The sequence below is a fragment of the Micromys minutus genome (assembly GCF_963924665.1).
Source record: "Micromys minutus genome assembly, chromosome: 3".
Classification (NCBI taxonomy): Eukaryota; Metazoa; Chordata; class Mammalia; order Rodentia; family Muridae; genus Micromys; species Micromys minutus.
Window position 1 is genome coordinate 22,466,651 of NC_137972.1, and position 72,089 is coordinate 22,538,739.

Below are 72,089 nucleotides of genomic sequence, written 5' to 3' on the forward strand. Positions count from 1 at the left end.
GTTTTAAGATGTGCTGTCAAGTTGTTAGTGTATGCTCTCCAATTTCTTTTTGGAGTCACTCAGAGCTATGAATTTTCCTTTTAACACTGCTTTCAACAGGTTGAGAAAGAAATTAGAGAATTGACACCCTTCACAATAGTCATAAGGTACATAAAATACCTTGGTGTGACCCTAACCAAGCAAGTTAAGGATCTGTATGACAAGAACTTAAGTCTCTGAAGAAAAATGTTGAAGAAGTCCTCAGAAGGTAGAAAGATCTCCAATGCTCATGGATTGGAAGGATCAACATAGTAAAAATGGCCATTTTGCCTAAAGCAATCTGCAGGTTCAATGCAATCTCCATCAAAATTCTAACTTAATTCTTTATGGAGTTAGAAAGAGCAATTTGCAGGATCATTTGGAATAATAAAAACACAGGATAGCAAAAACTATTCTTAACATCAAAAACCAAGCAAACAACAAACAAACAAACAAAAAAACTACTGGGGGAATCACTGTTGCTGACCTCAAGCTTTATTACAGATCAATAGTGATAAAAACTGCATGGCATTGATTCAGAGACAGGCAGGTAGATCAATGTTATAAAATTGAAGTCCCAGAAATGAACCCACACATCTAGGTTCACTTGATCTTTGACAAAGGAGCTAAAAACATTCAATGGAAAAGGGACAGCCTTTTCAACAAATGGTGTTGGTTCAACTGGCCATGAGCATGCAGAAGAATGCAAATTAATCTTTTCTTATGTCCTTGTACAAAGATCAAGTCCAAGTGGACCAAAGACCTTCACATAAAACAAGGTACACTTAAACTAATAGAATATGGGGAAGAGCTTACAACACATAGGCACAGGGGAAATTTTTCTAAACAGTACACCAATTGCTTATGCTCTAAGATCAAGAATTGACAAACAGGACCTCATGAACTTGCCAAGATTCTGTAAGGCAAAAGACATCAAAAGACAAACCAGCAACCAACAGATTGGGAAAAAATCTTTACCAATTTGACATCTGATAGAGGGTTAGTACCCAATATATATAAAGAACTCAAGAAGTTAGAATCTAGAGAATCAATCCTATTAAAAAATGGGATACAGAGCTAAACAAAAAATTCTCAACTGAGGAATATCAAATGGCTGAGAAGCACCTAAAGAAATGCTTAACAATCCTAGTCAGCAGGGAAATGCAAATCAAAACAACCCTGAGATTCCACCTCACACCAGTCAGATTGGCCAAGATCCAAAACTCAGATGACAACATATGCTGGCAAGGTTGTGGAGAAAGAGGAACACTTCTCCACTGTTGGTGGGGTTGCAAACTAATACAACCACTCTGGAAATCAGTCTGGCGATACCTCAGAAAATTGGACATAGTACTACCTGAAGACCCAGATATTCTACTTCTGGGCATATACCCCAGAGAACTTTAATACACAACAAAGATATATGCACCACAGTGTTCATAGCAGCTCTATTTATAATAGCTAGAAGCTGGAAAGAACCCAGATGTCCTTCAGAAGATGAATGGATACAAAAATTGTGGTACATTTACACAATGGAATACTACTCAGCCACCAGAAACAATGACTTAACCAAATTCTTAAGAAAATGCATGCATCTAGAGAATATCATCCTGAATGAGATAACCCAGTCACAAAAGAACAGACATAATATGCAGTCACTGATTGTGGGATGCTAACCCCAGAGGCTTGCACTGCCCCAGAAACAACTCACAGACTGTATGAAGTCCAAGACAAAAAAGAAAACAAAACAAAACAAAAAAATAGTCATGCTCAATCCTTACCCACCAAGAACACATTGACAAATCCTGGGTTGTACCTTGTATTACATGTACTGTCTGCTCATTGTAAAAAAAATCTTTACACACCAACAAAACTTTGACTATTTCCAGGTTGCATCTTGTTTTACATGTACTTTATGCTTATTGTTACTGGCGGGATCTTTATCACACTATCAAACCTTTAATAAAAAAAGTACTGTCAAAAATGTATTGCATAATTTTATGCAAAAATGCTTAAAATCTGTACATTTATCTTTGTTTTGTAAAATAAAATTGTTAAAGAAAACAACCCTGAGATTCTACCTCACACCTATTAGAATGGATAAAATAAAGAACTCAGGTTACCAGACATGCTGGCAAGGATCTAGAGAAAGAAGACCATTACTCCACTGTTGGTGGGGTTATAAGCTGGTACAACTACTCTGGAAATCAGTCCGGTGTATCTGCAGAAAACTGGACATAGTATTCCTGAGGAACTTGCTATACCACTCCTGAAAATATACCCAAAAGAAGTTCCAACATTGAACAAAAACACATATTACATTCAGTTCATGGCAGCTTTAGTTATAATAGCCAGAATCTTGAAAGAACCCAAATGTCCTTCAACGAGAAATGGATACAGAAATTGTGGTTCATTTACACAATGGAGTACTACTGAGCTATTATTCCTAGGCAAATGGATGGAAGTTGAAACCATTATCCTGGGTGAGGTAACCTATTCACAAAAAAAAAAAAAAAAACCAAAAACCAAAAACAAACAAACAAAAAACCCCTCAAGGTATGTACTCATTGATAAGCAGATTCTAGCCCCAAAACCTTGGAATAACCAAGAATTAATTCACAAAAATTGTGAAGTTAAAAGAGAAGGAAGGTCAGACAGTGGATGCCTCAGTCCTTATTAGAAGGGAGAACCAAACAGTCATGGGAGGAAATAATGGGACAAGTAGAGAAGCTGGGATTGGAGAAAAGATTATCCAAAGATTGTTTCACCTGGGGATCCATCCCATATGCAGCCACTAAACCCATACACTATTGCTGATGCCAAGTAGTGATTACTGGCAGGAACATGATATTGATGCCTCCTCAGAGGCTGTGCTAGAGCCATACTGATACAGGAGAGGATGCTTTCAGCTAACATCAGACTGAGCATCTAGACCCTAATGTAGGAGCTAGGGGAATACTGAAGAAGATGAAAGGGTCTGTAACCCCATGGGAAGAACAAAATTATTAACTAACCAACCCCACCAGAGCTCCCACTGACTAAGACACCACCCAATGAGTTCTTATAATGAGACCCATGGCTACAGGTGCATATGCAGCAGAGGATATCATTCTCTGGCATCAATGAGAGGAGGGGACTTTGATACAGCGAAAACGCATTTTCTCAGTGTAGGGGAATGCCAAGGCACTAAGATGGGAGAGGGAGGTTGGGAGAGGGCAAACCTTCATGGAGGCAATGGGAGAAGGAGTGGGGATGGGATTGGCGAAAAGGGGATAACACCTGAAATGTAAATACAGAGAATATTCATAAAAAAACTGAATGGCATAAATAAGTCTTGTTCTAAAACATAAAACCACTGTGGTCATGTAGCCATTTATGAACATATTTTTGACCATGGCTGCCTCCTTTGGGCAATGACTTCTCCCAATGTTGCAAGTACAACTTGAGTTTGCCCTTGGCATTATCTGGCAATCATGCTTAAAGCAAGTTCTTAGCTAGATACATGTAAATACCTGAAAATCTTTATAGTTTAGGATGTATGTTTCTATGATTCTCCAGGTCCTGTTGAATCCCTAGCTTTATACCTCATCTCTTCACCCACATCTACGTTCAAACACATCCATTCCTTAACAATAGCATCCAAGTGATGTAAATGATATCAGCTTTCACTAGGTGAACCTGTGGAAGACAATGTGAAACTCCCAACTCATTTCCCATGGAGGCTGCTTGCTCTCACTCCTGATATTCTTTAGCCACTGATGTGTTGGATAGTCTCAGGGTGAACTTGTCTGTGTCTCCCGTGGGACTCTGCCTAAGCCCTCATCCATCTTGTTCCACCTGAGCATAGAAAGAGCTCAAAACCTAAAACTTACATCACACAATGTTTTGTTTGTGAGGCTCTTCAAAAGGGAGAATCCAAGTCCATGAGTTTTCTGTAGCAGAACTAATGGTTACTTTAATATTAATTTGTATTGAATGTAAAGAGTCAGTCAGCATGTGACTAACAGAGAGGAAGCACATTTTTAAACATCTGTTACTTTTTGTTTCCACAAAAATTGATTTACTCTCATTCTCACCTTTATTCTTTTCCAGTTACAATATGTTGAAAAATGGGAAAACTGTAATTTAAAGAAATTCACAGAAAGTCACCTCTAGTTGGCAACTATCTAACCTATGGTGACTGTGTTACTGGGAATGGTTGTCTCCAATGATAGGAGGAACTCCTGATTACATAGTGCTCACTGTGAATGGTTATCTCCAGTGATGGGAGGAACTCCTGATTACATAGCAGTTGCCATTGTTTACTGAAATGCATTGACTTCACACTACTCTTGAATCTTTATTTCTCCATGTTTAATTTCATGAAAACCACAAAATTTTCCTTTGCCTTAAGAACGAAGTCATATAGAGAACTCCTTTCTTGAAAGGCCACCTGACTTCCGCAGGATCACATAGCATTTGGGAAGAAATATACAGCCCAGTAAGCCAGCACTGGAGGCCAGAATGGAAAGAATTTCCACAGCCACCATGGTTTTGCCTTTGGAGCTCAGATAAGTGGGTATAAAAGAAATCCACACACTGCAGAAAACCAGCATGCTGAACGTGATTGTTTTTGCCTCATTGAAGCTGTCAGGTAGCCTTCTTGCCAGAAAGGCAATAAGCAAGCTCAGACTGGCCAGAAAGCCCAAGTATCCCAGAACACAATAGAAGGCAAGGGTGGAGCCCTCGTTACACAAGAGGATGATTTGCCCAAACTCTGACTGCATGTCGACATCCGGGAAAGGGGGATAGGTTCCCAGCCAGACTGCGCAGATGAACACTTGAATGATGGAACCACAGAAGACTATAGCATTTGAGAGTCGTGTCACCATCCACATTTTTAAGGTGCTTCCTGGTTTAGCAGTTCTGAAGGCCACAACCACAATGAACGTCTTTGCCAAGATAGCAGAAACAGCCACAGAAAATACAACCCCAAAAATCATTTGTCTCAAGACACAAGTGACTGTCCCAGGTTGGCCAATGAATAGTAATGAGCAAAAGAAACAGAGCATTAGAGAAACCAGGAGGAGATAACTGAGATTTCTGTTATTTGCTCTGACAATGGGTGTGTCCCGATAACGGATAAATAATCCTAAAATCATGGCTGAAAAGGCAGATAAACTAATGGACATTGAGACCAAAACAGCTCCCAGAATATCTTCATGGGCCAAAAATGTCATGATTTTAGGGAGACACTGATCCCTCTGCTTATTTGGATATTGATCTTCAGGACACTTGGTGCATTGATCCATATCTGAAAAGGAGGCAGATGATTTATTGCATTTTACTGGTTACTCTGCAGATGTATGTATGGGACATATATTTTCAGCACAACCAGTGTTGAATTCTGAAGGAACTGACCCTGATTACATTCACTGAACCAGACACAGATTGAAGAACAATAGAAAATTAGTAATTTGTTTCATGAGAGAAAAATACATGTACAGTGGGATCCACAAAACATTCAGAAAGTGTGTTGACTTGGTCAATATGAGAGTATCAACAGTCTAGAAATGCTGTTGAGATGAAATCAGACAACATGAAACATATATTGGATTATATATGAAAGGAAGAGAAAATGCACCTGCAAGCTTTGGAGATTTTTTTTTTTGTTGTTGTTCATTATCTTTATTAAAATATTTTTATTACTTGAGAATTTCATATATGTGAATCACGTGTTTTGATTACATCCACCACTAATTTTCCCCCTGCAATTTTTTCTCTCTCCCTCTCAATTCTTTTTTTTTCTGTACTTTTCTTTCTAATTTTTTTAACCTACTGTAGCCAATAGCTCTTTGCTAGGACTGGGTTATTATGAGCTCATCCTCCACTCATCTTTAGAGTTTTGTCCGGCTTGATCTGGTACATGCCTCTGTGAGTTTAAGTTCTGAAAGACCCTGTCATGTCTCAACTCCTGTTTCACTACAGATGTCCCTTTTCTGGCTCTTACAACCTTTCAATCCAGTAGTTTACTCTGATTCCTGGGGCTCTTGGTTGTTATTGTGGGTGGCCTAGAAAGTAAAACTTCTAGAATTTAATGACATCTATGTTTAGAAACTGTCATTTTCTTTTGTTTCTTTCATTTTGTTTTCACAGTGCATCATTGTTTCAGAAGTAATGTGGAAGTCAATACATTTTAGAGGGGAGTAGAATTTTCCTATGATAAGAAATGCTTGATTTTCTGAATCTCTTAAAATCCTTAATTGTATTCTGATTAGAAGTTTATTAAAGGAAAAATAATTTTGCACTATATTTTCAATGTATGTTTATTACATGTACTTATGTTATTTGAGTTTTCTGTAATTTTTTCAGAAAAATTCAGTAAATTTCTTTCCATCGTATCTTTTTAAAAGAAAATAAAGGTAGATGTTAAGTCTTTAAATCATTAAGAAAAATGCAGTGGAATGGGATGTTTTATTTACTGAGCTTAGACTTCCTTCACTCTGAAGAACACTTACATGGGACCCATCTTTAATTAGGAAAGTAATTACAGAAAGGCACAATACTGCATACTTGTAATTCTGGTACTCAGGAGACAAAAACAAGAGGATTATCATCAGCCTGGTCTACATATCACATTCCACCCCAGACAGAATTTCAAAAGGAGGTCTTGTCTTAAAAGAAAAGATAGGGAGAGAAAGAAAGGAGGGAATGAACAAATAAATGACAACAATTACATAATTAACTGTGAGTAAATCTCAGACAAATTTTCTAAAAATACCACTAAAGTATTGATCATTCTGTACGATCAATTTCTCTTCCTAAGAGCAGCTCAAGCCAGCTCTTTAAAGTGGTATATAAATGTTGTTTTAAAGGGTAGTGGTTAGTTCATGGTCATTAACCAAAGGCGGTGTACTGGCTACCAGTCCTGCTCATTGTCCCTTTTGATTCTGAAAAATATATTCTTAGACATAAGCAGCTAGATACTAATGGTTTGAAAAAAAAGGTACACAGGAAATCAAACTGGTTGAACTAGTACCATAAGGGTCCATAATTTGTGAAGATTGGTACCCAGAGTATGCAACAGCAAAGAGAAAGTACAGGTAGGGGTCTACCATGCTTCAGGATGGAAGACAGACATGTGGACTCTGTTGGGTCAATTTAAAACCTGTTAGGGTAGAGGTTGGTGATTTTCACTTTCCTTTTTTGTCAATAATACTGTTATATTTATTATTTTCATATGATAAAAGATAATATGACTTTATTGGAGGCAGTTCTGTTTCTCATCTTTTCAAAATATTTTATTGGATATTTTTAAGTTTACATTTCAAATGTTATTCCTTTTCCTGGTTTCCATTCTAGAATCTCCCTATTCCATGTCCTATACTCCTGCTTATATGAAGGTGCTCCCCAACCCATCTTCCAACCCCTTCTTGTCTCTGTGCTTTGACATTCCCCTACACTGAGGCTAGGAGCCTTGACAGGACCAAGGGCTTCTCCTCCCACTGATGCCCAACAAGGCCATTCTCTGCTACATATGCATGTGGGGCCATGGATCCATTCATGTGTACTCTTTGGATGGTGGTTTAGTCTCTCAGTGTTCTTGGGGGGGGGTCTGGTTGATTGATATTGTTATTTTTATGGGGTTTTAAACACCTTCAGCTTCTTCAGTCCTTTCTCTGACTCTTTCATTGTGGACCTCATTCTCAGTTCAATGGTTGGCTAGGGGCATTTGCCTCTGGATATTAGCTCAAAAGCTCATATTATCCAAGATACAATTCACAGACTATATGAAGCTCAAGAAGAAGACCAAAGTATGAAATCTTCAATCCTTAGAAGGAACAAAATACTCATGGGAGGAAATATGGAGACAATGTGTAGAACAGAGATGGAAGGAAAGGCCATCTAGAGACTTCCCCAACTGGGAATTCAACCCATATATAGCCACCAACCCAGACAATATTGAGGATGCCAAGAAGTGCTTGCTGACAGGAGCCTGACTTACCTTTTATTCCCCTTAATTAGTTGGCTCCATCTGCAAAGGTATGGATGTCTTTGTGATTGGTTAAGGCTCTATGGGGATTTGGGGGGCTTTTGGTGATTATATTTGGGTCATGATAGGTGGTAGGGTATTTTTTACAGCTCCTGATTGGCTGACTGTGAGGTCTGGTTTTACCTTGAATTGAAGGACATTTCCATTTCTGGGTACAGGAACTTGGACCTAGTCTCCCAAAGTGACAGGCTGTCATAGATTCAGCCTGGCTCTGGCTAACTCTGTCTTCTCATTCCCTGTTCTGAATTGTAATTCTATCAAATCATTGGTTCATCAGGTTTTTCACCCAAGCTCTTAGTCATTAGTCAAGGTGTCAACTGGGACCTAGAAATCATGAGTCATGGTTGGGAATAGGGGCCTTTTTGTCTTAGCTTCTCAGCCTGTTTAGTGGGGGTAATGGATGTTGTATTTTTTTTAATAATTGATTTTGCTGTCATTAGGACATTGTTTTCTTGGGTGCCCAGCAAGGCTGAAATGCTAGTCAACAGCTGGACGATGGGACATTTGTTAGAAGCATATGGTTCAGTGATCTAGCTGAAAGACAAGCAAACATCACGTTGATTGGACTGCTTAACATCAGTTTTTAATAAGTTAGCATTCAGCAGTTTACAGTCTTCAGGTTGTTGGTCCCTCAGTATCAGTGAGGTGAAAATCTACTGAGGGACAAAAGTTAAATTTAGTCTTAGTTATCGGGGAAGGTTAGAAAACTCCAACAACAAGGTAAATTTTCATTCTCAAGAACAGGCAGGAGTATTCAACTGAAGTCCATTGGGTCTGTGGTAAGTAGATCTACATTTTATGACTTCTTTGTTTTTTGAAGCTTATGTGATTTTAGTTGTAACAGGATATGCATTAGTATCTGCCATTGCACTGAAATCTGTATTTTAGATAATGCAGTTTACAGATATCTATAAGGTAACAGGAATAGACTTATGCCTTTGATACCTTGTAAAAGTTATAGTTTTTATAAAGACTAGATACATTTTTTTCTTTTTAGTGCAGAGTGCTAAATACACAGATTGACTGAAGATTTTTTTTAACATGATGGGAATCATCTTTAATTCTATGTTTAGATGACAACTAGATGGAATTTAAAACCTTGAGCCTGTGACTGAATTGTAAGCAGCCAGTGCTCCATCTGCTTCTCATCATTTATGTGATCATGTGAAAGTTTTGAAAGTTTCTATTTTAGTATAATGATAGCATAGATGAGGAAACAAAATCTGAACCTTTTCTGTTTTTTAGATATTTTAAATAATTTTTTTATCTCTCTAACTTGCACTTATATACCTTAAACAATTTTCTGACCCTCAAGAATTTACCTAAGGTTTTATATCCATAGGAGAAAATATATATTCTATATTTATTGGGAGGTCTCTATCTCTTATAGTAAGTTTAAGCATATTAACTGCCTTATTTAGTAGATCGCTGGTTGGCTTCAGGACCACTGTGTATCTAGCATATCTGAGTTAAACCATCTTTGTCTATTTTAATTAACCATTTTAAACTGTACTTTGCAAACACAAAACAAAAGAATAAATAAATCTTTAACTTATATTTAGCTGCATTAGGTTTTAGCCAGACTTTAATTTTTTGCCTGACTTTCAATACCTGTTGAGTTATGAGCCTTAAAAGTCAATTTTGAATTGAAGCTCTTTCAGTATTGAGATAAAAAATTTTAACCCAAAAGCATACTCCATCAAGGGACTTACATAACACAACATAACAGTTTCTAGTACTGCTTAGTTTGGCCTGAAGCCAGTGTTAGGACAGGAAAGGGTTAAGACAGCAGTGTGCTTAACTGAGAGGAAGCTTACCTCTCTTTGGGATGCTGCTGCCTTGTCAGAGTTTAGGCAAACCTAAAAGTGGTGGGATTTTAAAAGCCGGTGATTTTTAGCCTTTTAATGTTGTAACCCTGTAAAAATTTCATATTAAAAATTTCTTAATTTTTATTTCTTAGTATTATTACTAAAATATATCTGATACAATGAAAAGAAAAAGAAAACAAACAAATTCTTCCCTTTTGAGTACTAGGCCATCCTAAATCCTTGAGAGATGATTTTAGGTTCTGGTAGTGCTGTTTGAAAACCATTGACTGAGCAGTGTACATTTGTTTTTGTTTTAATCAAACTTGACTATAACAGTAACTCTACAGGGTCCACAAATTAGGGACAGGACAAGAAAAGAGTGGTCAACAAAGGGGAACAGTGAAAGAGGGACTCATCATAGCCCTGAGACTGATTGTTTGTGTTTTTCTAATTTTCTATCATTTTATCTATTTTCAAGCTGAGCAATAGTTTTTTTTTTTCTGACTACTCTCAAATGATCAGCCAAAACACAGCATTCGTCTCCTAGAGTTGCATACACATAAACTACCTTGCTGAAGAAATAATAATTTTAAGTCACTTATATTTTGTAAAGTACTTTAGCTAGAGAAGAGAGGATCCTGTAGAGCATTAATAGAATGCCTATTTCTCTTATATTACTCTCCATTGCCTTGCATAAGGCTCTGTAATTCCTAACTTGCAGTATCAGTGATGTGCCAATGGCACAGCAAAAGCTTCTAATAGACACAACAGTCACAGTGACCCTTTTCACTTGGTATTGATTGTGAATGGCTTCCTGTGTATAATATGTTATTTGGATAAATGGCTGTAACAGGATACAGAAATCAGATGATATATTCAGATCTAGGATGTGAATGCAAGCGGCAAGTCCTGATGCATGGGCCCACCAAGCATCCTCTGGAGACAATAGGTTCCCTCATCCTATACTGGCAGGAGTTACAATGGAAGTTTAGAGGTGAGAATGTTCTGTGGGTATCTGATGTTCAACATAAAGGCCTTGTCTTGCTTGACTGGAGGGTCAGATTACTTCTTTCTGATTTCTGCCATCTATACTGAGTACCATCTGTTGTCTGTAAATAGTTTCCAGGAACAGCTATTTTATCTTAGTAGGAGGGTTGAGCATTAAAGCATAACCAATGGTCCTGTGTCAAATATGGACGAGAGGAGATTTGGGAAGAAGGTTTCAACAATCATGGGGCGTTCTAGTCCAGTGGGTGAAGTGGATTTTGTTGGAGCAAGGAGTCACTGAAGTTGACTCTTGGTTTAGGATGGGAATAGGCGTGGGTAAGGGCTGAGATTTGGCCTTGCTCGGTCTTTTTTTGCATCCAGTGCTCATCCCTGGAACCTATCTAACAACTAGCCAGACAATGAATAGAATTCCTCCAAATCCCTATCCTTTTATATCCTCTCAATCCCCATACAAAACATGTATCCCATCATGTAGCCTGGTTTCCTCTCTGTGCAGGGGTTACAAGCGGCTACAGATAAGGAAGTCATGAGGGTGTTTATATTTTAACTAGGTATATAAAATCAGATTTTAATAGGAGGAAGATCTCAGTAGATGGAGGCTTGAGCTATTTTATTTGGTGTGTGTGTGTGTGTGTGTGTGTGTGTGTGTGTGTGTGTGTGTGTGTGTCTAGTGCTACAGAGTATGGCCATTTTGAGAGGAAGCCAGAAGGCCTCTAGAGAGCAAGTGTTTTTTTCTTAATGCTGATGGTCTTTTATTTATTAGTCAATAATCCTCTTTTTTGATATATGGACTCCTGTATATGAGTCATGGCAAAAGCATATCTGTTGTCAGTATAAATATTGGCTATAGTCCCCCGTGTCTACTTTTAAGCCTGAATTAGAGATTTCAACTCAGACTTTTGGGCTGGTGTTTCTGGCTACAGAGCACTTGTTGAAACAAGAGTCCAAGTCTGCCATACCTCCCCATCCCCCTTTATACCTAGTTTCATTTTTTGATGAAGCTCGTCCCATCTGTGAAGTAGATGCCATTTTGTATCTGTCCAGGGCATGTCAATCAACTTTGAACATGCCACAAAACTTTAGAGCAATCATGTTGAACATCTAAGGATGAGTCAGGTAGCCGAGTAGCTGGATTTATGGGTGATGCAGGTTATATCTTATGCAAAGGAGATTTAAAAGTAGAGCCTGGAGGTGTTAACAGTGTATTGGTCTGACATTGAATAGCCATTGGCTAGGTGAATTACTCAGGGTTTTCTCAATAGCATGGGTGTGGTGATAACAAGTCCTTATGAAAATATTGTCAGTGTCCTTTACCAGCAGGGCAATCACAGCTATGATCTGGAGGCAGGTTAGGCATCTTTGGTCTACTGGTTACAGCTTCTTAAATAATTAAGCCAGTGGTCTCTTTCATGGGTCCAAAGTTTGGGTGAGCACTTCTTTTGCTGTCCCCATTTTTCATCCACACACAGGTTCAATGGTTTGTACACGTCCAGGAGGCCCAGAGTCGGAATTCCAGCAGAACTCTTTAAAACCTTTTTTAAAGTCATATTGATCTTAGTGGTCCATTTTAGTTCATCTTCCTGTCCTTTTGTAGCCTCATATAGACTTCAAAGAGTATTTAGATATTCTCTGCAGCTCTCATTTTTTTTTCTCTGCATCACCTGGCTTACCAACTAGTTGCTTCAAAATCTGGCACTAGATTTAGAGCTTCTCCTTACACCCACCAGTGTTATAATTCTAGTTGGGTTGAGTTGCATAATTATCAGCCTGGACTTTGGTGTACAGTCCATTTGCTCCTGGGACCAATTTCCAGGCAGCCCCCAGATTAAACTCTTTTTTCCTTATCTTTGTTGTGAAGAGGGACATGGTGCAGCTGCTGACTGTCCTGTCAGGTGAGCTGCTGAGTTACATAATTGAATCTAAAATATCTGTAAGTACTGAGTGTCTTTCTGAAAATGGGGAATTATAAATATCACTACTATCAAATGGCACATATGGCACGAACTGTCTCCTCTGTACATCTGGAGGTCCTGCAGCCTGGAGGGATAAGGCTGTAGTAGAGTCAGCCCTCTGGGCAGTACAGGCTCAGGTGTGAGGTAGATTCCAAGAGGAGTCAGGAAAGTCAGAGGAGTCAGAGCTTCTCCTTCCTCTGTCTTTGGTGGTCGAGCAGGAGCAGCAGTGTCAGGAACAGAGATATAAGAAGGAGGAATAAAATCCTACTGAGGGACAGAGGGAGGAAGTAAGTCAGCGGGGGTGGGGGTGTCAAGGTTGAATATCCTGCAGAAGAAGGGGTTTGGGAAGAGTGAAGCTGGTGACAAAAGTGGTTACAACCAACAGGAGTCTTTTAGAGTAGGTACTGCCATGTGGTGTTTTGTGGCCTTTGGCATTACAGACAATGATTTTTATTGCCAGGAGCCATTCAGGAGAAGCTAAGCCCTAACTGTTGATCTTCCTGAGATTGTTCTACCATGGATAGATTTGCTTCTCTAGGCAAGGCCAAGAAGATTACATTTCAGGAAAGATTCATGCTATCAGTATGCTTTTCACTAGGTATTAGCTTACACTTTTGAGCAGATTTCTATAGAAGAATGAAATGCACTGTCTTGGAATTATGCTATATAGACAAATAGATGATTTCTTAATTCCTAACGATGGTCCTATGGTCCTATAAGAATTCCTAAAAATATACTAGTAATTGTTAAGAACATTTATAATAGGACTGTTATTAAATCCTTTCTGATTCAAAACCATAATGAGAACTCTGCCATCTTCAAGTGTCCTGAGTTAATTGCTTTTGAGATAGGCATGCATCTAGAACATGCATTCTAAGAGGTTGTAAAACAATTAACCAAAGATCATAAATAGGAAACTAATAATTGACCATAAGTCAGAAAAACATAGATGATCCCCAAAATGTAAGGGTCTATGATTTTCAAAGAATAATACTCCAGACTCAAATAGTATGCAACAGTAAAAAGCATTTATTCTGCAGACAACCCAAATGTCAGTGTCTACTGTAAACAAGGATGGAAGACACAGGTGTGGATTTTGCAGGGTCAGTTTAAAGCTAGTTGGGGTAGAAGTGGGTGACTTTACCTTTGAATGGTTGGCTTTATCTCCAGAAGTATGGGTGCCTTATTAACAGGAATTTGGGGGACTTTTGCTGATTAACTATACTTGGCTCAAGCTAGGTGGTCCAGCAACCTCTACAGCTCCTAACCGGCTGTCTGTGATGTGGGATCAGGCTAGGTGGTGGAAAAGTTTCTTGATTGGCTGCTCCTGAGGGGTGTGTTTGTTCCTTCCTTCCTTCCTTCCTTCCTTCCTTTCTTCCTTCCTTCCTTCATTTCTTTGTTTTGTTTTTTTTTGTTGTTGTTTTGTTTTCTGGAATTGATTTGTTTAGGACTTCTCCAGTTCTGAGAAAATAAAACTTGGGCATAGTCTCCCAAACTGCCAGTTTGACGCCTATCATAGAGTCAAACTGGCTCTGGCTAACTCAGTCCTCTCATGACAAGAAGATAGATCAAATATTCTAAAAAGCATTTAATAAAGTATTAAAACCACTGCAAACTCAGTAGGCCATAAAAGCCAGTATGACTATATTTTCAACGGTGTATGGTGAGGTCTTATTGAATTTTCATGGTGATAATCACATGACCTGTGATGGAAGCTGAGTCTAGAGCATATGTCTAGCATATGCAAGACTAGGTTCTAGTTCCAGCACAAGGAAATGTGCTAAATACATAATAATGATAGAATTAGTTTTCCAGGATTATTTGGTACAATGGGATTATATCACCCTATTAAACTCCTGATTCTCAGTAAATATAAACTTGTAAATTTGCAAACTGCTCTTGTAAAAAATATATATATCCTAAAATTGTTGTTTCAGATTATGAAACATGTAAGTGTTGAAGTAAAAAGATAATGTTATACTTGGTAGAGATCTTGGTCTTGAAGGAAAAGGGATACACTGACATTTATGTGTACTTGTAAATATGAAAATTTCAGTTGATGGCTGAGACAGTACTGCTATGAGGTGAAGAGGGAAAGATTACCAGAAGGAAATGAGGTAAAACTAAAAGCACTTTAAAAAGATGGTTTTTCTATCAGTGTGAATATATTTTTCATCTTTTGTTTATTAAAGTCAATATATCACTTTTCTAAAAACAAAACACCCTCTTCCCACCAAAAAAATAGAAAAGAAAAACATGTTTATTTAAAGTTGGTAAGCATACAGAGCAGGGACTGCTCTTAGAAGTGTTAGAAGTGTAGCTGCTGGGTTCCATGGACATCAGTAGATGGCAGAGAGGATAGAGGCTGTGTCTACATACAGTGTTGTGACATGGGGACATCTGAATGATTAGTAGCTTAACACTTCCTGGATAAAGAGCCTGAGATGACTACCAGTTCAGTACAGCATAGACCACAATGACTTCAAGGCCCATGGATAAGCCACAGGTTAGAAGAACTGAGGGCCCCAGGCCAGAGTCAGGTCAAGACAGATAATGCTGAGAAGGGGTCACTCAGGTCAGATGAGGAATGAGCCCTTTACCAGTTACAGCACTCAGGATAATGTGCTCTGTACCTCTCCTGGGCAGCACAATAGAGCTGACCCTGGAGGCTGGGCATGGAACAGCTGGCCAGGCAATTGAATGGCAGTGACATGAGTGAGGGAGAGATGACTTCCTCATTGCCTATTGTGACCTGGGCTGCTGCATGACTTAGGAGAACAGGCATTTAACCTTGTCTGGTCAGCACGGTAGAGCTGGCCCTGGATTTGGTGGTTGAAAGTTAGCCTGCCCAAAAGACATGAGCATGGGAGAACCACCCCTGCCTCTTATCTGCTGGCCATTGGTGCCGACCAAAGAGAGACTTTCTTCTACCCTTTTTTGTCCCTTACCATCTATGGCAGGCAGAAGAGCTGTCCCTGAGATTGTTAAAGTGAAAGAACTGGTCATGTTCCTGACCAGCTGTAACAGCTGGGAGACCATTTCCTGACCTTTCCTGAGGAGAAGGATAGAGCTGTACCTGGTATCAGGGGCTGTTTGTGAACTGGACATGAAAGCATAAAGGCTGGAAAGCCAGTGGGCTGACAACTCAGATACCCCTCAGGCCCTGATCCAGGCCTTTGAATTAATTGGTCCACCCCAACGTCTACCCTATGAAGAACTGTTAAAGTGCATAAAGGGGCCAGTCTTACATATTTAAAACTACAGGATCTCCATGACATGAGGCATCCCAGTGAGGTTTCAGTAGCCATAGAGTTGCAGAAGTCAGAAGCTCTTAGCCAGCCAACAAGTCTTTGCAATGAGCTTTTGAAAGAACATTGGCAAGTAAAGAACTGTGACATAGGGGCATAACATAGGACTCACTGTAATATATTATGGCTTCTACAATGATATTTCTTTATCTTTTGGAGCAGGGGGTGTTGCAATGATGGAGGGTGGATACAAGGGGATAGGGAGACGAGTAGAATCGGGGTGCATGTAGGGAAATTCACAAAGATGCAAAAATGTTAACAGCAACCACAACAAAAAGAATCAAGATCTAGGGCTTGGAGATGCTTGTCTACAAGCCTAGTATTCAGGAAGTAGTTAGTCAGGCCTATGACTACTTTGCAACCAAAAAATAAAAGGACATATTTTAACTACTGTTTGATGGATAAAGATTTCATTAAGGAACATAAAAAGAGTATGGCAAAATACCTGGTTTGAAATAGATGTTAGATGTGAGGATAGGACACAAAGGTATTGCAGATGTGCTCTGGGGAGTGTCTGCAATTATAATCAATTTGAGGAAGAAGTGACAGCTGGACAGTCAGAGGACAGTAGGTAGAGCATCCTTATATATCATTGACAACCCAGCAAATCAGTCACAGCCCTGTGCATCACTCACAACTCTGCACATCACTCATTCTCTGGGATCTCTCACTGCATGATTGTGCAGTTGCTGCACGGTACCTTACAGTACCAGGGAATGCATAATGAGAGCTCTCACAAGAATCAAAGTAATTCCAAAGGAAAAGTATTAAATCATACAGTAGTTACTTATTTAGTCATTAAACAAATGTTTGTTGAGCTTCTACTATTTGCCAAAGGAAATGGCCGAAACAGGTCCTAGGGTCTCAGGGTCCCAGGAAAGGAGTGCAGTATCTAAAACCAATGTCACTCTGATAAAATGTTTTCTAGCAGTTCATTTCATTTAACAAGTCTGTATTTTGTATCGGCTGTCTCTAGTTTGTATGATCACAGGCAGTTTATATATTTTCTCTGAAGTTTAATTTCCTTTTGGGTAAAATTTTGGTTAATATTAATATTTATTGTAAGCATGTGAAATAAAGTCAGGCATTACAATTCAGCTCATAGTTTAAGCTATACAGGGAGCACTAACTGTTTACAGTGTACAGAGAGTGCTAAATTTACTTCTAACTGCTACAGCTGTAAGAAAACCATTAGTGAAAAGCAGGGCTACAAAGAAAACACATTAAACTCAATGCAGACACACAGAAGACAAAGCAGGGCCAGATGCAGGAGCACACTCCTCGATCTCAGTCACCCGGAGGCCGGAGCCCAGGAGCTTGAGACCAATCCAGGCAGCATAGCCAACAAAACAAACAGATTCACAAATGACAGTAACAGAGATGACTGGGTTAAAATTAAGATTTTTGTTTGTTTGTTGCTTTGTTTTTCAAGACAGGATTTTTCTGTGTAGCCCTCACTGTCCTGTAACTCATTCTGAGCACCAGGCTGAACTTAAACTCAGAGATCCACCCACTGAGTGCTAGGATTAAAATTTGTGCCACCTTCATTCAGCAAGAAGTTGTTTTAAATGAATAGGTGTTAGCTACATAACTGTAACTGTGCCTTCAGGCTTTGTTTTACTCACCCCTGTCCTGTTGTGAATCATTTCCACATCTAAAATCATTTCTCAAAACTCCCACACAAAGAAGTGTTTCTAGAAATTTCCACATTCAGAACCATTTCTAGATTTTTTTTGTATTTAGAATCACTTCCAAAAATTTCTACATTCATAATGATTTTGTAAATACCTGTTTTATTTGCAATCTCTCCATGTGTACATGGTAGACAGTCAAAACAACAGGATGGTCTCCCTCGAACAGGTGTTTTCCTAAACCCAAGTTGACAACTCTGACTGCAGACAGCAGTAGGAGACTGTATAAAAGGCATGGGAGAGAAGAGAGTCAGTACATGACAGTCAGTATCAGCAGTGAGATGGTAGATTGCAGCAGTACCTTTCTGTACTGTAATTATCAAGAATTTCCATGTTTTTAGAGAGTGTAAAGCCAAAGTGCCTGTTCCTATCTTTCTTCTCTCTCTCTCTCTCTCTCTCTCTCTCTCTCTCTCTCTCTCTCTCTCTCATTCTTGCTCTCTCTCTTTTGAACTCTTGGTTTATTATACTTCATTCAGCTATTATTTTTATTATATTTCAAAATAATATTTTGTTAGATTTAAAATAATTTTTAACTTTGAATATAGGTTGATCATATACTTCCCTTCCCATAATTCTGTCTAGATCCTTTGGTCTTCCCTGCCCACCCAAATTTACATTTTTTCTCAAAGAACAACCCACAATCCCAATGAAACAAGAGTCACTAAAAACCTAGAAAATAAAATACAACACCACAAAAAAAAGCAAAACAAAACCCACAAAACTGTGACCACATAAAGTATTCATATAAATATTGTTCTGCCAAATTACTCCTGAACATGAGACGTGCATTGGCGTGGTTGGTATGCCCAGTCTTCCATTGGAGAAAATGTACTGGATCGCTTGAAGACCAAAATGTTTCCCATTCCTATTACTATTACTCTTTTTATCCCATCACTGTGGAATTTAGCGTGAACAGTTTCAAATTAAAAGGATGAATGTGAATATAGTTCTTAAATTTAAATCCAGAAATATCTGTTCAGGGTATTTAATCACATTATGTGCCCTGTGATTCTGTTATTTATTTTAAAAGTCTTTTCTAGTTCTGGTATGTCTTAGCGCTTAACACAACCTGAATCCTAAACAAAGAAAGGTAAAATTAGTTTGTAGAAGGAAGCACCCCATGCTTGAAAGTAACTTCTAATTGAGGCGCAGACAAAGTGATGAATCAGAGAATGATTTGACAGGGTGAGTCAAAGACAGGTTACACACAACGCTAACAGAAATAGAGAGGAAAGAGGTAACTTGCTGGGGTCCCACACCAACAGTCAGGTCTGAACTGGAACCCAGTGATGCAGGTTAAAAGCAAATAACCTCCAAACATCAACTCTTACTCTTCTGGGCCCAGAAGAAGATAACTATTGGCAATTAAACCACTTTGTTTTTCTTATGCCAAAAGGTGATGACTTCTGGCAACCCTGCTCTCTGAGGAATTCCACACTTAGAACAGCTTATGGTCCCACCCTGAAAGATACTCACCTTATTGTGGTGTTTACCCCACATTATAAGTTTGTCATTTAGGGAAAGATGCTGAACACTGTGAGATTCAAAGACAAACTCGCCAACTTTCACTTGAGATTCAACGAAAATCTGGACAATATTCACTGGAATAGTCGTGTCAAGCAGAGACTGGTAATTAAGGATGTCAAGCTTGGTGGCAGAAACCTTTTTGTTTACAACATTCTCCTCATTGGTACATCTTCCAAGTTGGCACTTTTGTAAGAATGGATGGAGCTGAGAAAAAACATTCAGAACTTGCACTATAAGTAACAGAGATGCAAATAAAGCTGGTCACTTTAATTCTCCCCCTTTTCTCTAACTGTATGCTTCTGTGGATTTCATTATTGTTCTTCATATCAAAAATTTATCATAGAGCTTATCCATGAGAGCAACAGGCTTATATCACACACACATACACACACACACACATACACACACACACACACACACACACACACACACACACACAGAGAGAGAGAGAGAGAGAGAGAGAGAGAGAGAGAGAGAGAGAGAGAGAGAGAACACACACTCATACACACTCAGACAAAATCTCAATAGACACTGGAAATAAGAGATGTTATAAACCAAATGTCCTTTACAGCAATAAGATACCTGAAAAAGCATTTTCAGCCCACAGTGAGGGACTGGTCTTTGTTATCAGGACTCAGGATCTGCCTCAGAAAGGCTGTGCTCCCAGATCAGCTGCAGAGGTACTATTACACCTGGACCAGCAGATAGCCTGGGACACAATCCCAGGGTGATCACACCAGGAGTTCTCAGACCACAGAGAGCATGGTGTTCTCTAGAAAAGGGTCCTTTTAGGCTTAGTAAAAGAGCTGGGTCATAAGATCTACAGAAGAGACAGGTGCCAGTCAGTGACAAGAAGATCACCTATAATCACAGATAACAAGATGGCAAGAGGAAAGCAAAAGAACTTAAGCAATGGAAACCAAGACAACATGGCAACTCAGGACAGCAAACAAGAGTTGCCAAACATATGAGTAAAGCAAGATTTAAATTTAAAATCTTGTATCATGGTGATGATGGAGACCTTCCAGAAGTACACGAATAACTTCCTTAAAGAATTACAGAAGAACAAGGAGAAACCACTCAAAAACTAGAGGAAAACACAACAAAACCGATGATGGAGTTGAAAACAGAAATAGAAACAATAAAGAAAACACAAAAAGACATCCCTAGAGATAGAAAACCTAAAAAACGATATCAGGAGTCACAGATGCAAGCATCACCAACAGACTATAATAGATAAAAGAGAGAATCTCAGAGGTGGAAGACAACATTGAAGACAGATGAAACAGTCAGTAAAAATACAACAGTCAAAAGGTTCCTCACCAAAACTGTCCAGGAGATCCAAGACACAATGAGAAGACCAAACCTAAGGATAATCGGTGTAGAAAAGGGTAAAAAATATCTACTAATTGGAACCGTAAATATCTTTAATGAAATTGTAGAAAAAACTTTCCTACCTTTAAGGATGAGATGACCATGAACATATAAGAAGCCTACAGAACTCTAAATAGATTAGACAAGAAAAAAATTCTTCCTTAAACATAGTTAAACACCAAATGTTCAAAACAAAGAAAGCATACTAAAAGCAGTACGGGAAAAAGGACAAGTAACATATAAAGGCAGACCAATAACAACTACACCTGACTTCTCAACTGAGACTAGGAAAGCTAGAAGATCCTGGATAGACATCATAGAGACTCTAAGAGAACAGAAATGCCAGTCCAGGTTACTATATCCACCAAAACTCTCAATAACCATAGATAGAGAGACCAAGATAGTGCAGAACAAATCTAATTATATACAATATCTGACCACAAGTCCAGCTCTACAAAGGATAATAAGTGGAAACCCCATCTATTATCAAACAAGGAGGGAATCTACACTCTAGGTAAACCAAAAAAATAACTATGCAAGTTAATCAAAAGAGGAAAGACACACAAACATAATTATACCTCAAACAACAAAAATAACAGGAAACAACAATCACATTCCTTAATATATCTTAACATCGATGGACTCAATTCCCCCCAAAAAGAAATAGACTATCAGACTGGATATGTAAACAGGATTCAGCACTTTGCATTTTGCTGCATAACAGAAATTCATGTCAGAGACAAAGGCAGACACTATCTTTGAATAAAAGGCTGGAAAAACCATCTAAGCAAATAGCCCCAAGGAAAAAGCTGGAGTAGCCATTCTAATATTGAATAAAATAGACTTTCACTCAAAAGTTATCAAAAAAGATAAGGAAGGACAATTTTTACTCATTAAAGGAAAATATATCAAGATGAACTCTCAATCCTGAACATATATGCTCCAAATACAAGAGCACCCAAATTCATAAAAGAAACCCTACTAAAGCTCAAAAAATATATTGCACCACACACAATAATAGTGGGAGTCTTCAAAACCCCACTCTCATCAATTGACAGATCATGGAAGCAGAAACTGAACAGAGACACAGCGATGTTAGCACAGGTTATGAACCAAGTGGAAACAACAGGCATCTGGAGAACATTTCATCCTAACACAAAAGAATATACCTTCTTCTCAGCATCTCACTGCACCTTTTTCAATATTAACCATATAGAAACAAAAAAAGCCTCAACAGATATAAGAAGATTGAAATTCTCTCATTCATCCTATTAGATCACCATGGACTAAAGCTGGAATTTAATCACAATAAAGACAACAAAAAGCCCACATACACATGGATGATGAACAATGCTCTACTCAACAATAGGCTTGTCAAGGAAGAAATAAAGACAGAAATTAAAGAATTTTTGAATTTAATGAACATCAAAGTGCAACTCCCCCCATCCAAATTGTGGTGCAGTGGTAGCAGTACTAAGAGGAAAACACATAGCTCTGAGTGATTGCAAAAAGATTTGGAGAGAGCATACACTAGTAGCTTGACAGCACTGAAAGCTCTAGAACAAAAAGATCCAGATACATCGAAGAGGAGTAAATAGCAGGAAATAATCAAACTCAGGGCAGAAATGACCAAGTATAAACAAAAAGAATCATACAAAGAATCAACCAAACCCATAGCTTTGAGAAAATCAACAAGATGGATAAACTCTTAGACAGACTAATTAGAGGTAACAGAGAGTATCCAAATTAGCAAAATCAGAAATGAAAGGAGAGACATAACAACAGAAACTGAGGAAATTCAAGAATTCATCAGATCCTAGTAAAAAAGCCTATCCTCAATAAAACTGTAAAACCTAGAAGAAATGAACAAATTTCTAGACAGATACCAGATACCAAAGTTAAGTGATGATCAGACAAATCATCTTAGCAATCCAACAACATATAAAGAAATAGTAGCAGCCATCAAAAGCCTCCTTTCCCCTCAAAAAAGCCCAGGACCAGATGGGTCGTGTGCAGAATTCTATTAGATATTCACTGATGACCTAATAACAATATGCTCCAAAATTTCCACAAAAGGGAATCAGATGAACCATTATGCAACTCATTGTTTGAAGCCGCAGTAACTCTCATTACTAAACTACACAAAGACCTACAAGGAAAGAGAATTTCAGTCCAATCTGTCTCATGAACACTGATGCAAAAATACTCATTAAAATTCTTGAAAACTGAATACAAGAACAGATCAAAACAATCATTCAGCATGATCAAGGCTTCATCTCTGGGATTCAGAGATGGTTCAATATACAGAAATCCATCAACATAATTCACCATATAAACAAACTCAAAAGAAAAAATCTACAAGATCATCTCACTAGATGCTGAGAAACCATTTGACAAAATTCAACACCCTTTCATGTTCAAAGTCTTGTAAAGAGCAGAAATCCAAGGCCCATAACTAAACATAATAAAAGCAATATACAACAAACCGATAGCCAATGTCAAACTAAAGGAACTTCAAGCAATCCCACTAAAATGAGGGACTAGACTAGGTTTCCCACTCTCCCACTACCTATTCAATATAGTACTGAAAGTACTGGATAGAACAATTGGACAGCAAAGGGAAGTAATAAGGATATAAATCAGAAAGGAAGAAATCTAAATGACACCATTTGCCAATGACATGATAGTATACTTAAGTGACCTCAAAACTTTCACCAGAGAACTTTTACTGCTGATAAATAACTTCAGCAAAGTGGCTGGAAATAAAATTAACTCAAACAAATCAGTAGCCTTCCTCTACTCAAAGGATAAACATGCTGAGAAAAACATTTGGAAAAAGATACCTTCATAATAGTCACAAATAATATGAAATACCTTGGTGTGACCCTAACTAAGCAAGTGAATGATCTGTATGACAAGAACTTCAAGTCTCTGAAGAAGAAAATTGAAGAAGATCTCAGAAAATGGAAAGATTTCCCATGCCCATAGATTGGAAGGATCAACATTGTAAAAATGGCCATTTTATCAAACCAATCTATAGATTCAATGCAATCCCCATCTAAATTCCAAACTAATTTTTCATAGAGTTGGGAGAGCTATTTGCAAATTCATCTGGAATAACAAAAAAGCTAGAATAGTGAAATATATTCTCAAAAACAAGAAAACTTCTACAGGAATCACCATCCCTGACCTCAAGCTATATTATAAATCAATTATGTTAAAAACTGCATGGTACAGGTACAGAGATAGGCTGGTAGATCAGTGGAACAGAATAGAAGATCCAGAAGTGAACTCTCACACATATGGTCACGTAATCTTTGAAAAAGGAGTTGAAAACATTCAATGTAAAAGGACAGCCTCTTCAATAAATGGTGTTGGTTCAACTGGCAGTCAGCATGCAGAAGTATGAAAATAAATCCTTTCTCATCTCTTTGTACAAAGCTCAAGTGCAAGTGAACCAAAGATCTTCACATAAAACCAGATGCACAGAAACTCCTAGATGAGAAAGTGGGGAAAATTTTAGAACACATTGGTATAGGGGAAAACTTTCTGAATAGAACATCTATTGCTTATGCTCTAAGATCAAGAATCTATAAATGAGACTTTATGAGATTGCAAAGTTTTTGTAAGGCTAAGGGCACTGTCAAGAAAACAAAACAGTAACCAAGAGACTAGGAGAGGATCTTTACCAATCCAACATCTGATAGAGGTCTATAATCCTATGTATACAAAGAACTCAAGAAATTCGGCTCCAGGGAATCAAACAATTCTATTAAAATTTGGGTACAAAGCTAAAGAAAGAATTTTCAACTGACGAATATTGAATGGCTGAAAAGCACCAAAGAACATGCTCAACATCTCTAGTCATCAGGGAAATGCAAATAAAGACAACCCTGAGTTTCCACTTCACACCAGTCAGATTGGCTAAGATCAAAAACTCAGATGAAAGCAGATGCTGGCAAGGATGTGGAGAAAGAGGAACTCTCCTCCACCATTGGTGTGGTTGTAAGCTCCTACAACCACTGTGGAAATTAGTCTGGTGGTTCCTCAGAAAATTGGACATAGTACTACCTAAATACCCAGTTATTACACTTCTGTGCATATACCCAAAATATGCTCCAACATATAATAAGGATCCATGCTCCACCATGTTTTTAGCAGCTTTGTTTTTAAAAGTCAGAAGCTGGAAAGTACCTAGATTTCCTTCAGTAGCTGAATGAACCCAGAAATTGTGATACATTTACACAACAGAGTACTACTCAGCTATTAGAAACAATGATTTTATGAAATTCCTAAGCAAATGGATGAATCGAAAGAATATTATCCTGAGTGAGGTATCCCTGTCACAAAAGAAGAGACATAATATGCAGTCACAAAAAATTGAATACTGGCTCCAGAAAGCTCTGAATACCCAAGAAACATCTCAGAGATCATATGAAGCTCAAAATAAAGGGCCAAAAATTGGAAGCCTCAGTCTTCTGTAGAAGAAAAAGAAAAGTAAGTGTATAGCACCCTCTTAGAGTGTGCTACACCTAGAACTTAAATCATTAATAATTCAATAGCTAAGAATGTAGCCTTGTGACAATTCTTGGTACTTAAAAATAATTATGTTTAATATTTATACACCAAGAGAACTTTGTCTATTTCCATGTTATATTTTGTTTTACATGTACTTTATGCTCATTGCACCTGGTAAGATTTGAATGCATACTATCAAACCTTTAAAAAAATCAAGTACTGAGTAAAAATATATTCATATAGTTTTATGTAAAAATATTTAAAATTTATACATTTATCTCTGCTTTTTAAAAAAAGTAAGGTTGTTTGGTTAAAAAATGATACCTGAAGGGGAACAAGGGATATAAATTAGAAAATAAAAATTCAAGATATTATTATTTTCAGAAGATATTATAGTATAAATAAGAAACCACTATCAGGGAACTCCTATGATGTATAAAACACTTTCAGCCATGTAGCTGGACACAATGTTAACGCAAAAGAATTAGCGGCCTTCCTATATAAAAATGACAAACAGATTGGAGAAAAAAATCAGGAAAACAACACACTTCACGATAGGCACAAAAATTATAAAACATGATTTGGTAACCAAGAAATCAAGCAATAAACTTGTATGATAAAATTAAAGTCTTTGAATAAAGAAATAGAAGACGCTATCTAAAGAAGGAAAGATCTCCCATACTCATGAATCTGTAGAATTAACATAATAAACAGTAAAATAACATCAAGAGGTATCATCATCCTTAATTTTAAATTGCGGCACAGTTTCATAGTAATTAAAGCCATGAAATATTATCATGAAAACACACATGTGTAGCAATGGAATAGAACTGAAGAATCAGAAATAAATTCACACAACTGTGAACACCTATTTTTAATAAGGAAGCCAGATACAAAGTGAAAAGAAAAAGAAGCATCTTCAAAAATGGTGCTGTTCAATCTGGATGTCTTTATGTTAAAAAAGGTGAATAGGTTCATATTTATCACCCTGTACAATTAACAGTCATATTAAACCAGACACACTGAACTTGATGGAAGAAAAATTAGGAAACATCCTTTCACATATTGGCACAGAAAACAATTTCCTTGATAGAGCAGTGATAGTGTAGGTACTAAGATCAACAATTAGTAAATGAGATCTCATGAAACAAAAATGGTTCTGCAAGGCAATGGGCAACTTCAAAGGGTCAAAATGGCAGTTTACATAATGGGAACTGATTTACACCAACTCTAAGTCTGACAAAAATGAACTATCCAAAATATATGCAGACCTGATGATATTAGGCAGCAAGAAAACACACAATCTAAATTTTTAAAAAATGAGGTACATAGCTAAATAGAGAATTCTTGACAGATATATATCAAAGGACCAAAAAGCACTTAAAATAATATTTAACATCCTTAGCCACTAGAAAAATGCAAATTAAAACTACTTTGAGATTCCATCTTACACATGTCAGGACAGCTAAGATTAAATATACAAGTGACAGCTCATGATGGTGAGAAGATGAAGCAATGGGGAAACTTCTACATGGATGGAAGGAGTTAAAATTTGTACAGCCACTATAGAAATAATTATGATTGGTCCTCAGAAAATTGGGAATTGATATACCTCAAGACCCACCTATACCACTCTTAGGCATATACCCAAAGGATACTCTATCCTACTACAAGGACACTTTCTCAATTAGTTCAGAGTGGCTTTATTTATAAAAGCCAGAGATGGAACAACTTAGCTGTTTCTCAACTAAAGAATGGATAAATAGAGTGTGGTACATTTACACAATGGAATATTACTCAGCTGATAGAAATATGACATTGTGAAAATTGCAGGCAAATGGATGGAACTAAAATTTATCCAGAGTGAGGCATGCTAGATCCAGTAAGACAAACATGACATGTACTTCCTTATACATGGTTATTTGTTGTAAAATAAATGATAATCATATTACAATCCACAAACCCAGAGGGCCTAAGTAACAATTATAGCTCTAGAGTGGGAGTCACATGAATATCCCTGGGAAGGGAAAATAGAATAGATTTGGTGAGTAGGCTTGAGGGTGGGTGGAGATGGAAACAAGAAGGCAAATGTTTGAGGAGGGAGGTGGAAAGGGTATGGACAGAAAGAGATCAAATAGTGGACCATTTAGGGATGTTGTCAAAACCAATTGGTGTGAAAACTGCCTGTTATCTAAGAGAGTGACATTAGTGAGAGCTCCTCATAATGGACAATATGGAATAGGAACTGGCCACCTTTTGTAAGTAGGCTAAGCTCCTAGTAGTGTAGTTTGAACACCCATCCAGCCAAAAAACATTGGACCCACAAGCTGTACTGACAGCAAGATGTGCTTGGGATCTAAATCTGTGTGAGTGACCAAGCAATGACTGATATAACTTGAGACTTAAGCCATGAGAGGTAATTCATGTTAGACACTGCCTGAATGGCCAGGAACCTGAAGCTCAGTGGCTCAGTGACATAAGGTAGAACCAAACCCAACAGAACCAACAACAGCAACAAGTCGATGAACAGATCTTAAGGATATTCTACCATATTTATGGAGTAGTACCTAATCCAATTTTTATCAGAAACTTTATCTAGCAGCTGATGGAAGCAGATGCATAGACCCACAGCCAAATATTAGGCAGTTCCTTTAGAACCCATGGAAGACTGGGAGAAAGGATTGTAGGATCCAGAGTAGTTGAGAATACCGGAAGAACACAGCCAACAGAATCAACAAAGCAGGGCTCATAGTGTCTCTCAGAGACTGAACTGACAAGCATAGAACCTGCCCATGTGTGCACTAGGTTCCTTTGCATTCATGTGTGGTTGTTTATCTGGGATGGTTGAGGGACTTTGAAATATAGGAGAGGGTGTGCCTCTGACTCTTTTGACTCCACCGGAGACTCTTTTTCTTACACTGGGTGGCCTCAAGCATATTACAAACAAATTTATCCAAGTAGGTAAAATATCCCTGTAGTGAAACATGTAAGATATTGAAGAAAAAGAATGAAGAGACAGACAACAGCTCAAGGATTAAAAGAGTTAATATTGTTTAAAAGTCTTCATTACTCAGAAGGTTGAACAGATTAAGGCAATGTCTTATCAAAAATTAAAAGAGGTTTGTAATTAGATTAACAATGTCTAAAATCTCCACAGGAGTGAAGAACTAAAAGGAATCACACACCTTTTAGAAACTTGATCAAGAAGAACAGAATTAAAGCATTGTGTTTCTCATTCCAAATAGTTTTATAGAATTACAGCCATAAAAGTATGGAATATAACATAAACACATAGCCGAAGAACTAAACAGAAATCCAGAAACCAAGTGAATACACAAGACTCCAAAGCATTCAAAGGCTGAAATGTTGTCTCTTCCACAAATGCTGATGTGGAATCAGGACATCAACATGTAAATAGGTGGAGGTGCATCTTTTGCTTGTCTGATACACCAAATATAAAGAGATCAAAATCTTGGAGTAAAAACTCTTTGAGTAAAACAGACAAGAAAGTCCGTTGATGTCATTGGTCTTGATGATGATATTTTTAAATAGGACAAGACACCATCTGTCAGTGAAAGCTAAGTTAAACTCTCCGAATACAAAACTCTTCTGCACAGAAATGAAAACAACCAACAGTGTAAGAGGACAATTCATGGAATGGAAGAAGATATTTGTAAACCAGACTCCCAGTGAAGGGTCAATATCTCAAGTTTATTGGTCATTAACAAAATTATTTAGCAAAAAATTAAAGAAAGGAAGTGTCTGTTAGATTTCTATTTTTAAAGAAATAGATACATGTATGTGGAAAGACATTTGAGATCACTGATCTCAGGAAAAGGTAAATGCAGGTCACCCTGAGCTGTATTATTTTGTATGTGTTAGAATGCCTTATGTCAAAATTCAAAACACACAAAAGATTCATGTGATCTAAAGGGACAATTAGTCCAGAGTCTAGTAATAACCTTCCACTCTTGGGTGAGGAATTCTAACTACATTTACAGGATCCCACCTACAAAAGGAGGCCATGAGAGCAAGAGATGGCTGTTTGGGAAAAAATGCTCTAACAGGGGAGGAAGATAGGGAATGCAATGGGTCAGGGGTAGAAAATGCACAACATTCATTATTTAAATACTTGAAAGTACCAAACAATAATAAGCAAATTTAATTAGTCTCAAAAATAAAGTGTTGAAAATGAGGTAGAGAAAATTGATTTTGGTACAGTTTTGTAACTGCAAAACATTTGAAAATACAAGCTGGTGCAGAGTGATAAACCTTAGGAAAGGTGATGTATTATGATATTATCAGTCTATTCAACCCAGCTTCATTTTAGAGAGACTTTTTTGGTTTCAGTTTTATTCTGAATTTTATTTTTATGGCAAGTACTGTCTATGCAGCCCAGGCTGGCTTCAAACTCATAATCCTTCTGCCTCAGACTCGCACAGGCTAGGAAAAAGTCATGGATTATAATGTTTAGCCTTATGGAAGCTGTATGTTTTTCTAGGACATGTTTATCTAAACAAAATAAGCTATAGGCATCATATGGACCTAAAAATCTTTTGAAATACTGCATATTTATACTTAACAAGTGTCTTGATTTGAGTCCTATAATTTCTTCACAAAACATTAAATGCAGAAAGAAAAAGATGTGACAATTAAAGACCTTAAATATTACTGCTTGAAAGTGCTAAAATTAGGAAAATTAATTTTCAGCACCATATACATATATGTTTTTAGTAGTAATGTTAGCTCAAATTTAAAGATCAAAATGTGTTTCTCTTTATTTTTTTAACACTATTACTTTATGCTACTGTAATAAACATGAGTACATTAGGAAGGAGACGGTACCCCAAGGAAGTATGCTAAGAACAGAAAGATTTTTTTAAAACTAATTAGGAAAGATCATAAATCAAAGCCAGAGACCAATGCCCTAGGTAAATACAAGAGCATATACTGCTACCTTCCATGGGAGAGGAGCCTGGAGTACATCTTTATGGAGTGAGTCTCCTTCCACTCTGAGTGACAGCTCCTCATGGAGTGCCTGGGCAATGGCATACACAGCTGCATGGACTTTGAAGCTGTAGGGTGAGGTATTCATGTCCCAACGGTGTAGAGGTAGTGTGCTCAGTTTTTTCTCACACGTATCTTCCCTGATCGAGGGCTGATATGAATACGGACATCCAAATAAGATCGACCACAGTTCTCTAATAAAGATATTATGAGGGTATTTTCCAGGTTTTACACTTTTGAGAAAATTCTTGAATCCTAGTATTTTACCCATGTGAACTGAAAATGATAATCCTCCACCGAAGTATGCATAAACTTCATCATCTCCAAAGGGTAATGTGGTGATATCCCAATCAGAAGTTGTGATCCAGACATGACCAAAAGGTTTATTGCAAGTGATGATAAAGGCAGTCCTCAGAAAAGACTGTGTGTCACCAATTGCAACTATAACATGGGTCATTGTGAATCTTTCCCTAAAACGTTCCCAGTTTATATTTTCTCTAGTAAAAAATATTGGATTCTTTTCTGCAAATGCAACACAAATTCCATGGTTGGTCATCTCTTCTGTGATTTCCCTAAGGAAGACTTCTCCCCTCACATCATCTGGAACCACCAGGCCAACCCAGACCCAAGTGAAGTGTAGCAGCAGTTGAATAATTCCCTGGTACAGGGCTATGGAGTGCACAGGAAACTGGTAAGGAGACTGGAGCTGGACTCTGCTCCCAAGACTCGGGTCAAAAGGAGCATAGCTGATCTAAACAGGAAGAAAGTTACTAGTTAATAAAGTTATATTTTTAGATATATAAGATAGTTATATTTTTAGATAGAAGATAATAATTTTTTTCCCAGATGATTTGGTTTATGTGTTCTCTATGTGCACTCCAGAAAAAATAAACAGATAACTTGCTTAGAAATACCATTTTTAAACCTAAATCCCACCACATTCTTCTCACTTCTCATGCAAAGGTAATTTTTGGTTCACCTTCTATAGAATGTATCAGGGCCACAGAGTGTCTATCTGGTTCTCCCTGTTGTGCTAAAACCTGTCAAACATGAGCATTTGCAAATCTGTCATTTCCTTTATCAAACCTTGCCTCTCTCTGACAATGGAAGTACAGGAACCTTAACTCTAAAGTCTTGTTTACGTGATGTCACACATAGGAAATTAGTTAAACAACAAATAGGAATCCATGGAGCATTTTAACATCTACTTGTGAAGTATATATTTCCCTGATGTTCTTTTGTGGATAATCTTTCTGTAATGTTCAATCCATTATAAATTTCCATAAAATAAGCTTGCTTAGTATAAAGGACTTACTATCTACCTCAATGAAAGTTGTAAAGCCTCTTCTTGAACAGGACCCTCTGGCCACCTCTGTCACATTCCTATCCTTTCTACCAGAAAACTTCAACTGAGATGACTAAGCTGCTGTTCCTATTCGCTAGAGCGCACCTCCTCTGGGGTGAGTTTTGTACAAGATCTCTAATTACTTAATCTGTTTTATCAATGATAAATTATTAAAATTTTCTCTACTTAATATTGAATATTTGTATAAAATAATTCCTTAAATGAGTTCCAGGAATCATTTTTTCATCAGGAAATGTATTTCCAAGGTCTGTCCAATACTTTCAGTCTGTCTTACTGAATCTTCTATCTCTTAACTGGTGATATCATAATATCCCAGTGACCCATGGCTCAGATGGGGCCTTGATTCTCCTTTCCCCATAAATTCTGTAACAATCTCCTAAAATCAATTGGTCATGAAATCTTTCCCTAATTCACAGCTAATAATCTGGCTCCATTATCTGACTGTTCACCAAACATCTGAATTTGAATGTTTAGTAAACATATAGCTCATTGAATCCAAAGTCAGGATAATTGAATAAAGACACTGAATACTTGTTAATTTATTGGAAGAGAGCAGTGGGTAGAGAAAAGTAGGAGAAATAGGAAAGAAGAAATCAGAAAAGGAAGTAAATATGAATCATTTGAGGAAAAAACTACAACATAAAGAAATATTAAATATTTAGTAAATGCACAAAAGTAAGGTATATAAATAGATGATATAAAATGACACAATTTTTATATTAACATACCGATAGTACATTCATGAGTCCCATCCAATTAAATTAAGAAAACATAAATTGTTTTGTAAAACATAATCTTTATAAAACATTAAACTTTGTTAATAATCTTATTTCTAAAACCCCAAATGAACTATTTTGAAACCATATATAAAAATATGTTTCACATATTACAAATCACATCTAAATATAAGGCAAGATTCTGTTTTAAAGAGACCTGTTGTCCTGCTGACAGGACAAGTTCGGGGTTCTTTCAGGTCTTCAATCCAGGTGTTTCTCTCAGGAAGACAGTTGTTCTTCTAGGGAGATGAGCTGACAAAGTAGAAAATCTATAGGTGGTCACTTCCTATGACATAGAGGGCTATGGAAGGCTGTCATCTCAGGAGAGAACTGATCTAAAATTGAACTAGTGTGGGGGTGGCAATGGGCACTAACAGCACCTCGAAGAGTCTCTAGGCACCTTAACAGGCCTGGATGAGGCTTCCTTAGGAGGAAGGTGTGGAAATGGAAGGTCACCGTGGCCAGGAAACTGGATAGTTAGGTAAGAGCAGGCTTGGTTTAGGCAATTTATGCCAAGAGATTTTAGTTTAATGTATTGGTGACTAGGTATTAACTTCAACATCAGTCCTCAACATCAGCTTAAAGAGACTGAATAACAAAGTATAATGCTATACATGCATGAAGATACCATAATAAACCCATTACTTTGTTGGATAACACTACATATATATATATATATATATATATATATATATATATATATAGACTGTGACAAATTTGACCAGAGGGTCCTGTTAAAGGAAAGGCTTTACATAGCAAGGTAGACACAAGTAAATGTCAACAGTTCATTGACTAGTCATATCAAAATCTCAATTTTACAATTCAGGGTAAAACCCTGATTCAAGTCTGCACTGTAGACAGTGATGAAGGAAGACTCTCTCACTCCAGGAATACCAACATTACTATCTGCAAAGTCCTGACACATGTTATCCTAAACAAAACACCAGTGGCTCGTGCTCTAAGGTCAAAGATTGACAAATGGGACTTAAAGAGATTGCAAAGTTTCTGTAAGGCTAAGGACACTGTCAAGAAAACAAAACAGCAGCCAACAGAGAGGGAAAAGAACTTCACCAACCCCACATCAGATAGAGGCCTAATATCCAAGGTATACAAAGAACTCAAAAAGCTAGATACCAGAGAATCAAACAACCCTATTAAAAATGGGGTACAGAGCTAAACAAAAAGTTCTAAATTAAGGAATATCGAATGGCTGAGAAACATCTAAGGATGTGCTCAACATCCTTAGCCATCATGGATATGCAAATCAAAACAACCCTGAGATTCCACCTCACACCAGTCAGATTGGCCAAGATCCAAACACAGATGACAGCAGAGGCTGGCAAGGTTGTGGAGAAAGATGAACACTTCTCCACTGTTGGTGGGGTCGTAAACTGGTACAACCACTCTGGAAATCAGTCTGGCGATTCCTCAGAGAATTGGACATAGTACTACCTGAAGATCCAGCTATTCCAGTTCTGGGTATATACCTCCGAGACACTCCAATATACAACAAAGACCCATGCACCACAATGTTCATAGCAGCTCTATTTATAATAGCCAGAAGCTGGAAAGAACCCAGATGTCCTCCAGTAGATGAATGGATACAAAAATTGTGGTACATTTACACAATGGAGTATTACTCAGCCATCAGAAACAATGACGTAACAAAATTCTCAAGAAAATGTTTGCATCTAGAAAATATTATCCTGAGTGAGATAACCCAGTCACAAAAAACCAGACATAATATGCAGTCACTGATAATTGGATACTAACCCCCAGAAAGGTCTGAACATCCCAGAAACAACTCACAGAATATATGAAGTTCAAGATAAAATAAAGGCCAAAAAAAATAAAAATAGAAGAAGAATAGAAAATGAAAAATCATTATGCTTCATCATTAGACACCAAGAAAAGTTTGACTAATTCCAGGTTACATCTTGTTTTACATGTACTTTATGCTCACTGTAACTAGTAAGATTTTAATGTATACTATCAAACCTTTAAGAAAAAAATCAAGTACTGACAAAAATGTATTCATATACTCTTTTGAAAAAATGCTTAAAATCTGTACACTTATTTTTGTTTTTTTAAAATAAAGTTGTTCAATTTATATAAAAAAAATCCTGGACCAGCAGTCCCCAAAGGTTTAAAGACTAGTGAGAATGAGATCTGGGCAGCCAGGGAGCAAAGAGATCCCTGCCAAGTGGGCACGGAAAGCGTGCCTCTGCCCTGTCTGATCCAGGGACCAGTAACTAGTAAGACCTTAATGCACACTATCAAACCTTTGAGAAAAAAAGAAAAGCCAAGCACTGACAAAAATGTATTCGTATACTTTTATGCAAAAATGCTTATAATTTGTTCATTTGTCTTTGTTTTTTTAATATAAAGATGTTCAAAAAAACAAAAACAATTCAGGGCAACCCTAATTCAAGTCAACAGTGTAGACAGTGATGAAGGAAGAGCATCTGGCTCAAGGTGTACCAACATGTCTATCTGCAAAGTCCTGACACAAGGTGTATGGTATGTCATATACCAGAAGCACACAGATGCACACATACTCATATAACCCCCCCCACACACACACACACTCACGTGCACATACTCTCAATGGGGGTGGGAAAACAAATAACAAATACTTATGGCACCTCCATGAAGTAATAATTCTTCAGTACTAGAAATGAAAGAGAATAAGAAAATGACACAAGATTGGATGTCAGAGATGACACATTGCATAGTGACCAATATTCACAATAATCACAAACAGAGATCCCATAATCAGATAGATGGCAGTAAGATCATAAACAGAATTTAAATAGAACTTAGCAAACAGGCTTTTAGTGGAGAAAATCTAAAATGTGGAGGGAAAATTCTAAACTACAAAACAGCTAAATAAAGCCTCTGTAAGTTAAAATGCAAGTCGGTCATATAAAAAAAAACCTTTGTAAATTTTCATCAACTCAATTAAGGGGTCTGGAAATGTAAAATGAATCAAGAAAGAAAGATGTGGGACTTAGCATACAGAGAACCCAACACACAGAACTGGCTGAGAACAGACACACAACACTCAGAGTGCCAAAGAGGAAATGGGAACAAAGGATCATCTGTCTACATAAAGTTGGAATAATTTGCATATGTTAGAGATTCCTTTACATACACTAGAGATTGTTTAAATAATCTACACAGAAAAACTCAAACGAAAAAGGCAACCAGATAAAGGACAGGAAATATGTGTAGCACATGGTCAGCAGCAAAGCACTGCCAGCTCCACAGTTCATGCTTAGGCTGTGTGCAAGAGATTTACTTAAAGAAATGACAACAACGTCTCAGGATGTCATGTTTGATAAATATTTTAACTGTGTTGAATATCCTTAACCACCAGGTGAAATCCAAGTTACAAATAGTTTTACTCTTTCACTTTAGTCATAGTTTTTTCATCATGAGAATATGTATCTGGGACTGAAAAGGTCCCTCAGCATTTAATAATATGAACTCTTCCTGCAGAGGACCTGGGTTCCATTGCCAACACCACTTAGGGCAGCTCACAACTACCCATACCTCCATATCTAGATGATTTAGCACCTTATTCTGTCTTTCTCTATGGATGCTGGGAGCTGACAGAATTAAGAAATTCCTTTAGCATGAGTAAAGCCATTTTGCACATCTCAGCGTAGGTTTCTGTTTCCCATAGTAGAGGTTTTTTTCCCCCAGAAATGAGGTGATTTTACTTTGGTAATGTAGCTAGTTGAGTAGAACAGTCACCCAGGCAACAGATCCTGCTTGGCAGAACCTTCTGTTACACCTCAGTAGTTCCCCTCTCCATGTAATTCTCCACAAAGGGTATTGTGAAAAGTCCTTTAGCTGGAAAGTCCCCTAGCCTCATGTTTTACTTTCTTCTTATACCTGTATAAAACTAACATGTGAAAAATAAATGTTTGTCAGCTTGATCAAACCTCTTGACTTGCTGTCTGTTCTTTGCAACTCTTGTCCTTTCCAAAAGCTGGCCTCAACACTTTCTCCCCAGAATGTTAGGACACCAATATCAAAACTCATGGCTGGTGTTTCCCCTTAACCAATAGAATCTTAGATAGGACCAAGACAAAAGATTGGACAAAAGGTTTCTCCTGGAGACTTAGGCTCTACCAATATCACACTGACAGAGGTCTAACTTTCACTGTGAAACCCCTTAAAGAGCCAATATACAACAGTAGTGCAGTTCCCTTCATGCCAAACCCTGTCTTATTTCCTCTACCTATCTCTAAGCCTCCTGTGCCCCACCCCCATTTCAACTACAAAAGGTCCTTCTGCCCAAGATCCAGGATCTGCTGGATCATCTGTACTTTCCGCTGGTCCTTTCATTACCCCCTTACCCTCTCCCTTATACACACCCACTAAAATCCTTATCCTGACCCTGGTAAACCAAACATACCTATGCCCAATGCCACCTTTCTCAATATGGTTAATGATTGTTGGCTTTGTTATCACTTTCAGCCCCTGTTCAATGAAGCTATTGCTGTTTTTGTTGATTTTTTTCTATGCCAATTCTTCACGGGAATGTCAGTGGCAGACCTCAAAATAGCAAGAAATGTCCCTATCACAGGTATCAGGCCCAGGGGTATGTGCTGGCTCCTCCAATTCACCCGCTCACTACTCCTACCTCTGCAATGTGACCTTTGTCTATGATGAGGCTCATGCTTTCATTATCCCCACCAATGAGACATGATGGACTTGCCTTGATGGCCTAATACTTGGCCTTTTCATCTCTGTCTTCTGCGAGCATGACCTGGACTTTGCATTCTCAGTAAGATGGTGCCCTGATTAACCTGCTATTGCTCTGATGAATTTTTCTATCTGAGTGATCAGTCTTCAGACACCTCTCCTGACCTGCAAAGGCAAAGGAGAGAGCCCATTTTGGCTATTACTATATCTGTTCTCAACCTAGAGCCTGTAGGAACTAAAACAGGTATTTCCTCCATTATACATTCAGACTCCAGATACAGAGAATTACAGATGGCCATTGATGAAGACATCCAACATCTCCACCAGCAGATTGATGACCTGTATTATTCCCTCTCCTCTTTGGCTGAAGTCATTCTTCAAAACATGTGAGGACTGACCCTCCTTTTTCTCCAACAGAGTGGTCTTTGTGCTGCCATCATGTAAATTTCTATTTTTATGTAGACAAAAGAGTAGTAGTCAAAGAAAGTATGAAAAAGGTAAGAGAAGGACGAGAGAGAGAGAGAGAGAGAGAGAGAGAGAGAGAGAGAGAGAGAGAAAGAGAGAGAGAGAGAGAGTTGGTACAAAAACTGGTTGTCAAATTCACCTTGGTGTCTACACTCCAGCCTAACATTTTAGGACCCTTAGTAGGATTATTTCTTATTTCTTTTGTTTTTGGGACTTTAATAGACTAACCAGCTTTATTAAACAACAAATAGATAACTTAAGAGAAAGACCAATTTAGATACATTATTCTAGGCTATCTGAGTAAGATCAGTTAAATATGGAAGAAGAAGATACAGGCATAGATCTCTCACCAGCCATCTCCACCCAACCCAAAGCATAAAACTTTTCCCAGGGACCAAAATATAGGGTCCATGTTTACAGTATGGTGGGCATCCCCAGAGATATTGGGAGCCATTCATTATAAAATACATTAGTGTCAATATTAATAGTTTACACCAGCTTCTATGATTCAGGTTGTATAGAATATCACCAGGCTATTCAGGCCACCTTCATGAATTCTGTGGTCAGGTTGTTAGGTAACATATTCTGCTCTGTTCTTTCTGCTGATCTTTTCACCTACTTCTCCATGACTTACCACACTTCTCCAATCTATTCTTGGCCCTTTTGTAGGTTTTCTGATAGTGCTGGCCTTTGCACCCAGGGACTTTAACAGGCTTGTGAAGTTCATCTGCCATCTAATTGACTTTTTTGCATCCAAATACAAGTCCATTACCAACTGACTTTGCAGATTGTGGTCTTGATGAACCTACAATGAGTCAGCCTCCTAAAGGGTGTGCATAGAACTCAGATCTATGCACACTTGTTTCTGAAAAGTGTGGGCACCAGTGAGAGGTTGAAGGCAAAGAACTGCAAAGGGGAGGACCATGCATTCTGTCTCTGAGACCCCTGGGAAGCAAACCTGGATCCTTAGAGTTTGGTGTTCAGAAGTACTCTTGGCCATTATTGAATCTCTTACAAGGACATTTAGAACCTCTCTTCAGAAATACACCATGTAAACACATCTAGAAGGATCAGTCAATGCTTCTCCTCTCTGGTGAAAGACCTTTGTCTCCAGACAGATAGATGTCCACTTGCCTATAGCCACAGGTGTCATAAACCAAATAAAAAGGAAGGATAAACTGGGAGCTGACAGAATTAAATTCCCTTAGCCTGAGTAACACCATTTTGCCTAGATATTGGCCTAGGTTTCTGTTTCCCATGGTAGAGGCCTTTTCCAAGCAATCAGGTGATCTCACTTTGGTTAGGTAGCTATCTGAGTACAACAGTCACCAAGTCAAAAGATCCTCTTGGCAGAACATTCTGTTGCACCTATATACCCCCCCCATATAATTCTCCACAAGGGTATTGTGAATATTTCCTTAGCTGGATAGTCCCCTAGCCCTGTGCCTGTGTTCCTTTTTCTACCTGAATAAAACTAGCATGTGAAAAATAAAAATTTGTCAGCTTGACCAGACCTCTTGACTTGCTGTCTGTTCTTTGTGTCTCATGTCCCTCATTTTCTCCTAAGTGATCATAGGTTCCTGTTGATTGCCCTGTGAGTCAGGGCACATGGACATTAGGTACACAGAGTAATACATAACATGCATGCAGGACAAAAAGTTATACACATAAAATAAGAAAAATCTTAATTACTAAAACAATTACGTTCTTTCTTTGTCTCTCTCTCATTCTCTGTCTCTATCTCTCTCTTTGTCTCTCTCTTTCTGTCTCTATCTCCAAAATATTAAAATACATCTAAATAAAAAGATTGAGTGGCTCAGTAATAAGATATACAAGTAAATTCAAAGGAAGTATTTAGGCCAGCAGAAATCCAACACAATCACAGAGACAAAAGAAACATGAACCTCCCAAAGTAACATGACACCTCAAAGATCTTAACTTCTTAATATCTGGAAATGGGGATAGTGACTTGGATAAAATGCCAGATGAAAAATGTAAAAGATTTTTAATAAAACTACCAGAAATGGGCTAAAGGCCATTCCTAATTTCCATTCATTTTTAGCTTGTAATCCTAGCACAATCATACAAATACGATAACTTGGAAAATTATCTCCATTCACATATGATATGTTTATGACTGAAGGTTTTCTTAAGGGCTCTTACTGGAACACTAAGCATGAAAAATCTCAGCCCTGATATACACTTTCATCAATTAACAACACAAAATAAACATGCAAACTAATAGATTTCTATATATCAATAATAAGAAAGAAATCATGGTGTTGCAGTAAATATTAAAAAGTGGTAACCTTTTATCCTGCTCTAGTGCAGAAGCCTGTGCCTTTTCTCTACCATGGAATCCCCACTTTATCCTCTTTCAGCTATCTCTCTTCTAGTGTTTAACTTTGGATACCAGTTCTTGCACGGAGCTGCAGGCTACTGTGCTGAAATCACTCAACCCAGCTCTTCCTCTACTAGAGGAAAACTTAGCTCACATTCTCCACAGCCAGGTAAAATATGACTCCACATCCATTAACTTATCAAACAGGTTTGCATGTTAAAATCTCAATTTACAAACTCGCCATACAAAAAGCTTCTAACCTCTACACAATCAGGATTGCTCTCACATGTTGTTAACAGGGGACTGCTAGTGTAGATTTGTCTCTACAAACTGTTTCAGCTCTGGAGGCCATGTTAGACTTCCTATGTTTTTAGATATTTTGCCACTCTCAGATTTTTGAGGGAGTTGAAGACTAATTTAGTTTTATAACCTACACAAGCTAATTAACTTTGAGAAAACCTAGTCATTTAGAATAGTTTCAAGTGGTAATAATTACACACAGTTAATCATTGAGGGTAATTTTTTTTTTGTTGTTGTTTAAGTAAACAGAAAGAGTGGTACAAGGATTTTCTGAAAGGACTATGGAAGCTCAGCAGATCATTGCATGGCTGATCAGGGGCCTATATGGAGTGAAAAGGCTGCAGAGAAAAGGGAAGGATCCTATGTCAGGAAAACAGAATGAGGAGCTGTTAGGTGTGAGGCCAGGGTCAATTAAGAAGCTGGTAGAAGAACCAATTTCAAGTACAATTATGCATATATTTCTTGTGAAAAATTGTATTAGTTATGAATGTCATAATTTACATTTGTCCAAAGTCAAATACATATAAGAAAAAAAATCTACTCATAAAAGTTTCTAAAATGAATAATAATGGTCAGGCATACTAGTGAATACCTTTAATTCCAGCCTAGAGAATTAAAGAAGGAGGATCTAAGTGAGGTTATTCTGGGCTACATTGGAATGTCAAGATCAGGCAACTTTGCATAGTGAGAACCAGTCTTAAGAGTATACAAATAAGTAAAGACTGAAATTAAAATAAATCAACATGTCAGCTGAATTCACTTTCCTAAGACTTAAAATATGTGAGGATACATTAAGCTCTGGATAAATGTAATTTGCAACTTAATCTATTCCTAAGTAATCCTTTCCAATTTTATTGCTAATTAGGATACAATATACTTATAAATGCTACCTCTCTAGCATTGTTTATAAGACATTATTACTGATCAAGAAATAGACTTGAAAACAAAGAAAAAAATTAAAACTTCCCTACCAACTGAGGGAAATTACTAACAGCCCAATCGTCCAGCCAGAGTATTCTGACCTCTTTGTTCTTTGGAAAAATAAATGTTATATGCAATCTGACCTGACAACACAGTAAAAAATAAACAGAAATATGTCTGTTGTAGTTATAGTGAAGATACATGAACAGAATTATTATAGTCCACATGTTCTGTAATGTTTTAAAACTGCATACCAAAGAAAGACAGTCTCAATAAAAGTACAAGGTAAATAAACTTTCTTGGAGTGATTGAAATACAGGTTTTAATTACAGTATCTACTTTTTCAAATGTAAAGGCTTTAAATTAAATTTGTTATATAAGCATGATTTCAACTTATGAATAAATTATATACTTTAGATTGAAAATAACTAAATAGTAAACTTTTAAGTAGTTTTATACCTCATTAATAAACAATAAATGGATTAATTGCATTTATTACTATGTTAGTATGTTTAACCTAAGGAACCAGGATTCCTTGCATACCTGTGGGACATTGTAGAGACTTAGAACTCGGGAGATCTGAGTTGAAATTCCTGTTGAAACACCTCCTATCACTGCAACCAGTTTATTAGTCTTCTCTGGCCTGCAGCTGTAGTTAGGAAGTGGGGGGCTCTCTCCTGAGAGCAAAGTCATAGAACTCTCTGTGACCCTCATCTCAGTAAAGTCAACATTGAAGATATAGAATCCCAGAGACATATTGAATAGAATATTTGGGTCCTTGTTGATTTTTTCTATAGCAAAAACCAATGCCAGTATGTGCTGATAATGTTTAGTGAGATATCTAGGAGGAAAAATTAGAAAGATCATCATCTGTCTTCTTTTCCAAATTAATTTTTAATTAAAATATAATTACATCATTTACTTTTCTCTCTTTTCTCCTTGTAGCTCCTCCCATGCTGCTTAAAATTCTGGATTTTTTCCTAACAATTTAAGTCCTATGAAAAATATACAGAGTAATCCAAGAAACAAACAGGATATTCTATATTAAATATGTTGAAGAATTAGTCTTGAAAAAGTTTTGTAGTACAAATTATTACAAAACTCACAATTTTCCTTAAAATTTTTTTTGAGACAGAGCCTTGCTTATTTAGTTTTGCTGGATTGAAACTCACTAAGTAACTAGGTAAGCCTCAGTCTACTAGAAATCCACTTACGTCTGTTTCTCAAGTTCTGAGATGAAATACTTGTACAACCAAAAACTATCAAATGTACAATTTTAGTTTTTAGTGTGCAATTTGTGTCTGGTAAATTAAAATTGAGAAGTACAGCATGTGGGAAATATAGCAAGTATGAATACAGTATTTCATGTGGTCTTAAAAGTTGGATAAACCTTGGAAAATACCGTGCTTGATCAACTACGGCAAATTAAAATAGTTCCGTTAAAGCAAAAAATATTATGTTCTCAGTACAATACACTTAATCAAAAGAAAGAAAATTGCTTCAAATGAAAAGTGTTTCCAAAGCCTTTTTATATATTTAGGAGAATTCAGCATGAATAGGAGAGTGACTCACAGAGCTATAGTCATGGCTGAATAGCTATTGGCATTTGGTGGCTACTAGGGAATGGTGGCTGAGTTTTGAGTGAGGTTTGCCCAAGTAGCTTGTTACACTCTAGATTATGTCTTATCCTACTACAGTACTGGCATGCCTAAATGAAAACAGTAGATCTAAAACTGTGAGTAAGTTATAGTCTGTGATGTTGGGGGAGGGGAGGGGAGACCAAGACATACCATGAAGAGAAAGAAAACATTGGACATTGGAGTGGAAGTAATTGAAGAGGGTTTGATCAACAAATATTTTATACATTCTAAATCCTGAAATACTATTTTTTTTTAAAGAGAGAAGCCAAACACTTACGCAAGAACATGTTCCCGTTTAAAGGTTGTATCTGTGAAGTCCTGTACCCTTCTAGCATCTCCACTAATCACTCTAAGGGAAAAGAGTCCTCCAATGACAAAATCCCCGTCTTGATAGTAGCTAGTAGAATCAGGTATAATTAAAGTGAAACAAGAAACTTGTTCCTGGAATATAATGAAAACAACCAGGAGAGAGAAAGCAATAAGTAATTTCATACTAACATTGATAAATAATTGATAAAACCCAGAAATCTGTTCAGTTTAAAGTCTGTGACTAATCAACCCTGATAGTACATCAACAAACACAAAGAACATGTGTCGGTCTGGTCTGTGTGGATCAAGTGTATAAAGAATTGTTCTGTCCTGATATAGGCTTACCAGGATCCAAACACTTCTGTTTCCTAGGAGTAAACTTTGCTTTGCACATACTTAGCCTTAGATGATGTCCCCTTTACAGAGTCACTGTTGGTCTCAAAGGGCTCAGGAACCCCTGACTTGGCACTTGGGAATCCTGAACCTCAGCAGAAAAACACACAATTAAGAAGAAGTGTGAAGTCCTCTAAAACACCCATGGGATGTGTCCACTCAGTGAGCTGAGACTCCTCAAAACCCTAAGGTAAATAGAAACTAACCAGTGGTGACATAATTAAGTCATAAATGGTCATCTGAAAGAGGCATCAGAGGGCTCACTGTTCTGGGAGTAGGGGTTGGGGGTGGAAGGTTGGATCCTTAATCCTTTAACAAGTGTCATTTTAGAGTGTTTCTGTAAGGCAAGGCCAAAGGCTTCAAGTAGAAAATATTATTTATGATTACTTTATGGGCTCAATTATCCACTTGTGTATTTTTAGCATCTTACACTGTATATGCTTATAAGTACAGTGTTTTGAAATACATATACAATGTGAAAATGAAATATAAATATTTAATTCACACATCTTTTTTCAAGCAACGGCATGATTTCTAATTTTCTTACTTCATAGAAAGTGATTCATGGGGTACTCTTTGCTTTTAAAAATGTCTACTTTACATGAGGCTAAACGTGTCAGACATTTCTCTCTCTTTCTCTTTTCTTTTTTTAAATAGGATATTTTATTATTTACATTTCAAAGCTTATTTCCTTTACAGGTTTCCCCACTGCTTACCCCAGATCCACTCACCACTTACTCTACTTTTATGAGTTTGCCCACTCTCATTCCTGCCTCACTGCCCTAGCACTCTTCTACACTGGGGCATCAAGCCTTCACAGGACCAATGGCCTCCTCTCTCACTGATGCCAGATAAGGCCACTTCAACTCCTTCAGTCCTTCTCCTAAATCGTCCATTGGGGTCCTGTGTTCAGTCTATATCTGGCTCCCAGCATTCACATCTATATTTGTCAGAATCTGTTAGAGGCTCTATGAGATAGCTGTATCAGGATCTTGTCAGCAAACTTTTCTTGGCATCAGCAACTGTGTCTGGATTTGGTGTTTCCATGTGGAAGGGGTCCCCTGGTGGGGCAGTTTCTGGATGGCCTTTCTTCAGTTTCTGCTCCATTCTTTTTTTTTCCACTCTAAACAACGTTTTTTTACAAAACAAAGATAAATGTACAGTTTAAACATTTTTTGCTTAAAATTATACATTTTTTGTCAGTACATTTTTTCAGATTTTAACATAATTTTTACATAAAACTATATGAATATATTTTTTAATCAGTACTTGATTTTTTTCAAGGTTTGATTGTATGCCTTGAAGAGTTCATAGTTACAATGAGCTAAAGTATATGTAAAACAAAATGTAACATGGAAATAGTTAAATTTTTCTTGTTTTCTAAATATTTTTTTGTTTTGTTTTGTTTTCTTTATTTCTTGGACTTCATACAGTGTGTGAGTTGTTTCTGGGGGAGTGCAAGCCTCTGGAGTTAGCATCCCACTATCAGTGACTGCATATTATGTCTGTTCTTTTGTGACTGGGTTATCTCACTCAGGATGATATTCTCTAGATGCAGCCATTTTCTTAAGAATTTGGTTAAGTCATTGTTTCTGGTGGCTGAGTAGTATTCCATTGTGTATATGTACCACAATTTTTGTATCCATTCATCTTCTGAGAGACATCTGAGTTCCTTCCAGCTTCTGGCTATTATAAATAGAGCCGCTATGCACATTGTGGTGCATATATCTTTGTTGTGTATTAAAGTGTCTCTGGGGTATATGCCCAGAAGTGGAATAGCTGGGTCTTCAGGTAGTACTATATCCAATTTTCTGAAGTATCGCCAGACAGATTTCCAGAGTGGTTGTATTAGCTTGCAACCCCACCAACAATGGAGAAGTGTTCCTCTTTCTCTGCAGCCTCATCCAGCATCTGCTGTCATCTGAGTTTTGGATCTTGGCCAATCTGACTGGTGTGAGGTGAAATCTCAGGGTTGTTTTGATTTGCATTTTCCTGATGGCTAAGGATGTGGAGCACTTCCTTAGATGTTTCTCGGCCATTCGGTGTTCCTCAACTGAAAATGATTTGTTTAGCTCTGTACCCCATTTTTTAATAGGGTTATTTGATTCTTTGGTGTCTAGCTTTTTGAGTTCCTTGTACACCTTGGATATTAGGCCTCTATCTGATGTGGTGTTGGTAAAGATCTTTTCCCATTCTGTTTGTTGCCGTTTTGTTTTCTTGACGATGTCCTTAGCCTTACAGAAACTTTGCAATCTCATTAAGTCCCATTTGTTAATCTTTGACCTTAGAGCTTGAGCCATTGGTGTTTTGTTCAGGAAATTTTCTCCTGTGCCTATGTGTTCTAAGGTTTTCCCTACTTTCTCATCTAATAGTTTAAGTGTATCTGGTTTGATGTGGAGATCTTTGATCCACTTAAAATTGAGCTTTGTACAAGGAGATAAGAAAGGGTCTATTTTCATTCTTTTGCATGCTGAGTGCCAGTTGGACCAGCACCATTTGTTGAATAGGCTGTCCTTTTTCCATTGAATGTTTACTGCTCCTTTGTCAAAAATCAGGTGACCATATACATGAGGGCTCATTTCTGGATCTTCTATTCTATTCCATTGATCCACATGCGTATTTCTGTATCAGTACCATGCAGTGTTCAGCACAATTGCCTTGTAATATAGCTTGAGGCCAGGGATAGTGATTCCCGCAGATGTTTTTTTGTTGTTGAGGATGGATTTCGCTATTCTAGGTCTTTTGTTATTCCATATGAAATTGCACATTGATGTTTCCAATTCCATGAAGTACTGGGTTGGAATTTTGATGGGGATTGCATTGAATCTGTTGATTGCTTTTGGTAGGATGGTCATTTTAAAGATGTTGATTTTTCCAATCCATGAGCATGGGAGATCTTTCCATTTTCTGAGATCCTCCTCAATTTCTTTCTTTAGAGGTTTGAAGTTCTTGTAATACAGGTCCTTCACTTGCTTAGTTAGAGTCACGCCAAGGTATTTCATAGTTTTTGTGATGATTGTGAAGGGTACCTTTTCCCCAATTTCCTTCTCCACATGTTTGTCCTTTGAGTATAGGAAGGCTACTGATTTGTTTGAATTAATTTTGTATCCAGCTACTTTTCTGAACTTGTTTATCAGCTGTAGGAGTTCTCTGGTGGAATTTTTGGGGTCACCCAAGTACACTATCATGTCATTGGCAAAGAGTGATGTTTTTATCTCTTCCTTTCCGATTTGTATCCCCTTGATCTCCTTTTGATGTCTAATTGCTCCAGCCAGGACTTCCAGTACTATGTTGAATAGGTAGGGGGAGAGTGTGCAGCCTTGTCGAGTCACTGATTTTAGTAGGATTGCTTCAATTTTCTCGCCATTAAGTTTGAAGTTGGCTGTTGGTTTGCTGTATATTGATTTTATTATGTTTAAGTATGGGCCTTGGATTCCTGTTTTTTTCAGGTTTTAACATGAAGGGATGTTAAATTTTGTCGAATGCTTTCTCAGCGTCTAGTGAGATGACCACATGATTTTGGTCTTTGAGATTGTTTATATGGTGGATTACGTTGATGGTTTTCTTTATTTTAAACCATCGCTGCATCCCAGGGATGAAGCCTACTTGCTCATGATGAATGATGATTTTGATGTGTTCTTGGATTTGGTTTGCAAGGATTTTGTTGAGTAATTTTGCATCAATGTTCATAAGTGAGATTGGTCTGAAGTTCTCTTTCCTTGTAGGGTCTTTGTGTGGTTTAGGTACGAGGGTTATTGTAGCCTCAAAAAATGAGTTGGGTAATATTCCATCTGATTCTATCTTTTGGAATAGTTTGGCGAGTATTGGTGTTATATTCTCAATAAATGTCTGATAAAATTCTGCACTGAACCCGTCTGGACCTGGGCTTTTTTTGGTTGGGAGGCTTTTGATGACTTCTTCTATTTCTTTAGGTGTTATAGGGTTATTTAGACGGTTTACTTGGTCCTGGTTTAACTTTGGGACCTTGTATCTGTCTAGGAATTCGTCCATTTCATCCAGGGTATCCAATTTTGTGGAGTATAAGTTTTTGTAGTAGTATCTGATGATTTATTGAATTTCCTCAGTTTCAGTTGTTATGTCCCCACTTTCCTTTCTGATTTTGTTAATTTGGATACTCTCTCTTTGCCCTCTAGTTAATCTGGCTAGGGGTTTATCAATCTTGTTGATTTTCTCAAAGAACCAACTCTTGGTTTTGTTGATTTTTTCAATGGTTCTTTTTTTCCTATTTGGTCTATTTCTGCTCTAATTTTGATTATTTCTTGCCGTCTACTCTTTTTGGGTATATCTGCTTCCTTTTGTTCTAGGGCTTTTAGCTGTGCTCTCAAGTTGCTGATGTGAGCTCTCTCCAGTTTCTTTTTGGAAGCACTTAGGGCTATGAGTTTTCCTCTCAATACTGCTTTCATTGCATCCCATAGGTTTGGGTATGTTGTGTTTTCGTTTTCATTGAATTCTAGAAAATCCTTAATTTCTTTTTTTATTTCTCCTTCGACCCTGCTATTCTTTGACATAGCATTGTTTAGTTTCCATGTTTATGTGAGCTTTTTGTTGTCTTTGTTGTTGTTAAATACCACCTGTAGACCATGGTGTTCTGAGAGGATGCATGGGAGTATTTCAATCTTTTTCTATCGATGGAGGCTTGTTCCGTGTCAAATTATGTGTTCAATTTTAGAGAAGGTTCCATGGGGTGGTGAGAAGAAGGTGTATTCTTTTACTTTGGGATAGTATGTTCTGTATATATCTATTAATTCTAGTTGGTTCAAAGTCTCTGCCAGTTTTGCAGTGTCCTTGTTCAGTTTCTGTTTCCCTGATCTGTCCATTGGTGAGAGTGGGGTATTAAAGACCCCCACTATTATTGTGTGGTGTGAAATGTATTTTTTGAGCTTTAGTAGGGTTTCTTTTATGAATGTGGGTGATTTTTTATTTGGAGCATATATGTTAAGGATTGAGAGTTCCTCCTGACAGATTTCCCTGGTAATGAGTAAAAAGTGTCCTTCCTTATCTTTTTTGATAACTTTTGGTTGGAAATTTACTTTATTCGATATTAGAATAGCAACTCCAGCTTGTTTCTTGGAGCTGTTTGCTTGGAAGTTTTTTTCCCACCCTTTACTCTGAGATAGTGTCTGTCTCTGTCTGTGAGATGAGTTTCCTGTATGCAGCAAAAGGCTGGATTTTGTTTATGTATCCAGTCTGATAGTCTATGTCTCTTTATTGGGGAGTTGAGACCATTTATGTTAATAGATATCAAGGAATAATTGTTTCTGTTTCCTGCCATTATTGCTTTTTTGGGTTGAGTTGTGTCTGTGGTTTTTTCTTCTTTTAGTTTTCTTGTTTAGGAGTTTTCTTGTTTTTTCTAGGCTGTATTTTCCCTCATTGTATTGGGTTTTCCACCTATAATTCATTGTAGTGCTGGGTTTGTGGTCAGATATTGTGTGAATTTTGATTTGTCTTGAAATATCTTCTTCTCTCCATCGAAGGTGATTTTTAGTTTTGCTGGGTATAGCAGCTTGGGCTGGCACTTGTGCTCTATTAAGGAGTGCATGACGACTGTCCAGGCTCTTGTAGGTTTCATAGTCTCTGTTGAGAAATCGGGTGTTGGTCTGATTGTTCTGCCTTTATATGTTACCCGACCTTTTTTCGTTACTGCTTTTAGTATTCTTGCTTTACTTTGGGCAATTGATGTTTTTACTATTATGTGTCGGGAGGTATTTCTTTTCTGGTCCAACCTATTTGGAGTTCTGAAGGCTTCTTTTATGCTCGTGGTCATCTCATTCTTGAGGGTAGGGAAGTTTTCTTCTATGATTTTGTTGAAGATATTTACTGTGCCTCTTAATTGATACTCTTCTCCCTCTTCTATTTCTATTATCCTTAGGTTCGGTCTTCTCATTGTGTCTTGGATTTCCTGGAAATTTTGGGTTAGGAGCTTTTTGTGTTTTGCATCTTCTCTGGCTGTTTTGTCTATGTTTGCAATGTTGTCTTCTGCCCCCGAGATTCTCTCTTCGATCTCTTGTAATCTATTGGAAATGCTTGCTTCTGTGACTCCTGATTTCTTTTTTTTGGTGTTCTGACTCTAGGGTTATCTTTTTTAGTGTTTTCCTTATTGTTTCAATCTCTGTTTTAATTTCACTCTTCCATTCCTTTATTTCTTTGGTTCTGTTTTCCTCTAGTTCTTTGAATTCTTTGAGTGTTTTTTTTTGTTTCTTCTTTTAAAGCTTCTGAATATTTTTGCTTTTCCTCCCGTTCTTGTTTAAGTATCTCTATCAGCATCTTGAGGTATGATTTCAGGTCTGTGTCTTCTTTTTCTGGAGTGTTTGGAATTCCGATGTTTGCTGTTATGGGAGAGCTGGGCTCTGTTGTTGCTAGATTGTCTTGGTTCCCTTGGGATATACTCTTTCTCTTTCCTCTTGCCATTTTGTTGTCAGTGATAATTTCTTGCCTTTCCCTTGTATCTAGTCTGTGTCCCTGGTTCTCCACTGGTTCAGGTGTCAGATGGGTCGAGCCCTGTTTTATGCCTCAGAGTTGTCTGGTGTGAGCAGAAGTTCCAACATTCTGTTTCTGTTTGCTGGATCAGGCACAGCAGGGCAGGGCAAGTTAGGGTGTGCACTTTCCGTGTGTACTCTGCAGAGATCTCTCTGCTCCCCTGCAGTCTAGGTCTCCCACTCACCCCTTGCTCAGCCTCTATGAGCTGCCATTCCGCGTGGCAGGTAGGCCAGGCTCCGTTCTGCGTCCGGAAGTCACCTCCGGGTGGAAACAGAAGTTCTAATTTTCTGTTCCCAAACGCAGTTGTTCAGCCTCTATGAGCCGCCGATCTGGGTGACAGGTAGGCCAGGCTCTGCTCTGTGTCAGGAAGTTGCCTCCGGGTGGAAACATAAGTTCTAATTTTCTGTTCCCAATCGCAGTTGCTCAGCCTCTATGAGCCACCGATCCGGGTGGCAGGTAGGCCAGGCTCCGCTCTGCCAAGAGTGATGTTTTTATCTCTTCCTTTCTGATTTTTATCCCTTTGATCTCCTTTTGCTGTCTAATTGCTCCAGCCAGGACTTCCAGTACTATTTTGAATAGGTAGGGGGAGAGTGGGCAGCCTTGTCAAGTCCCTGATTTTAGTGAGATTGCTTCAAGTTTCTCGCCATTAAGTTTGATGTTGGCTGTTGGTTTGCTGTATATTGCTTTTATTATGTTTAAGTATGGTCCTTGGATTCATGTTCTTTCCATGATTTTTTACATGAAGTGGTGTTGGATTTTGTCGAATGCTTTCTCAGCATCTAGTGAGATGACTATGTGATTTTGGTGTTTGAGTTTGTTTATATGGTGGAACACGTTGATGGATTTCCTTATGTTAAACCATCCCTGCATCCCAGGGATGAAGCCTACTTGGTCATGATGAATGATTGTTTTGAGGTGTTCTTGGATTCGGTTTGCAAGAATTTTTTTTTTGAGTATTTTTGCATCAATGTTCATAAGTGAGATTGGTCTGAAGTTCTCTTTCCTTGTAGGGTCTTTGTGTGGTTTAGGTACGAGGGTTATTGTAGCCTCAAAAAATGAGTTGGGTAATATTCCATCTGATTCTATCTTTTGGAATAGTTTGGCGAGTATTGGTGTTATATCCCCAATAAATGTCTGATAAAATTCTGCACTGAACCCGTCTGGACCTGGGCTTTTTTTGGTTGGGAGGCTTTTTATGACTTCTTCTATTTCTTTAGGTGTTATAGGGTTATTTAGACGGTTTACTTGGTTCTGGTTTAACTTTGGGATCTTGTATCTGTCTAGGAATTCGTCCATTTTCTCCAGATTTTCCAATTTTGTTGAGTATAAGTTTTTGTAGTAGGATCTGATGATTTCTTGAATTCTTCAGTTTCAGTTGTTATGTCCCCACTTTCCTTTCTGATTTTGTTAATTTGGATATTCTTTCTTTGCCCTCTACTTAGTCTGGCTAGGGCTTTATCAATCTTGTTGATTTTCTCAAAGAACCAACACTTTGTTTTGTTGATTTTTTCAATGGTTCTTTTTGTTTCTATTTGGTCTATTTCTGCCCTAATTTTGATTATTTCTTGCCGTCTACTCTTTTTGGGTATATCTGCTTCCTTTTGTTCTAGGGCTTTTAGCTGTGCTGTCAGGTTGCTGATGTGAGCTCTCTCCAGTTTCTTTTTGGAAGCACTTAGGGCTATGCGTTTTCCTCTCAACACTGCTTTCATTGCATCCCATAGGTTTGGGTATGCTGTGTTTTCGTTTTCGTTGAATTCTAGAAAATCTTTAATTTCTTTCTTTATTTTTTCTTTGACCCTGCTATCCTTTAACAGAGTGTTGTTTAGTTTCCATGTGTATGTGGGCTTTTTGTTGTCTTTGTTGTTGTTAAAGACCAGCTGTAGACCATGGTAATCTGAGAGGATGTATGGGATATTTCAATCTTCTTATATCAATGGAGGCTCATTCTGTGTCCAATAATGTTGTCAATTTTTGAGAAGGTGCCATGGGGTGGTGAGAAGTTGTATTCTTTTACATTTGGATAGTATGTTCTGTATATATCTATTAAATCTAGTTGGTTCAAAGTCTCTGCTAGTTTTGCAGTGTCCTTGTTCAGTTTCTGTTTCCCTGATCTGTCCATTGGTGAGAGTGGGTATTAAAGTCTCCCACTATTATAGTGTGGGGTGAAATGTATTTTTTGAGCTTTAGTAGGGTTTCTTTTATGAATGTGGATGATTTTTTATTTGGAGAATATATGAAATGTATTTTTTGAGCTTTAGTAGGGTTTCTTTTATGAATGTGGATGATTTTTTATTTGGAGCATATATGTTAAGGATTGAGAGTTCCTCCTGACAGATTTCCCCGGTAATGAGTAAAAAGTGTCTTCCTTATCCTTTTTGATAACTTTTGGTTGGAAATTTACTTTATTCGATATTAGAATAGCCACTCCAGCTTGTTTCTTGGAGCTGTTTGCTTGGAAGTTTTTTTCCCATTCTTTCACTCTGAGATAGTGTCTGTCTCTGTCTCTGAGATAAGTTTCCTGTATGCAGCAAAAGGCTGGATTTTGTTTATGTATCCAGTCTGATAGTCTATGTCTCTTTATTGGGGAGTTGAGACCATTTATGTTAATAGATATCAAGGAATAGTTGTTTCTGTTTCCTGTCATTATGCTTTTTTGGGTTGAGTTGTGTCTGTGGTTTTTTCCTTTTTTTAGTTTTCTTGTTTAGGAGTTTTCTTGTTTTTTCTAGGCTGTATTTTCCCTCATTGTATTGGGTTTTCCTCCTATAATTCGTTGTAGTGCTGGGTTTGTGGTCAGATATTGTGTGAATTTTGATTTGTCTTGAAATATCTTCTTCTCTCCATCGAAGGTGATTTTTAGTTTTGCTGGGTATAGCAGCTTGGGCTGGCACTTGTGCTCTCTTAAGGAGTGTATGATGACTGTCCAGGCTCTTGTAGGTTTCATAGTCTCTGTTGAGAAATCGGGTGTGATTCTGATTGGTCTGCCTTTATATGTTACCTGACCTTTTTCCCTTACTGCTTTTAGTATTCTTGCCTTTTTTGGGCACTTGATGTTTTTATTATTATTTGTTGGGAGGTATTTCTTTCCTGGTCCAACCTATTTGGAGTTCTGAAGGCTTCTTTTATGCTCGTGGTCATCTCATTCTTGAGGGTAGGGAAGTTTTCTTCTATGATTTTGTTGAAGATATTTACTGTGCCTCTTAGTTGATACTCTTCTCCCTCTTCTATTCCTATTATCCTTAGGTTCAGTCTTCTCATTGTGTCTTGGATTTCCTGGACATTTTCGGTTAGGAGCTTCTTGTTTTTTGCATATTCTCTGGCAGTTTTGTCTATGTTTGCAATGTTGTTTTCTGCCCCCGAGATTCTCTCTTCGATCTCTTGTAATCTATTGGAAATGCTTGCTTCTGTGACTCCTGATTTCTTTTTTTGGTGTTCTGACTCTAGGGTTATCTCTTTTAGTGTTTTCATTATTGTGTCAATTTCTTTTTTAATTTCCGTCTTCCATTCCTTTATTTCATTGGTTCTGTTTTCCTCTACTTCTTTGAATTCTTTGAGTGTTTTTCTTGTTTATTTTTTAAAAGCTTCTGAATCTTTTTGCTTTTCCTCCATTTCCTGTTTAAGTATCTCTATCAGCATCTTGAGGTATGATTTCAGGTCTGTGTCTTCTTTTTCTCTAGTGTTTGGAATTCCGATATTTGCTGTTATGGGACAGCTGGGCTCTGGTGTTGTTAGATTGTCTTGGTTCCCTTGGGATATACTCTTTCTCTTTCCTCTTGCCATTTTGTTGTCAGTGATATGTTCTTGCCTTTCCCTTGTCTCTGGTCTGTGACCCTGGTTCTCCACAGGTCAAAGTGTCAGATGCGCCAAGCCTTGTTTTATGCCTCAGTGTCATCGGGTTTGAGCCGAACTTTCAACGTTCTGTTTCTGGTTGCTGGATCAGGCAAGGCAGGGCAGGTCAAGGCAGGGGGGTGCACTTTCCGTATGCACTACTCAAAGATCTCTCTGCTACACAGTAGCCCAGGTCTCCCACCCACAAATTGCTTAGCCTCTACGAGCCTCCGTTCCTGGTGGCAGATGGGCCAGCCTCTGCTCTGCGTCCTGAAGTTGCCTCCGGGTGGAAACAGAAGTTCTAATTTTCTGTTCCCAATCACTGGATCGGGTGGGCAAGGCAGGGCAGGGCAAGGTAGGGTGTGCACTTTCCGTGTGCACTGCACAGAGATCTCTCTGCTCCCCTGCAGCCTAGGTCTCCCACTCACCAGTTGCTCAGCCTCTATGAGTCGCCGTTCCGGGTGGCAGATGGGCCAGGCTCCACTCTGCATCCTGAAGTCGCCTCCGGGTGGAAACAGAAGTTCTAATTTTCTGTTCCCAATCGCTGGATCGGGCAAGGCAGGGCTGGGCAAGTTAGGGTGTGCACTTTCTGTGTGCACTCCTCAGAGATCTCTCTGCTCCCCAGTAGTCCAGGTCTCCCACCCACCAGTTGCTTAGCCTTTATGAGCCTCCGTTCCAGGTGGCAGATGGGCCAGGCTCTGCTCTGCGTCTTGATTTCGCCTCCGGGTGGAAACAGAAGTTCTAATTTTCTGTTCCCAATCACTGGATCGGGCAAGGCAGGGCCGGGCAATGTAGGGTGTGCACTTTCCGTGTGCACTTCGCAGAGATCTCTCTGCTCCATTGCAGCCTAGGTCTCCCACTCACCAGTTGCTCAGCCTCTATGAGTCGCCGTTCCAGGTAGCAGATGGGCCAGGCTCCGCTCTGCGTCCTAAAGTCGCCTCCGGGTGGAAACAGAAGTTCTAATTTTCTGTTCCCAATTGCTGGATCGGGCAAGGCAGGGCTGGGCAAGTTAGGGTGTGCACTTTCCGCGTGCACTCCTCAGAGATCTCTCTGCTCCCCAGCAGCCGAGGTCTTTCACCCACCTGTTGCTCAGCCTCTATCTCTGCGCCATTTTTTCCCTGTATTTCCTTTGACAGAAACAATTCTGGATTAAAAGTTTTGAGATGGGTGGGTGGTCCCATTCTTCAAATAGGGAGCCATGCCTTACCTCTGGATATGGTCTTGACAGATTCTCCCTCCTTTTTATGCAATGTTTCATCTAATGTCATTTTTGTGGGGTCCTAGGAGGCTCCTAATTTTCTGGTATCTGAACCTTGCTAGTTGCTACCTGAAGTTCCCCATCACCTGCCTATATACCTCTGTTCAATTTCCTGACCCTCTATATATCTCCTCCATCTTCTCCCATACCTCTTTCTAGTTGTGTCATGGCTCAGCCCTAGAATACATTCTTAATCCAAAATAAAGTAAGTAAAGTTAGTTTGTAAAGTGTAGTACCCACGTTTGAAAGTAACTTCTATTTAAGGGCCAGGCAAATTAACAAGTTAGGAAATGATCTGACAGAATGAGTCAGAGATAGGATATATGCAACTCTCATAAGAACAGACAGGGAAGAGGCAATTTTCTGGGGTCCTAGCTCCTACAATCAAGTTCTGTGGTGGCACCGTAAGAGATGAAGGACAAAGGTTGAAGACTTCTGGCCAGTAACACTGTCTTACTGTTCTGGGGCACAGAGACCAATGGTTTCTGGCTGTTTAACTTTCTCTTGCTACTCTGAGTGTAAAAGCTAATGACTTATACCTCTTTCTATAACAAAAGTTGATGGCTTATTGTCATCGACTATTGCTGATATCAGGAGGAGAGTAAGCAAAGAAACTTAGTTAGTTGAGCTTTTGAGTCATTGACTTGTGGTCCTCTTGCTGGCCAGGCAAGTGAATCAAAGTTGGTGAACTCCTCTTGAGCCAAAAACTAAAAAATACAAAAGAAAGAAAGAAACAATGGAAGAATGGGAAGAAGAAAGATAAAAGAAAAAAAGATTAAAAGAAAGAAAGATAGGAAGGAAGGAAGGTAAGAAGGAAGAAAAATGAGAAGAAAGAAAGAAAAAGAAAGAAAAAAAGGACTGAAGAAAGAAAGAAGAAAGAGAAAAGCTAAGTTAGTGACAAACACAGACACATTCTGAGAGAAGTAGAAAGTGCCTATTGCATGGTTTTATTTTTGCTTTCAGTTTTTGATAGCTTTTTAGTTACAAAACTTATGTAATTAAATATTACCTGATACTAAAATAATAACAAAAAGAATTACAGTAGAAAGAGGATTGTAAGTTCAATGCAGATGGATTTCTTATTTGTTTGTTTTGTTTCTGCCCTGTTTTTTATTTTTTTATATAGGCTTATTATAGGTTCAGAGCAACAGTTTCATATGACCTTGCTTTTTTACAGTGAATGCCTGAGGCCTATTTCTTGAATCTGTAATTGAATAAATATTTCCCTTCATCATTAATTTGTTCCAATCCTGTTTTTAATTACATAGTATAATTAGTCTATGACACACACACACATACACACACACATATAAAGCTATATTTGCAAATTTTAATCTATATGGTGCTTGAAAATACTTGTATCAATTTAGGAGCTCTATAAAATAATGATCAACAATTAGGAAATCATCAAATCATCTAAAAATGATTATTACATGAACGTACTGCAACATATTGGTTCTGCAGTAATTCTGCCCACTAAGGTAGATAAATGTCCAGGAAATCATGAAGGTAGGTCCTAGTGTCAAGAAGAGAAGCAAGCCTGAGTCAATGTCTCTGGAGCCTTAGTCTCTATGAGTGTTCCCCTTGCAACCACACAAAACTGTGTGCTAGTTCCAGAAAATTTACTTGCTTACCATAGCCTCTCCAAGATGTCTTCTGTCAAAACTTAAGGAATAGTGCATGAGCGTTGGTATGTCGGGGGTAAGTGAGTTTTATTGGGACAATTGTACAGACACAGGTTGCACAGAAAACATGCTAGCCACAGGTAAAGAAAACCATCCCAAATTTTAAAAGGATCCAAAAGAGTAGAACCTATTGCCATAATTAGTATGAGACCAAGTAGAGAAAATTCAATCATAAACTGAGTGAAGTCAGGTTGAACCAGCCAGCAAAGAGTAGTTGAAGTCAGAGGATCTGAGCTGAGTCAGCCAGCCAGAGTTCAGAAAGAAGTACAAAGGTGAGCTTATTCAGCATTAAGTTTCAAAAGGCGGTAACATTCTAGGCCTAGAATAGATTGTAAGGAATCTAGAAGCATCCAGAAATAGGCTTAGTATAGCAGATTGAGGCAGTAAGCCTCAGAAATGACAAATAGCTTCATAAAAATAAAAGTTATATTTACAAATACTTATGTACAAAGACTGCTTTTGTTCATAAGTCTTTATTTTTTCCATTTACCAAAGCCAGTTATTTCTGATAATGCCTTGACCTCTAGGATTCATCCAGAAAACTGACCAAGGTGTAGGTGTTTTGGTTTTTTTTTTTTTTTCTCTCTAGGTAGGCAATGGGTGTATCTGATCATTACAAGTATTAAACCATCTGAAGAATTAATTTAAATGAATCAGTAATTTTCACAGTGGTTCTGCAGGCAGAAAGTTCTGGTACTTGGCATTGGAAAGGCCAAAGGAAGGAAACTCACAGCCTGATGGCACTCAGCCATCCCCTTACCCTGTTCTCTGAGGAATTCTACTCTGAGAACTACAGACCGTACTGACTTCAAAGATACTCACCTGCTTGTGGTGTTCACCCAGAGTTATAAGTTTATCATTTATGGAAAAATGCTGACCACTGTGAGATTCAAAGACAAACTTGTCAACTTTCACTTGAGCTTTGGTACCACTCTGCAGAGCCTGTTAATTAAGGAGGTAAAGTGTGTTTGCTAAACCTTCTTTGTTCTCAACTCCCTCATTATTGGGGCTTCTCCCAAGATGGCCATTTTGTAAGAATGCATAGAGCTAAAGGAGAAAATAACTGTTAGAATTTGCTGAACAAGTCACTGAGATGCAAGTAACCATGGTTACTTTAACTGCCCTCTCTCTCACTAACTGTATGTTCCTGTGGCTTTGATTATGTTCTGTTGATCAAACAGTGTCCTAGGGCTAATACCTGACAGTAGCTGGCCTATATGTAGACATTAGCACAGTTACATCCTGTTTACCCACAGTAATACCACTGTTTAAGTTTGAAAGCTGAAAGGAGGACTTTGGTTACCAGATTCCAATTTTTATGAAAAATTAAAACATTTTGAATTAGGTGTTTTAAACTTTTTGCTTAATAGCTTTTTCAAAAAATACAATACTTTTTCACAATGATATAAATAACTTGAGATAGTTCTAGTAAAATAAAATTTCAAATTTAAAAAATGAAGTGTTGTAAATAAGGAGGGAGTGGAAAACAGAGCACAAGTTTTATAGAGAATTATAAGGTAGAGAGATACAAAAATGGAAGGGAACAGATAAAATCGAGCTGGTTAAGTTACCAAAACTTGAAGATATGTGACTTCACTTTTAAAGCTAAAACTAACTCATAAGTACTGTAGGGTAAGTCTGTATTGTTGAAGATACCACATACCCTGGCTTCAGGACACAGTAGTGAGGCTGGAAATAAGCTGAAAACTTCATCCCTGTTGTCTGTTCTGGTTGTCTTTCTGTCTGGCACTATTCATACTATCAGAAGCTACCCTTTACGTTGCTGGGTTAGAAAAGACAGCAAAGACCTTTCCCAACTGTGGACCTTGAGTTCTATAATGACTTATTCCCAGACAGGATGCCCTTACTGGAGTAACTCTGGCACAACTGTTATGGGGATAAACAACTGATTACTTATTGTATTTGAGGAATTCTTTAAAAGATGGACTTATGCCTATTTTTGAAAACCTTCAAATTCTATATCTGGGGAGATCAGAGATCCTATCGGTGAGCTTACTACTTCTGGTTTGCTAAGAAAACACATTATTAAATTGCCTCCTATATATTTTCAAAAGAGAATGGTTCTATTGTCAGATTACATCAGAGAATCTTCTCTTGGCCAAGAATATGGGTACATGAAGAAAAAATGACTATTGAGTGTTAATATTTAAATGGGAGAGCCACAAGACTGTTCCGAAAGCACAGGAAACATTGTGAAATAGTGAATGGAGACAATACAAAAGCAAGATGCTGGGGAGGAGGTCCATGAAATGCTGTCTTTTAGGTGTGACATGGTCATGGCACTCACAAACTTTGTCAGTTAAGTTTGCAAGTATTGTACCAGAACAAGATTAAGTCTATAGAAATATTTAATCACACACGTTGGAGGGATTCATGGGATGCCGCCCCTCACATGAGCACTGTTAGCAAGCCATGATTCTGGACAAGATGAAATCATTGTCAGCAGAAATATCACCACTTTTGAATTTTCTCTATATTGTAGGATAGCTGTACACTTGTGCCCACATAGGAGTCCCTATGGGTCACAAATCCAGTGAGTCATGAAAGAAAAAAAACAAAGAAAAGACATGAATTTAGGATTGGAACATGGTGGGAGGCTGGAGGACCAAGATGGAGAGATATAATGGGAGGGAGGGAAGTTGGTGTGAATAGAAAATATTATGGACATGTTTGCTTGTAAATAGCTGACAAAGAATACATTATTTTAATAGACCACATAGGATTGATATAAAACAACTAGGTTTATCCCTAATTTAGACTAAAAAAGCAAATAAATATTTCTCTGAAGAAATGGGTGAAAAAATATCTTTTTCTTTGAGAAGTATATGATTTATTTTAAGATTGAATCAGCAACATGGGTCTGCTAAAGTAAAAGTTTTATAAATACAATCTAAGATAAAAATATGGAAGAGTAAAATTTTGTTCATGGTCATCTTTGTAGCAATGTTAAAAGAGACGTTCAGAGAAAAGAGAAATTGTATAAGCTGGAAAATTAAACTGACATAGAGACAAGAATGACAGTGACGCAGAATACTATAGTACAATTGAGCGGTGTATTTTCTTTATTTCTCTAGTAGGCTTTAATCTACTCCGAACCACAAAGTGAACACAATACTACATGGGAATGTCTGTATATAAATGAAACCCTTGACAGCACTGTTATAACATGTAAGAGAGGGGAATCAGAAGGGGTGCCGAATGTGCCAGCAGGGCTGACAGCAGTATTTGTATGTATGTTTTGAACATAGGAGAAAACCACCAGAATTTATTAAGTATAACTAATATCATATAGGAAAGAGTAGAAGAGAAAATTTTCACTTAAATCTAAAGAAGTTAAAGAGAAAAGGACAAAAAGGGGTCAACTGCCCCCAAATAGAAATTCCTACATGATATTCATTATTATAAATAGCAAAATTCAATTTAAGGTGAGTTCACTAAATGCATGAATTTAATACCATAATACTTCCAAAATATATGTTGGCTAACAATGTCCATGAAAAGACAAAAATAACCAACAGATGTTCATGGAGAAATCAACAAATATAATTTAATTGCTAATGATTTGAACACATTTTTATTGAATAGATTATGGAACAAAGATTTTATGGAATAATTTTTCATTTTTTATTGGACATTACCTGTATTTACATTTCAAATGTTTCCATTGCCCCCTTTCCTCCTCCTCTTGGCTCCATGAAGATGCTGCCACTCCAACCACATACTGCCACCTCAGCACATTAGCATTTCTCTACACTGGGAAAATGAGCCTTCCCTGGACCAAAAGATTCTCCTCTCATTGGTAATATACAATGGCATATGCTGCATATACATTTTGAGCCATGGGTCTCACCATGTGTACTCATAGTTTGGTATTTTTGTCTCTGGGAGCCCTGGGGGCAGGGGGTTTGGTTGCTATTGTTTATCCCATGGGGTTGCAGATCCTTTCATCTCCTTCAGTCTTTTCTCTAGCTCCTCCTTCAGGGTCCTGGTGCTCAGTCTGATGGTTAGCTGCAAGCATCCTCATTTGTATTAGTATGGCTCTGGCAGAGCCTCTGTGGAGGCTTCCATAAAGGATCCTGCCAGTAAGCACTTAGCATTAGCAATAGTGACTTGGTTTGGTAGCTACAGATGGGATGGATAACCAGGTGAGGCAGTCTCTTGATGATCTTTTATTCAGTCTTTTCTCCACTATTTGCCACTGTATTTCCTCCTGTGTGTATTTTGTTCTCCCTCCTAAGAAGGACTGAAGCATTCACAACGCAGAGTACTAACCACTATATAATCACTGTGACTGAAGCATTCACATATTGGTCTTCCTTCTTTTTGACCTTTACAAGGTATGGTAGTTGCTTCTTGGTATTCCAAGATTTTGGGCTAGTATACACATATCAGTGAGTGCATACTATGTGTGTTCTTTTGTGACTGGATTACCTCACTCAGAATTTTCTAGTTTCATCCATTTGCCTAAGAATTTCAAAAGTCATTAGTTTTTAAGAGCTGAATAGTACTCCATTGTGTAAAAGTAACACATTTTCTCTATCCATTCCTCTGTCGAAGGACATCTGGGTTTTTTCCATCTTGTGTCTGCTATAAATAAAGCTGCTATGAATGTAGTAGAGTATTTGTTAAATGTTGGACCATCTTCTGTGTATATGCCTAGGAGTGATATAGCTGAGTCCTTAGTTTTTATTAATCCCAGTTTTCGGTGGAATCAGCAGACTGATTTCCAATGCAGTGGAAATTGAGGAGTGTTTCTTTTTCTCTACATCCTCACTCATCATCTGCTGTCACCCAAGTTTTTGATCTTAGTCATTCTGCATGGTATGAGTTGGAATCTCGGGGTTGTTTGAGTTGCACTTTCCTGATGATTAGGGATGTTGAACATTTCTTAAGGTGCTTCTTGGACATACAACTTTCCTCAGTTGAGAATACTCTGTTTATGTATGTATCCTATTTTAAAATAGAGTTACTTGGTTATCTGGAGTCTACATTCTTGAATTGTTTGTATACATTAGATACTAGTCCTGAACTAGATGTAAAAATAGTAACAATCTGTTTTTTGCCATTTTTTCTATTGAATGTGCTTTTTGCTTTACAGAAACTTTGCAATTTCATGAGGTCCCATTTGTTGATTCTTGTTCTTAGAGCATAATCCATTGCTGTTCTGTTCAGGAAATAATTTTCCTGTGCCAGTTTTCTTAGTCAGGGTTTCTATTCCTGTACAAAACATCATGACCAAGAATATAGTTGAAGAGAAATTGTTTTATTTAGCTCATGGTTCCACACTGCTGTTCTTCACCAGAGGGAGTGAGGGCTTACACTCAGACAGGCCAGGAAGCAGGAGCTGATGCAGAGGCCATGGAGGAATGTTGCTTACTGGCTTGCTTTCTCTGACTTTCTCAGCCTGCTACTTATAAAACCCATAACTACCAGTCCACAGATGGTACCACCCACAATGGGTTGGAGTCCTCCTTTCTTGATCACTAGTTGAAAAAATGCCTTACACCTGGATCACATGGAGGCATTTCTTCAAGTGAGGCTCCTTGCTTTGTCATAATTGCAGCTGTTTCAAATTGACACAAAACCAGCCAGTATAGCAATGTATTTGAGGATTTCCCCTACTTTCTCTTCCTTTAGTTTCAGTGGATCTCTTTTTGTCCTTGATCCACTTGGGCTTAAGCTTTGTACAAGAAGATAAGAATGGATCAATTTTTATTAATCTACATGCTGACCATTATGTGGACAGGCACCATTTCTTAAAAATGTTTTCTTTTTGCCACTGGATAGTTTTACCTCTTTTGTCAAAGATTAAGTGGACATTTAAAAGTGTGTGGGTTCATTTCTGAGTCTTCAATTCAATTATATTGATCTACCCGCCTCTCTGTGTACCAATACCATGTACTTCTTTTCATGATATCTCTCTAGTAGAGCTTGAAGTCAGAGAAGGTAGTTCCCTGAGAAATTCTTTTATTTTATGAATAGTTTTCCATGTCCTATTTTGTTGTTGTTGTTGTTGTAGTTTTTATTCCAAATGAATTTTCAGATTGCTCTTTCTAACTCCATGAAGAATTGAGTTGAAATTTTGATGGAAATTCAATTGAATTTGTAGAGTACTTTCAACAAATTGGCCATTTTGCTATATTATTTCTTTTATCTTTTATCAGAGATCTTTCCAGCTTCTAAGGTCTTCCTTGATTTCATAAACTTGAAGTTCTTTTTATACAGATCTTTCACTTGTTTCATTAGAGTCACCACAAGATATTTCATATTATTTGTGACTATTGTTAAGAGTGTTCTTTCCCTAGTTTCTTTCTCAGCCTTTGAGTAGAGAAAGGCTATTGATTTGTTTGAGTTAATTTTATATACAGACACATTACTAAAGTTGTTTATCAGTTGCAGGAGTCCTCTGGTGGAATTTTTGAGGTCATTCATGTATACTATTATATCATCTACAAGTAGTGATATTTTGATTTCTTTCCAATTTGTGTCCCTTTAACCTCTTTTTGTGTTATTGCTAGGGCTAGGACATCAAGTTCTCCATTTTATAGGTAGGACAAGAATGGGTAGCCTTACCAGTCCATGATTTTATAGAAATATATTGTAGGTTTTCTCCATTAGGTTTTTTGGTCTTTTGATCTTTTCTGTCCATTTAGTTTGCTGTTTATTACTTGTACTATGATTAGGTATGGGCCTTGTATTCATGATGTTTTTAAGACTTTTATCATGAAGCAGTGTTGAATTTTGTCAAAGGCCTTCTCAGCATCTAATGATATTTTCATTTGTTTTTTTCCCACTTTTAGTTTGTTTATATAGTAGATTACACTGACAGATATCAATATATTGAAACAACCCTGCATCCCTGGAATGAAGCCTACTTGATTGTGGTAAATAATAGTTTTAACCTTTCTTAAATTCAGTTTGCAAAAATATTATTGAGTATTTTTTAGTGATATTCATAAGGGAGATTGATCTGAAGTTCTCTTTCTTTATAATTTCTTTGTGTTTTAGGTAGAACCATGGGTAAACTCACAGAAGTAGTGCTTCTTCCATTTCTATTTTGTAAAATAGTTTGAAGACTATTGGAATCTGGTCTTCTTTGAAGATGTGATAGAATTCTACATTAAGCTTATCTGTTCTTCGATTTTTTTTTTTTTATGTTTTGTAACCTTACAATCATTACTTTTTTTTCTTTTTAGGTATTATAGGAATGTTTAGTTTTTTTTTTATTTTTTATTTACTTATTTTTTGAACAACTTTATTCCATTGTGTAAATGTACCACAATTTTTGTATTCATTCGTCTACTGAAGTACATCTGGGTTCTTTTCAGCTTCTAGCTATCATAAATAGAGCTGCTATGAGCATGGTGCATGTGTCTTTGTTTTATCTGATTGTCACTTAACTTTGTTATCTTGTATATTTCTACAAAATTGTCCACTTCATCCATATTTTCCATTGTGACTTAGAGAAAGGGCTGACAGGTGCTTGGACCTTCCACCACCAGGAACAGCAGAGATCCAGAGACACAGGCTTGGTGAGAAGGTGTTCCGACTAGCCAGGGGGCAGAGATCTCTACCGAGCATGCTGAAAGTGTACTCCTGCCCTGCTTGATCCAGGAAAAGAGGAATCCAGCATTGGCTCTCTGTTCCCAGTCAGTGGCTTTTTGGTGCAAAACAGGCACTTGGAACATCTGCCACTAGGAATAGCTGAGATCCAGGGACACAGGCCAGGTACAAGTGAAAGGTGATAACAACCAATCACTGATAACAAGATGGCAAGAAGAAAGTGAATGATGAACCCAAGGGAAACCAAGACAACCTGTCAACACCAGAACCCAGTTCTCCCATCACAGCAAACAGTGGAATGCCAAACACTCCAGAAAAAGAAGACTCAGACGCGAAATCTTACCTTAAGCTGATGAAAGAAATCGTTAAACAAGAACAGGAGGAAATACATAAAGAATTAAAAGCTTTTAAAGAAGAAACAAGAAAAAAACTCAAACATTCAAAGAACTAGAAGAGATAATCAAAGAGATGAAGGAATGAGAGAAAAAATTTAAAACCAAAATAGACAAAATAAAAAAAAAACACTAAAAGAGACAAACCTAGAGGTAGAAAACCCATAAGAGAAATCAGGAGTCACAGATGCATTTCCAACAGACTACAAGAAATGGAAGAAAGAATCTTGGGGCATAAGACAACATTGAAAACATAGACAAAAGAGTCAGAGAAGATGCAAAAAAAGTTTTTAACCCAAAATGTCCAGGAGATCAAGGACACAATGAGAAGACCAAACCTAAGGATAAGAGGAATAGAAGAAGGCAAAGAATATCACCTAAGGGGCACAGTAAATATCTTCAACAAAATTGTAGAAGAAAATTTTCCTACCCTTAAAATGAGATAAACACGAGCATTAAAGAAGCCTACAGAACCCCAAATATGTTGACCAGAAAAAAAATTCATTCTGACACATAATAGTCAAAACTCCAAGTACTCATAGCAAAGAAAGAATACTAAAAGCAGTAAGGGAATAATGTCATGTAACATATAAGGCAGACCAATCAGAATCACATCTGATTTCTCAACAGAGACTATGAAAGCTAGAAGAGCCTGAATAGAGATCATGCAGACCCTAAGAGAGCACAAGTGCCAGCCAAAGCTGCTATACCCAGTAAAATAATCAATCTCCATAGATGGAGAGACTAAGATATTCCAAGACAAAACTAAATTTAAATAATATCTGAACACAAACCCAGAACTACAACGAATTATAAGTGAAAAACCCAATACAATGAGGGAAACTATATCCTAGTAAAAACAAGAAAACCCCTAAGCAAAAAAACCAAAAGAAGAAAGACATACAGACACAATTCACCTACAAAAGCAATAATAGAAGGAAACAGCAACCACTATTACTTGATATCTCTTAACATAAGTGGACTCAACACCCCAATAAATGGATATAACCTTTCAGACTGGATACATAAACAAAACCCAACATTTTGCTGCATATAAGAAACTCATCTCAGAGACAAAGACAGACACTATCACAGAGTAAAAGGTTGGGAAAAAATCTTCCAAGCAAATGCCCCAAGAAGCAAGCTGGAGTGGCCATTCTAATATCAAATAAAGTAAATTTTTAACCAAAAGTTATCAAAAATGATAAGGAAGAATATTTTTTACTCATTACAGGCGAAATGTATCAGGAGGATCTTTCAATACTTAACATATATGCTCCAAATACAAAAGCACCCATATTCAGAAAAGAAACCCTACTCAAACTCAAAAAATACATTTCACCCCACACAATAAAAGTGGGAGACCTTAATACCCTACTTTCACCAATGGACAGATCATGGAAACAGAAAGTGAACAAGGACAATGTAAAACTTGCAGAGACTATGAACCAACTGAAATTAATATATATCTACAGATCATATCATCCTAAAGTAAAAGAATACACCTTCTTCTCAGCAACTCACAGCACCTTCTAAAAAAATGACCACATAATTGAGCCTCAATAGATATATGAATATTTATATACTCCCATGCATCCTTTCAGATCACCATGGTTTAAAGCTGGTCTTTAACAACAAAAAAGACAAAAAGCCCATATACACATGGAAACTAAACAATGCACTATTAAACAATTATAGGTTCAAAGAAGAAATAAAGAGAGAAATTCAGGATTTTCTAGATTCAATGAAAATGAAAACAGGACATACACCAACCTATGGGATGCAATGAAAGTAGTACTGAGAGGAAATCTTATTGCTCTGAGTGCTTCCAAAAAGAAACTGAAGAGAGCATACACCAGCAACTTGACAGCACAGCTGAAAGCTCTAGAACAAAAGGACGTAGATACACCCAAGAGAAGTAGATGGCAAAAAATAATCAAACTTATGGCAGAAATAGACCAAATAGAAATAAAAAGAACCATTTAAAGAATCAACAAAAGTAAGATCTGGTTCTTTGAGAAAATTAACAAGATTGAAAAACCCTTAACTAGACTAACTAGAGGGCAAAGAGAGAGTATCCAAATTCACAAAATCAGAAATGAAAGTGGGGGCAGGCTGAGCAACTGGTGAGTGGGAGACCTAGGCTGCCGGGGAGCAGAGGGATCTCTGTGGAGTGCACACTGAAAGGGCACCCCCTGCCCTGACCTGCCCTGTCCTCCCCGATCCAGTGACCGGGAACAGATCTTAGGAACTTCTGTTCCCACCCGGAGACGACTCCAGGACACAGAGCAGAGCCTGGCCCAACTGCCAGCCGGAAAGGCGGCTCGTACAGGCTGATCAACTGTGACCGGGAACAGATCTTAGGAACTTCTGTTCCCACCCGGAGACGACTTCAGGACACAGAGTGGAGCCTGGCCCAACCGCCAGCTGGAAAGGCGGCTCGTACAGGCTGAGCAACTGTGACCTGGAACAGATCTTAGGAACTTTTGTTCCCACCCGGAGACGACTTCAGGACGCAGAGCGGAGCCTGGCCCAACTGCCAGCCGGAAAGGCGGCTCGTACAGGCTGAGCAACTGGTGAGTGTGAGACCTAGGCTGCGGAGGAGCAGAGGGATCTCTGCGGAGTGCACACGGAAAGGGCCCCCCCCTGCCCTGACCTGCCCTGTCCTCCCCGATCCAGTGACCTGGAACAGATCTTAGGAACTTCTTTTCCCACCCGGAGACAACTTCAGGACACAGAGCAGAGCCTGGCCCAACAGCCAGCCAGAAAGGCGGCTCGTACAGGCTGAGCAACTGGTGAGTGTGAGACCTAGGCTGCGGGGGAGCAGAGGGATCTCTGCGAAGTGCACACGGAAAGGGAACCCCCTGCCCTGACCTGCCCTGTCCTCCCCGATCCAGGGACCGGGAACAGATCTTAGGAACTTCTGTTCCTACCCGGAGACGACTTCAGGACGCAGAGCGGAGCCTGCCCCACCTGCCAGCCGGAAAGGTGGCTCAGAGAGGCTGAGCATCTGTGACCAGGAACAGATCTTAGGAACGTCTGTTCCCACCCGGAGGCGACTTCAGTACGCAGAGCAGAGCCTGGCCCAGCTGCCACCAGGAAACTGGGCTGCCGGGGAGTAGAGAGATCTCTGCGGAGTGCACACGGAAAGTGTACCAGGGACACAGACCAGATACAAGGGAAAGGCAAGAACATATCACTGACAACAAAATGGCAAGAGGAAAGAGAAAGAGTATATCCCAAGGAAACCAAGACAATCTAGCAACACCAGAACCCAGCTCTCCGATAGTAGCAAACATCGGAATTCCAAACACTCCAGAGAAAGAAGACACAGACCTGAAATCATACCTCAAGATGCTGATAGAGTTACTTAAACAAGAAAGGGAGGAAAAGCAAAAAGATTCAGAAGCTTTTAAAGAAGAAACAAGAAAAACACTCAAAGAACTCAAAGAACGAGACGAAAACAGAACCAAAGAAATAAAGGAATGGAAGAGGGAAATTAAAACAGAAATTGACACAATAAAGAAAGTGCTAAAAGAGATAACCCTAGAGTCAGAACACCAAAAAAAGAAATCAGGAGTCACAGAAGCAAGCATTTCCAACAGATTACAAAAGATCGAAGAGAGAATCTCGGGGGCAGAAGACAACATTGCAAACATAGACAAAACAGCCAGAGAAGATGCAAAAAACAAAAAGCTCCTAACCCAAAAAGTCCAGGAAATACAAGACACAATGAGAAGACCGAACCTAAGGATAATAGGAATAGAAGAGGGAGAAGAGTATCAACTAAGAGGCACAGTAAATATCTTCAACAAAATCATAGAAGAAAACTTCCCTACCCTCTGAATGAGATGACCACGAGCATAAAAGAAGCCTACAAAACTCCAAATAGGTTGGACCAGAAAAGAAATACCTCCCGACCCATAATAGTAAAAACATCAAGTGCCCAAAGTAAAGAAAGAATACTAAAAGCAGTAAGGGAAAAAGGTCAGGTAACATATAAAGGCAGACCAATCAGACTCACACCCGATTTCTCAACAGAGACTATGAAAGCTAGAAGAGCCTGGACAGACATCATGCACTCCTTAAGAGAGCACAAGTGCCAGCCCCAGGAGCTATACCCAGCAAAACTGTCAATCACCATTGATGGAGAGACAAAGATATTTCAAGACAAATCAAAATTCACACCATATCTGACCACAAACCCAGCACTACAACGAATTATAGGTGGAAAACCCAATACAAAGGGGGAAAATACAGCCTAGAAAAAACAAGAAAACTCCTAAACAAGAAAACTAAAAGAAGAAAAAAACACAGACACAACTCAACCCAAAAAAGCAAAAATGGCAGGAAACAGAAACAATTATTTCTTAATATCTATTAACATAAATGGTCTCAACTCCCCAATAAAGAGACATAGACTATCAGACTGGATACATAAACAAAATCCAGCCTTTTGCTGCATACAGTAAACTCATCTCAGGGACAGAGACAGACCTCAGAGTAAAAGGATGGGAAAAAAACTTCCAAGCAAACAGCTCCAAGAAGCAAGCTGGAGTGGCTATTCTAATATCGAATAAAGTAAATTTCCAACCAAAAGTTATCAAAAAAGATAAAGAAGGACACTTTTTAATCATTACCGGGGAAATCTGTCAGGAGGAACTCTCAATCCTTAACATATATGCTCCAAATAAAAAATCACCCACATTCATAAAAGAAACTCTACTAAAGCTCAAAAAATACATTTCACCCCACACAATAATAGTGGGAGACTTTAACACCCCACTGTCACCAATGGCCAGATCAGGGAAACAGAAACTGAACAAGGACACTGCAAAACTAGCAGACTTTAAACCAACTAGAATTAATAGATATATACAGAACATACTATCCTAAAGTAAAAGAATACACCTTCTTCTCACCACCCCATGGCACCTTCTCGAAAATTGACCACATAATTGGACACAGAATGAGCCTTCATCGATATAAGAAGATTGAAATACTCCCATGCATCCTCTCAGATCACCATGGTCTACGGCTTGTCTTTAACAACAACAAAGACAACACAATGCCCACGAAACACATGGAAACTAAACAACGCTCTGTTAAAGATAGCAGGGTCAAAGAAGAAATAAAGAAAGAAATTAAGGATTTTCTAGAATTCAACGAAAATGATAACACAACATACCCAAACCTATGGGATGCAATGAAAGCAGTATTGAGAAGAAATCTCATAGCCCTAAGTGCTTCCAAGAAGAAACTGGAGAGAGCTCACATCAGCAACCTGACAGCACAGCTAAAAGCCCTAGAACGAAAGGAAGCAGATATACCCAAAAAGAGTAGACGGAAAGAAATAATCAAAATTAGGGCAGAAATAGACCAAATAGAAACAAACAAACAAAAAAAAAAAACCATTGAAAAAATCAACAAAACAAAGAGTTGGTTCTTTGAGAAAATCAACAAGATTGATAAACCCCTAGCCAGACTAACTAAAGGGAAAAGAGAGAGTATCCAAATTAACAAAATCAGAAAGGAAAGTGGTGACATAACAACTGAAACTAAGAAAATTCAAGAAATCATCAGATCCTACTACAAAAAATTATATCCCACAAAATTGGAAAATCTGGAGGAAATGGACGAATTCCTAGACAGATACAAGATCCCAAAGTTTAACCAGGACCAAGTAAACCATCTAAATAACCCTATAACACCTAAAGAAATAGAAGAAGTCATCAAAAGCCTCCCAACCAAAAAAAGCCCAGGTCCAGACGGGTTCAGTGCAGAATTTTATCAGACATTTATTGGGGATATAACACCAATATTCGCCAAACTATTCCAAAAGATAGAATCAGTTGGAATATTACCCAACTCATTTTTTGAGGCTACAATAACCCTCGTACCTAAGCCACACAAAGACCCTACAAGGAAAGAGAACTTCAGACCAATCTCACTTATGAACATTGATGCAAAAATACTCAACAAAATTCTTGCAAACCGAATCCAAGAACACATCAAAACCATCATTCATCATGACCAAGTATGCTTCATCCCTGGGATGCAGGGATGGTTTAACATAAGGAAATCCATCAATGTAATCCACCATATAAACAAACTTAAAGACCAAATCACATGGTCATCTCACTAGACGCTGAGAAAGCATTCGACAAAATCCAACACCCCTTCATGTTAAAAGTCCTGGAAAGAACAGGAATCCAATGCCCATATTTAAACATAATAAAAGCAATATACAGCAAACCAACAGCCAACATCAAACTTAATGGCGAGAAACTTGAAGCAATCCCACTAAAATCAGGGACTCGACAAGGCTGCCCACTCTCTCCCTACCTATTCAACATAGTACTGGAAGTCCTGGCTGGAGCAATTAGACCGTAAAAGGAGATCAAGGGGATACAAATCGGAAAGGAAGAGATAAAAACATCACTTTTTGCCGATGACATGATAGTGTACTTGAGTGACCCCAAAAATTCCACCAGAGAACTCCTACAGCTGATAAACAAGTTCAGCAAAGTGGCCGGATGCAAAATTAACTCAAACATATCAGTAGCCTTCCTATACTCAAAGGACAAACATGTGGAGAAAGAAATTAGGGAAAAGGTACCCTTCACAATCGTTACAAAAACTATGAAATACCTTGGTGTGACTCTAACTAAGGAAGTGAAGGACCTGTATGACAAGAACTTCAAACCTCTAAAGAAAGAAATTGAGGAGGATCTCAGAAAATGGATAGGTCTCCCATGCTCATGGATTGGAAAGATCAACATCTTAAAAATGGCCATCCTACCAAAAGCAATCTACAGATTCAATGCAATCCCCATCAAAATTCCAACCCAGTTCTTCATGGAATTGGAAAAATCAATGTGCAATTTCATATGGAATAACAAAAGACCTAGAATAGCGAAATCCATCCTCAACAATAAAAAAACATCGGCGGGAATCACTATCCCTGAACTCAAGCTATATTACAAGGCAATTGTGCTGAAAACGGCATGGTACTGGTACAGAAATAGGCAAGTGGATCAATGGAATAGAATAGAAGATCCAGAAATGAGCCCTCATGTATATGGTCACCTGATTTTTGACAAAGGAGCAGTAAACATTCAATGGAAAAAGGACAGCCTATTCAACAAATGGTGCTGGTCCAACTGGCACTCAACATGCAAAAGAATGAAAATAGACCCGTTCTTATCTCCTTGTACAAAGCTCAAGTGTAAGTGGATTAAAGATCTCCACATTAAACCAGATACACTGGAACTATTAGATGAGAAAGTAGGGAAAACCTTAGAACACATAGGCACAGGAGAAAATTTCCTGAACAAAACACCAATGGCTAAAGCTCTAAGGTCAAAGATTAACAAA

At 38.0% G+C, this 72,089-nt stretch overlaps 1 protein-coding gene across 1 annotated transcript; it reads right to left on the reverse strand.

Moving 5' to 3' along the window:
- Window positions 1-4,418: 4,418 nt before the first annotated feature.
- Window positions 4,419-43,260, reverse strand: LOC308418846 (vomeronasal type-2 receptor 26-like; the record flags this gene model as incomplete). Its single annotated transcript, XM_080914405.1, has 6 exons — window positions 4,419-5,311; window positions 17,915-18,038; window positions 19,294-19,548; window positions 30,194-30,994; window positions 41,672-41,969; window positions 43,046-43,260. 6 exons carry the CDS (start codon window positions 43,258-43,260, stop codon window positions 4,419-4,421), a joined length of 2,586 nt encoding a protein of 861 aa, XP_080770531.1.
- Between the last annotated feature and the right edge of the window lie 28,829 nt (window positions 43,261-72,089).